General features: G+C 43.9%; 2 protein-coding genes and 1 non-coding gene across 3 annotated transcripts; 1 reads left to right on the top strand and 2 right to left on the bottom strand.

Annotated features, from left to right (window-relative positions):
- Nucleotides 1–7,241: 7,241 nt before the first annotated feature.
- Nucleotides 7,242–17,914, bottom strand: ZCCHC17 (zinc finger CCHC-type containing 17). Its single transcript, XM_056845785.1, has 7 exons — nt 17,778–17,914; nt 17,400–17,457; nt 16,907–17,007; nt 14,736–14,827; nt 12,944–13,044; nt 11,048–11,184; nt 7,242–7,473 (listed from the first exon to the last, which is right to left on the bottom strand). The coding sequence occupies exons 1-7, from the start codon at nt 17,853–17,855 to the stop codon at nt 7,294–7,296; spliced, it is 747 nt and encodes a 248-aa protein (XP_056701763.1). The 5' UTR covers nt 17,856–17,914; the 3' UTR covers nt 7,242–7,293.
- An 11,898-nt stretch (nt 17,915–29,812) lies between these two features.
- On the top strand, nt 29,813–44,836 carry SNRNP40 (small nuclear ribonucleoprotein U5 subunit 40). The gene is made up of 10 exons (XM_056845781.1): nt 29,813–29,959; nt 32,407–32,536; nt 33,614–33,707; nt 35,453–35,618; nt 36,549–36,671; nt 37,908–38,028; nt 39,521–39,603; nt 40,017–40,078; nt 42,177–42,280; nt 44,759–44,836. The coding sequence occupies exons 1-10, from the start codon at nt 29,813–29,815 to the stop codon at nt 44,806–44,808; spliced, it is 1,080 nt and encodes a 359-aa protein (XP_056701759.1). The 3' UTR covers nt 44,809–44,836.
- On the bottom strand, nt 37,702–37,773 carry TRNAA-UGC (transfer RNA alanine (anticodon UGC)). Its single transcript has one exon. It is a non-coding gene; the product is annotated as a tRNA-Ala (tRNA).
- Nucleotides 44,837–53,400: the final 8,564 nt, after the last annotated feature.

A 53,400-nucleotide genomic window follows, 5' to 3' on the forward strand; every position in this document is an offset into this window, starting at 1 on the left:
GTTGTGTAGTGGTGAAGAGCAGAGGTTTGGAGCGGTGGACTTTAATCTGGAGAACCGGGTTTGATTCCCCACTCCTCCACATGAGTGGCGGAGGCTAATCTGGTGAACCGGGTTGGTTTCCCCACTCCTACACATGAAGCCAGCTGGGTGACCTTGGGCTAGTCACAGTTCTCTTAGCGCTCTCTCAGCCCCCAACTACCTCTCAGGGTGTCTGTTAGGAGGAGGGGAAGGTGCTTGTAAGCCGGTTTGATTCTGCCTTAAGTGGTATAGAAAGTCGGCATATAAAAAACAGCTCTTCTTCACACTTGTCTGAAGGCTTGAGGGTAATGGTGCTGGAGCTGGAGAGACAGCTCTGTGGTCAAGACATGCTGAACTCTTACATCTGCATTCATGGAAGAAGGGTTTCAAGACCGGAGGGGAGGGGGGGAGGTGGCCTTTGCTGCTCTGCCCACCCCATCCCACCGCAGCTACCACGTGCTTCTATTGTTTACAGGAATCAAAGCACCTTCTGAAAAGCCCAAACTATAGAGAGAGGAGGGTCTGGAAGCAGCCAAGGAGAAACACATCAGCTTGCGGGGAGGAGATGACTGTCATTCTGAAAGGCTGGGGTTTTGTTTTAAGAAAAGAAAGGAGCTAGGCGATAAGAGGGGGGGTCTAGGAATCCCCAGTATACCAAAGTATTACTATTCAGCTACAGTTGGTTGGATAACCAAATGGATAAAGGAAGATACAACACAACGTTAACCTTAGCTAAGCAATCCTTTGTGTCAATACCACTGAGAGTCTGGATTTGGCTGAATAAAAGGGGGGAAATTGCTACTATGCCTAGGACAATTTTGCAATTAACATCCTAGAAAATGCCTGGATAAAGGTTAGACGCAAATTAGCTCCTGGAATATCATTGTTAGCATCTGTTGTAAGATCAAAAGACTTTAGTCAGGCTGCAAAGTCAGGGAATTTTAAACTTTGGGAAGATCTGGGGGTGTCTGGTCGTGTTAGTACCTAATGGTTCTGGTCGTGTTATTCTGGCTTTTGCTGTAAATAAACTTATTCAACTTAGCACCTAATGGGCAAACAATTATCACCTTTATAGACATATTATCTACATGTGAGGGGCAGATTCCTTGGTTCCAGTACATACGGATTAAAAGTTTCCTAAAAAGAGGAAATAAGAAACCAGCTGATAGGCTTTGAAAAATCAACATTAGCTAGTGAAAGGAATATATTTCCTAAGATCGATAATCATCGATTTGGGGGCTTCCTAGAGGCACCTGGTTGGCCACTGTGTGAACAGATTGCTGGACTTGATGGGCTTTGGTCTGATCCAGCTGGGCTTTTTTTAGGTTCTTATGTTAATCATCTATTGCATGTTGATTGAAAACGGCAGGAATTTTTTTTGTAAAGCTCTGGACGAAAGCCCCAGTAAATCCAGAGGTTTGGGCAAACATATTAAGAAGTGGTTTAAAATTCTCTGTATACCTCTCTGCCAAACAAAATTTAATAACAATGCTATACCAGTGGCACCTGTCACCCCTTAAATTGGCAAAAATTCATCAAGGGGCTAAAGGAGATTGTTGGATATGTGGAGCTGTCAAGGCAAATTTTATGCATTTTGGTGGGAATGCAGTAGAGCTGTAGAATACTGGAATATGATTGCTACAGTGATCTCTCAGGGTATAAGGAAAGAGTTGCCATTATCCCCTAAGGTTTTCCTGTTGAATTGAGTGTATTTGCTTCCTAAAGAAATCCATGAATTTGTGCTCAATGCTGTAAAATCGGTAAGGTTAATACTTCACCAAAATTGGAAGAAGAATGTAATCCCGAAGAAAGAGGAGTGGTTGGAGAAATCAGCTGAGTGCATTCTTCTGTGTAAACTAACCTGCCAAGTAAATGGCCAAACGTCCGGAAAGTTTGAAAAATGGAATGTTTTTCTCTCCAGAATGAGAAGTTAAGTTCGAGCTTGTACAATCTGATGTCAAGAGCAGTTCTGTATTCAGTAATTTGCATTTTAGATCCTTGTTTATATTTGGTTTGTTTTTTATCTTAATAAAAATGTTTTTTAAAGGAGCTAGGCAAACAGAGCAGGAGAAAGGAGGTAGCCGTTTAAAATTATCTAACACATGCGCCTATAATTGCATGGGTTATTTATTCGGGTGAGTAGGGGAAAGAGTTACCAGGGTGTGAGTTAGAAACAAAGCTTTTTTTAAAAAAATCAATTCCAGGTTGTCATTTTTTAAATCAAAGCAACTCACAGCCAGGACTGGAAAAGTGTAGAATATAAAGAAAAGTACCCGAGTCCTTAGGTATCAATATTGCCACAGAAAAAGAAATTCAATGTACTTTTTTAAAAAAGAGCCTTCTAGGAACAAGAAATTTCGCTTTAAGAGAAGGAGTTATGATTTTACATATTCATCTACCCTCCAAAACATGAAAATGATAAATTAAGTACCCTCTGTCATTCTTTGTGCAATACAAGACATATACTCGCACATATTGTACTCCTTTATCAGTGTCAGCTCTCTTAGAAGCCAGGAGGCAAGACATGCTACAACTTGTAAATGGATGCTAATAGTGAAGTTTATGTAATTACTTGCAAATCCAATTTACTTTAGGTTGTCAAGTCTGAAGCCACTAATCAGGTATCAGATCTCAAGCATTTAAATTTCATTAAAGTTGTCATATTCAGCAATTTCAGGGGACTGTTCTATTTATTCCGACACAGCGCTAACAGAAAGAAAAGCTAGGGGTGGGTGGAGTTTTTATTAAGGAGGCAAAGAGAGGAAGGTTTTTTTGGTCAAGACAGGACATGGTTGTGCTGGCAAGAGAAGCTGCTAAAAAGAGCCACTGAAGTTGGTACACTTATTTACCCTGGTTCAACTGAAGCAGAGCCTCCAATACAGGAATTTGAGTTCATCCACGTAACACTACAAGACAAACACTGCAAGCAAGACTACCCCATCATCGCTATGTTAACAGTTAGGGCAGAGGTTCCCAACCTTTTTGAGCCATGGAGCACTTTTCAGAAGAGAAATTGGTCATGAAGCACTAATTTTCAACTGGCACCTATATACTAAACCAAATGACTATAGTGTTTTTCTTTCCAATCTCTTCATGGAGCACTAGGAGATGTTTCGCTGAGCACACTTTTGGGAACCTCTGGGTTAGGGTATACTGTTCAGAATTTAATCTGGTATAGGTAGCTAAAATGACTAAACTGAGGCTATCCTATTTTTGTCACATCATGAGAAGGCAAGAGTCACTAGAAAGGACAGTCATGCTAGGAAAAGTTGAGGGCAGCAGGAAAAGAGGAAGACCCAACAAGAGATGGATTGACTCAATAAAGGAAGCCACAGCCCTCAATTTGCAAGACCTGAGCAAGGCTGTCAAAGATAGGACATCTTGAAGGACATTGATTCATAGGGTCGTCATGAGTCGGAAGCGGCTTGACAGCACTTAACACACACACAGGTATATCCAACTAATCATGAGAACCTTCCACCTTTCACCCTGTACATTGGCTACAACTACACAACCTAGGGAAAGGCTCAGAAATTAGAAGTAAAAAACCCTATATTTAGGGTTCTCAAAGGGGAGTGTGACGGACATGAGGCTGCCCTGCCCCTGAAGGGAAAAACAGCCTATGGGAGGGCTGCTCCAGCATCCAATCACCTGTCAGAAGGGGGATGGAATGTGGGGGGGAAGCACAGGAGGAGATCGATTCAGTTCTGTCTCAGGGAGAGAGCAGTGGCAGCTCAGAAAACAACAGCCCTTTTATGCAAAGTTTGTTTCCGTTGGATATGCTGCTGTCTCACACAGTATTTGCCGTCAAATTCTCAAATCACTCTGCACAGGGGTCAGAAACTGACCAACACTGGCTGTGAAAGTGACCAAATAAGCAGCCGCATAGGTCATTCAAGATTATGTCAGCCTTCTCTTTTTTAGCAAATAAACAAAAATGTTCAATCAGGATGAGGTCTGAAACTGACCAATACTTGCTGTGAAACTGACCAATAAGCAGCCTCATAGTACTCCAGCTTGGAGGGGAGGGGCTGGATTAGGAGGAAAGTTAAGTGGGAGGGAGTAGCGAGAATGGACGTGGGGAGAAAACCCTGAATTGACAAGTATGCAAAGGACCGGCTTTCGATTTGTGATAGAGGCAGGCATTAAACTCAGAGTAAAACAGCCTCCACAAAACGTGGGGAAAACGCGAGGGGACAGCAAGGTGACTTCTAAAGGTTGGAAAACACATGCATAATGAAAACAAAGCCCCAAATTACTCGGGGCTTGATGGCGACAGAAACAACCCGTGCATAAAAAGCCAGAGTGGAGTGTAGCTCTGCCTGGTAGTGTGGAACTATCTGCAGGAAAGAACATAGTATCTGATTGTTAAGCTTACCTCGGGTCATGAGCAGACCTTGTACCATTTAGTCTAACTCTTGGGAAATGGCAGGCTGGTGTGGGTGGAATCCTGTGTGTGCGTGAGGATCCAACCTAGTGGCTAGTCAGGAAAAGCCAGTTTGTACCCGAAAGCATTAAAGAAAATTCCAAACGACTCTCTGGAGCCATAACTAGTTTACATTTATGTGTAGCTGGCAGGTTTTTCCTTTCACCAACTGGAGACCTGTGCTGCTGCTCTGTTCTTTGAAACCAACCTGTAAATAAATAAATCTTCTGTGTTTATATACAAATCCCACCTTAGTGATCTCTGTATTCTACTTGTGCACCACAAAACTTACCACACGGCATAGGTACATTGTGGCACTCCCTGCCACAGGATTTGATGGCTGCCAACTTGGAAGGCTTTAAGAGGGGAGTGGATATGTTCATGGAGGAGAGGGGGATTCATGGCTACTAGTAAAAATGGATACTAGTCATGATGCATACCTATTCTCTCCAGGATCAGGGGAGCATGCCTATTATATGAGGTGCTGCGGAACACAGGCAGGATAATGCTGCTGCAGTCATCTTGTTTGTGGGCTTCCTGGAGGCCCCTGGTTGGCCACTGTGTGAGCAGACTGCAGGACTTGATGGAACTTGGTCTGATCCAGCATGGCCTTTCTTATGTTCTTATGGCAGAGAACCCATTCCAAGATATTTGTTACCTTAAGAACACCTGGTAACTGGGGGAAGGTTTATAGTTTAAAACAAACCTGGTTCCCCAAAAATCATAGGAGGCTGTGAGTGTCCCCCTCAGTTGGTAGAAAAGGCCTGTCACGTTGGGTTGCTATGTTTTTGGGAATGAAGGCACTAGAATGTTCAGTTTAAAAACATATAGGAAAATACCATGCTGGAGTCTTAACTACAGCAAAGGACATAAAAATCCTCCATCTAATCCTCCTAACCTACCAATGTAGTGTATATACCACTTTGAATTGAACCAGCCCCAAATTCCTATTGAGAGCAAGGTGGAGGAAATACATGCGCGCCTCGGCCACTTAATTGTGGTTCCAGAGAATCCAAGCTCAGTTGTCTGTTTTTAAATTAAGTTTCCAACCACGATGGCTATGGAGATTAGATTGGGATTACTTTTAAGCCTAATGGGCATCAAATGCAACAGGGAAATCAAGTTTCCATTAGCCAAAGGGTGGTTTCAATGACCTGCATACCTCCCTGTCTCTCTTTGACAATCATAAAATAAATTTCTAAATAAATACCAGCTTTTCTTGCTTCAGAATTTAATTTTTTTTTGGGGGGGGGTTTACACACAAAACAGTGCGTGCCCTTGTTCAAACTGTGCTGCCAAGCTTAAACTGCCTACCCCTCAAGTCTAGCCAAAACTTTTCAATTTGCACTGTAAATGCTAATAAAAACACAGATTATGCTTCGTTAGAGCGCAGGCTCGGCTCTCCAAGGGTGCCGCGTCTACACTGGAAGAAAATGTGATTACATAATAACAAAATATTTTCTCAGGAAAGCTTCAAAGAACATTCCCCCACGGTATGGGCCTTTCATCAAATTCAGTATATCTCTTGGGAAACTCTAAGCAACTGATGAATCTGCTGTATGGATGAAAACCACACAGAGATGACAGATTAAGGGGGGGACACAATCAGTGAATAAGCTATATTCTCTAAAGAATACTTTGAACGCAACTAAAAAAGGCCTTCTTCCATTTAACCCAAAGTGGGCAGTACCACCCCCTGGGGGGCGGTGGGATTACCTAGGGGGGCACTAAGAGGCAAAGGGGCAGCAGGGGGTTGCTAGAGGTGGGCCCCTTCAACCGTGTTGTTCACTAATTTACAGTAGATCAAGCAATGGCACTATGCTGGCAAATTTGGTGGAAACTATCAGAATTTTTTCCCCAGGCTTAGAAGAGCTGGTACCACTGGATCAAGTTCATCGGTTTTGTTGGATACGTTTCAACTAAAATGTTTTAATTTGATTTTGAACAGATGTGCAATTAATTGTTACCGTTTTGAAATTTTATTGTTATTTACCTTCTCCAGTGAGTCATGTAAACCCCTATTTGGAATAATGCTTTTTATAGGATAGGGGGCGTTGGGGGTGGAGTCTGTGGAAAGAAAAGTTTGGGAACCGCTGATTTAACCACTTGTCCTATGGCCCAGAATAAAGAACAGAGAAAAACAGAGTCCGAAAACAACATGAGCTTTATTTCATAACTTATTAGCAATAACTACATAACTCATTTTTAAACAAAAAACAAAAAAACAGATTGCCTCTACATAAGAAGGCTGATGGATTTTCCCTCGCTTCAGTACTGCCAGCAAATGGGATCGCAGCAAATGCAGTGGAGTGATTGTTCTGCTCCAATCAGCCCACAGCTAGATTGTCAGCTCAGTGGATGTGTCCGCTGCTCCTTCTAATGGCATGCAAAGAGGCTGGTGGATGCTGAATCGACACCCAGCTGTCACCCTGTCTAAAGAAGCCGCGTCGCCAACCAACCCCTCGCACGCTTCTCGTAGATGCCTCGGGGTCGCTCCCAGAGGGCTGGCCGCGGCCCCGGCGTCTTGCCCTGAAGAAACATTACGGGACGGGGTGGGGGAAGGGCTCTAGATGAACAAGTGCAACATCTGGCTCGAGGAACGCCCTAATGCAGCTGGCTCCCCCCTTTCCTTCTTTGTGGCAGAAACAAACAAAAAAAGCGACAGCCCTTGCGAAATGTCATCGGAAACAATGCCGCTATTCAGAGAAGGAAAACCCTTTCGCCTTAAAGAGAGAAGCACTGTCTCAGCTGTTCTTTTCTCTGACTGATTATTCTGGGAAGCCAAAGGGAAGGGGTGGGGGGTGGGAGACATGTTATATCAGCAGGGCCCGTTGCTTAGCATCTGCTCCTCATTCTTTGTGCTTTTTCTTATGGTGCTTCTTTTTCTTCCTCTTCTGAGACGTGCTCGCCTTTTCAGGATGCTTTGCCTTCTTCCTGGCCGGCTGATCACCACCTGCGTCTGAGTGACAGCTGTCGGAATTATCCGATTCAGAGGGGGCTTTGCTCTTGTGCTTCTTCTTCTTCTTCTTCTCCTGTCGGGAGGGAGTCCCGTCAATCAAAACCATGTGCGAGAGGGAAACGTTCCCGCGTGGCTCGCTGATTAAGCAGAGAACTGCATGCTATCACAAAAAGCTTTGTGTGTGTTAACTGAGCGGAAACAGGGACAGCTGGTTGCAACACGGCCTAGTGTACGGAGCAAAATGCTGCGCCGTAAAAAAAACCGAGCAGCCCGCTTAACCTACCTGTACAGCAATCCTTAATTTTGTTGTACGTGCCGCCCTCTGGCTAGGCGGCTACTCCGGTTTTTCTGGTTTCAATTACAAGGTCAGGCTCCCTTATTTAAGTGGGTTTCTTGAACTACCTGGAGTCCATTTCAGCCCTCCTCCTTTCTCCAAACATGGTAAAGGAAATTATATCAACTTGTGGCATGTAGGGTACTGAGTCCCAGAGACCAGAAAATCGGGAAGCGGGACAAGGAGGAGAAAGGAGAGAGACAAGCCTGAAACTGATGCCAAACAAGATGATGAAGAAGAAGAGTTGGTTTTTATATGCCGACTTTCTCTACCATTTAAGGCAGAATCAAACCGGCTTACAGTCATCCACCATACACCCTCCCCACCATACACACCCTGTGAGGTAGGTGAGGCTGAGACAGCTCTAAAAGAGCTGTGTCTAGCCCAAGGTTACCCAGCTGGCTTCATGTGGAGGAGTGGGGAAACAAATTCAGTTCACCAGATTAGCCTCCACCGCTCATGTGGAGGAGTGGGGAATCAAACCCGGTTCTCCAGATCAGAATTCACCGCTCCCAACCACGCTGGCACCACAACATTGATTCAGGAAGCTCAGATTCAACGTAGCTTTTTAAAGGGTTTTTTCCCTTTTGCAAATAATGTCAGAACTCATGATTCATTAGTTGGTGTTTTATAGTTAGAGAATAAATCTTATTTGCTGCCAGCCTGAGACTTGCCTCCCTGGCAAATCCTTTAACATATCTGTGAAGGCGAGAATTCTGAAAGTCAGTTGATTTCAAAAGCTGTTGAAGAAGAGTTGGTTTTTATATGCCGACTTTCTCTACCTTTTTAAGGAGAATCAAACCGGCTTACAATCTCCTTCCTTTCCTCTCCCCACAACAGACACCCTTTGAGGTAGGTGGGGCTGGGAGAGTTCAGAGAGAACTGTGACAACCCCAAGGTCACCCAGATGGCTTCATGTGGATGAGTGGGGAAACCAACCTGGTTCACTAGATTAGAGTCTGCTGGTGGTGTAGTGGTTAAGAGCGGTGGTTTAGAGCGGTGGACTCTGATCTGGAGAACCGGGTTTGATTCCCCACTCCTCCACATGAGCAACAGATGCTAATTTGGTGAACTGGATTTGTTTCCCCACTCCGACAGTGAAGCCAGCTGGGTGACCTTGGCCTAGTCACACTCTCTCAGCCCCACTTACCTCACAGGGGGTCTGTTGTGGGGAGGGGAAGGGAAGGCGATTGTAAGCCGGTTTGATTCTTCCTTAAGTGGCAGAGAAAGTTGGCATATAAAAACCCACTCTTCTCCTCCTAAAATCGAAGGTCTTCTTCATGTGGAGGAGCGGGGAATCAAACCCAGTTTTCCAGATTAGAGTCCACAGCTCTTGACCACTACACTACGCTGGCTCTCAACCGCTGTTCTCAGCCATTCTCAGCAAGTGGATTAGAAGTGTCCACCTTCTGCTATATGACTTCCCTTCCTATGCACATTTCTTTGAATGACCTCCCTCCCTGCCCCATGGTTCTCTTCAGATCAGCTTTACCATGTGTTTACATGCGGCAAGAAGCTGTGGCAATCCCAGATTCCTGTAGTGGGTACTTGTGTGATAAATGTACTCAGAGACGTGCATACATTAGGCCTTTCACTGCTGAAGAAAAATATTATATAAAAGCATTTTTTTTAAAAGTGTTGGTTTTTATATGCCGACTTTCTCTACCACTTAAGGGAGACTCAAACTGGCTTACAATCACCTTCCCTTCCCCACAACATACACCCTGTGAGGTAGGTGGGGCTGAGAGAGCTGTGACTAGCCCAAGGTCACCCAGCTGGCATCGTGTGGAGGAGTGGGAAAACAAATCCAGTTCACCAGATTAGCCTCCGCTGCTCATGTGGAGGAGTGGGGAATCAAACCCAGTTCTCCAGATCAGAGTCCACGGCACCAAACCGCTGCTCTTAACCACTACACCATGCTGCCTTGTGCGTGAAATGGCCCTCAAACATTAGTTTAACTTCATTCAAAGCTCCAGACCGGGGGGTGGGGGCGGGTTAATCGGATTATCCGATTTCAGAAGGGTTAATGAAATAAACAGGCAAAATGTGCACATTGGAGACGTATTAGATATATGGCGTGGTGTTTCAGAGCTGACCAATCAGAAGGGCAACCAGGCCTTTCTAAAGCTGTGTGCCCATGCTTCCAGAAAATACAACAAAGCCATTCATGAAACTTATCAACAAGATCCATTGGATTCTAACAGTCAAAAGCACAATACAACAAAACAGTTAATCGTTCAGCCATCCGTAACACCAGGACTCAGCAGAATATTCTACCGAAACAGTATTTCCACTTAGATAAGGATGTTTCCTTTCTGAGGACATCTATAAAAATTCTACTACTTCACTTCTTGGGGCTTCATACATTTTGCTTACAGGAAACAAACCCCAAGTAGGGAAAAAGTATTTGTAGTTTTCTGTTGCAGGTTTACTGCATGCTGGACAGCTGTTCACTGTAAGTCAAATCCCAAAATTCTATTAAAATGAACAGCCAAAGACTAGAGGTTAAGCAAATAATACATAGTTAAGTTGTGGAACTCTCTGCCCCAGGATGTGTTGATGGCTGCCAACTCGGAAGGCCTTAAGAGGGGAGTGGACATGTTCATGGTGGATAGAGGGAAATGGACATGGACATGTTCATGGTGGTTAGGGCTATCCATGGATACTAGTCAAAATGAATACTAGTCATGATGCATACCTATTCTCTCCAGAATCAGAGTAGCATGCCAATTATATGAGGTGCTGTGGAACACAGGCAGGATGCTGCTGCAGCCATCTTGTTTGTGGGCTTCCTAGAGGCACAGGGTTGGCCACTTTGTGAACAGACTGCTGGACTTGATGGGCCTTGGTCTGATCCAGCATGGCTTTTCTTATGTTCTCATGCTACTGATTACAAGAGGCAGTAATCTGAAATGCAGATCCAGCATCTGGCACTTCTTGGGAAAATTACCAGAAAGATTATTTAGAAACATGGGAGAAAGTAAGTGCTGCCCCAGTAGACTGTTTGCTCAGCATCCTGTTTCCCCAAGAGCCAAAAGATGCTTTCAGGAAATACCCACAAGCAAGGAATGAAGATAATTGCTCACACCTGCTGTTGTGTCTGGAAACCTATGTATATGCATGCGCATGCATCCTTCTGCAGCTACTATGCAATATAATTAAAAATCACTCTATACAGTGGCTTCAGAACAATTAGCACACCCTGCATTGACTTTTTAAAGCCTGGTCTCCCAAGAATGAGGCAACGGAGTATTAAATGGCCAGATTACCCAATTCTGCAAGGTCGCTCTTGCTGTACTTAGGCTTTTACCTTTTTTCTCTTCTTTATGGAATTCTCAGACTGATGTCTTTCCTTCTCTTCCTCTGCAGGGGTTTCTTCTTCCTCCTCTGGAATAAGAGTGTACTTGATGCCTCCTGGCTGCATGAAGCACTCCTTCGCTAAATGACCTTTGGCAAAATAGTTAACGTTTCTTTTTTAATAACACACATGAAACAAGCATTTCCAACTACGATGAATTTTTCAGGCCTGCAATCTGGAAAGACAATTGTCTTTGATCTTTCCCGAAGTCCCATAAAATATTAGTCTATCAATTGCCATGCAATTGGGGGGGGGGGAGAACCATGTAAGTCACCCTGAGGTCCTTGAAAGAAAGATGAGACTTAAAAGTAAAATTAGTTATGAAATATACATTTAATTGTTTGTCATCCTTTTAGAGTTCTAAAATTGGATAGGACCCAAAAGAATACAAGGACCAGCAGGTTTTTGGAAAGCTTTTGCTTCCAACTTTATCTGTGTAGTTATGAAGGTCAGAAATGTGTGTGAGAGAGAGAGTTAATAGAAACTGGAACAGAAGAGCTTGTGGGCCATTCCTTCTTTGATCAAGGATGAGCATTCTGAGATGGGGGGGAGGGGGAGAAGAAGAGTTGCTTTTTATACCCCGCATTTCTCTACCTTTAAGGAGTCTCAAAGCAGCTTACAATCGCCTTCCCTCCCTCTCCCCACAACAGACACCTTGTGAGGTAAGTGGGGCTGCGAGAGTTCGGAGAGAGAACTGGGACTGACCCAAGGTCACCCAGCGGGCTTCATGAGGAGGAGTGGGGAATCGAACCCGGCTCTTCAGATTAGAGTCCGCCACTCCTAGCCACTACACCGTGCTGGCTCTAGCTGCGGAATATCTAGTTTCATATCCAGAAGCCCAGAAACATTTGACAGCAAACACTAGGTATCTCTCCCTATCCCCAAGAGCTTTAAAAAAAACGGACGGACCGACATCAACAATGTTCCCAGTAATAAATATCCCCTCGAGCAGATTTAAAAACCAGAACCTCTGGGCAGCACAGTCTCTCCCCTTTGCCTTCTTATCCTTACAATGGCATCACAGCATGCTGAAGCTGACAGTCGCCTGGTTTTTTTTTGCAGATGACTAGAAATTTGCTCAGGACCCACACAGACTACATACACAACACTTCATCACAAGCACAGAGCAAAACATGAAGACCCAATATATAAATTCTGTGTGTGTGTGTATACACCCTGACCTGGATGGCCCAGGCTAGCCTGATCTCATCAGATCTCAGAAGCTAAGCAGGGTCAGCCCTGGTTAGTATTTGGATGGGAGACCACCAAGGAAGTCCAGGGTTGCTATGCAGAGGAAGGCAATGGCAAACCACCTCTGTTAGTCTCTTGCCATGAAAACCCCAAAAGGGGTCGCCATAAGTCGGCTGCGACTTGAAGGCACTTTACATACACATACACACACACACACACACACACACACATATGTATACATGTGTTATTAAGATGTCCTTGGTACGAAGAAGCGTCTTCCAAGCACATCCTCCCCTCGTTAAAGGGCCCCAGGGAGCTCACAGAATCAGCAATATTGCAGACACTTTTGGAGGGGGCGGGGAGAACAGATTACATTAGCCACAACTGGATTTTGTGCAATAGCTCTTAAACTCCGCCTTTCAAAGGTTTCCACAAAGATGAGTTCAATTTTAAATTAGGGAGAAAAGTAAAACTCAAACTGATGGGTTTGTACTGTATTTTGTACTTTTGTACTTGTTTTTAAATTAATTTATAATTGTGAAATGTAAATAGCTTTACTAACCATTTTAGAATGGCAGTGCTGCAATAAAAACTTGTCTGTCTATATATATGTATATATATGTATATAAAATGTAAATGAGAACATCCTCAACATACCTGGACAGCCACACTTTTTGCAGACTGTGTTCAAAACAGCTTCAAGAGTGATCTTCTGGCTGCTGTAGTCTTTGAATGAGCTTTTTTTCCGCGCATCTTGACTATACACAGACACAAGAGAATTGACAATCACAGACATGACCATCAGTGACAATAGGGAGAAACTCCACTGAAAGTGAAGGGGAAATTCTAAGCGTCTCGGTTCAGCTACGACAGATAACTACCTGTTGCTTAAGAACAAATCTGGAAGATACCCTAGGCTCATTTGTTAAATTCTTTCCCCTCCCCCCAACTTTCTTCCCATGTATTTGAAGAAGCGATTTATGAACGCAGAGTGGTAAGCTGCAGTACTGCAGTCCAAGCTCTGCTCACGACCTGAGTTAAATTCTGATGGAAGTCGGTTTCAGGTAGCCAGCTCAAGGTGGACTCAGACTTCCATCCTTCCGAGGTCGGTAAAATGAGTACCCAGCTTGCTGTGGGTAAAGGGAAGATGACTGGGGGAGGCAACGGAAAACCACCCCGTAAACAAAGTCTGCCTAGTAAACTTCGGGATGTGACGTCATCCCATGGGTCAGGAATGACCCGGTGCTTGCACAGGGGACCTTTACCTTTATGCTAGAATTAATCGTCAGTCTGCAAGTCGCCACAGGAGTCCCATTTTATTTAGGATTCCACGCAGGGGCTCTGCTAAACACTTTCTCTGCAGGGTTTGTCCATGTTTAGAAAATGGACACTGTGTCACATTTCTTATGCCTAAGCCCAGCCACTGTTCTGTATTGAAACACCAAGTAGGTTTAACAGTTGACTTTGACGATCTCCTTGTTCTAGCTTCTTATCGTGAAATATTTTATTTACGTTATTTATAGTCTGCCTTTCTCACGTGGACTCAAGGTGGATTACACATAGTGAGCCAGGACAATCAACAAAACGGGACATACAGTAACTAATGCGTTAGGATATTAGACGCCTGGAACCACCAGACAGAAACAAAGCATAAATATTTATGACACATTTAAGCGGTACAGAAATTACATAATAGGATCCTGCTTCCAATATGCCATGCACACCAGGAAAGACCACACATCCCAATCACTTATCCGAGAAAGTTTGTGAAACCATTTTGTCCTGTGCCTGAGCAGAAAAGCCCTCCCGAATAGTTCCGTTTTTGCATCATTCGTGGAAGGACTGGAGAGCGGGAGCTTTCTGACCTCCTCAGGCCGGCCATTCCGCAAGGCAGGAGCCCCAATGTGTATGGGCAGAAAGCACGTGTATGGGCAATTGTTGATTTTGCCCGTTTGCAGGTTCGCCCCTGCAGAAACCCCTGCCGACATGAGAGGAGTTGTTGCAGTGCAGCATAGACACAGTGGTGATCCCATAAAGAAGAGGGGCCAAGCCCATGGAGGGATTTATATGCAATAGCCAATTCCTTAAAGAGCCAGTGTGGTGTAGTGGTTAAGAGCGGTGGTTTGGAGTGGTGGACTCTAATCTGGAAAACAGGGTTTGATTCCCCACTCTTCCACGTGAGTGCCGGAGGCTAATGTGGTGAACTGGGTTGGTTTCCCCACTCCTACAGACGAAGTCAGCTGAGTGACCTTGGGCTAATCACAGGTCAGGCATATCAAGGTACAGGCTGAGTATTCCTAATCTGGAATGTTTGGGACCAGAAGTGTTCCAGATTTCGGCTCTTTCTGTATTTTGGAATATTTGCATATACATAATGAGATATTTTGGGACTGGAACCCAGGCCTAAACGCGAAATTGACTGCTACACTTTTTTTAAAAAATCACTTACTCAAGGGCAACGTTATTGGGATCCAGGTCCTTTCCGGTTCCTTGGTTGACAACTTTCATGGAGAGAGACAGTTTCAGTTTGTCATCGGTCTTCTGAAAAAAAATATGGAAATGTAGGAAACATTGAATCCTTGAGATGTTTTTGTACATTTCTCTAACCTCATGGTACAAACCAACAGCAAAGCTGTGGCGGGGGAGTTAAGGAGCTGTAGGAAAAAGAAGAAGCGTTGGTTTTTATATGCCAACCTTCTCTAACACTTAAGGAAGACTCAAACCGGCTTACAGTCACCTTCCCCTCCCCACAACAGGCACCCCGTGAGGTAGGTGAGGCTAAGTGTGACTAGTCCAAGGTCACCCAGCTGGCTTCATGTGTAGGAGTGGGGAAACAAATCCAGTTCACCAGATTAGCTTCCGCCACTCATGTGGAGGAGTGGGGAATCAAACCCGGTTCCCATTAGAATCCACTGCTCCGAACCAGCGCTCTTAACTACCACACTACGCTGGCGGGAAGGAAAACTGAGCAACGACTGAGGGACAGGCTAGCAGGGCCTCTTGCACTGCCTCATGAGATCTTTACCTTTAATTACCAGTTCAGAGTACAAACATGTCAACCATCTCATGAAAAAAAAAGACTACTATCTGCCTTGGCAGATTAAGTTTCAGACCAGAATCTGCCCATACGGTCCAAGCTGGGTACCTGAGATATGTCCGCCAATGAACTGTGGCTTGGGGGGGGGGGGTAAAGGTCATGGTAGCAGCAATAAGTGGTAGAGAAACCATAGCAAGGATCCCATGTGTATTCCACTGGCAGCATGTGGAAAAGCAGAGTAGCAGGGCCAATCGCACACACACACATATATATATATCAGGTCATCAATACGGACTTTGAGCGCAATCCTAAAGGGGGGGTAGATCTTCAGTGGCCGGGAGTGGCAGATCCGCAGACACAAAAAAACCCACTTTTTAAAAAATAAAGAAAAAGAGGGGGAAGGCCCCATTGAAAACAGTGAGGCTGTGCCAGCAAAAAGGAGGTGCGACCCCACCGCAGCTCAAAGGGACATTCCTGGGGCAAAGGGCTGTAGAAGCTGCCTAAAGGAACAAAAGGAACACCCCCCACACACACGCATGGCTGTGCTGGTGCTGGAGGCAAGCAGTGCCAGGACTCTGGTGTGTTTACTCCTGCGCCAGCGAAGGTGCCACCTTATTCCGTGATAAGGTGGCACCTACGCTGGCGCAGAGTCACGCCGGCTCCAAAGGTGCTTCTCCTCCCCCTTTCAGGAATGGGCTGCCTATTTTGCAAAGTTTCCTCTCTTCTGTATAGAAAGAGACCAAACCCACCCCATCCTCTAAGGAGTGACAGATGCTACAGAAAGAGCCATTTACACAGTTTCTTATTTTCTCCAGTGCCAAATAAGAGTTTAATCTTGCCCAGTTAAAGCTTATGTTAGTATATTTTAGATTTTGTGTATGTACTGTGTTGTTTGTGTTGTGCGCGTAATGCATTGTCTGTGTTTATTCTGTTATATTTGTTTGTATGTTTATGGTTATATGAAATAAAAAAAATATTAATTTTTTTAAAAAAAGAGTTCAATTTTGCCAACAAATATTAAAAAGAGAATTCTGGTGGCAACAAAAATAAGATCTGGCTCCTGCACCAAGCCCAAATTTGCATATCTGCCTAATGCTATAAACCTGTGATTATTCAATCTCTATAGATAACCTAGACTCTGGATGTGGATTTCCAGACCAGGAACCACAACTTTTTTCAAAACACAGTAAGGTATTTAACGATAAATGACTATTAATTCAGCCTGTTGTCGCATCCAACATAAAAGTTGGGATTTCCATCCAAGCCTCTGATCTGAAAGACTTGTAATAGCATAGTGGGCTTTTTACATTAAACAGCATCAGCCAAAGATCTCCATTACCAATACAACAGTTCAATATACACTTAAAATTCCTGTACAATCAATAAGAAATAAGAGAATTTAGGTCCTCCGTTTGCATGCTTTCACTATGGTGACCTTGATTGTATTCCATGAGATCTATTTCAAAGACAAAGACTTCAGAATGACTGAACGATTCTTCCTTAATAAAAATTGTGCTATTAGCTGAAATGGTGAAGTCTTCTTTACTTTGCACAGCCCTAAAAAAGGTATCTGCAATGTTTACCTCTTTTCCTATCAGTTTCACCCATACTTTTTCTCCAACATCCACCATCTCTGAGGGTTTATCTATCCGGCAATTTGACATATGACTTTTATGTACAAGGCCTAAGGAGAAATAAAAAGGGCGGGGCGGGGGTGGGGAGAGAATTAGCTGCATATTTATCTGACAGGTGAAATCAAGATAAAAGTAATTTCAGAATTACCCTACATTAAAAAGGTAAAGGTAGTCCCCTGTGCAAGCGCCGGATCATTCCTGACCCATGGGGTGACATTACATCCCGACTTTTCCTAGGCAGACTTTGTTTACGGGGTGGTTTGCCAGTGCCTTCCCCAGTCATCTTCCCTTTACCCCCAGCAAGCTGGGTATTCATTACCCTATCGCTATATGAATGCCCAGATGTATTAGTTTTAATGTCTACTTAGTTTTCTACCACTTATCATATTCATTTTGGTAGAAATAGAATCACTAAACAATTCACCTGATAATAGAAACAAACCTTGTTTCCTGCTTCCTGGAATTTTTATAAATGCTCCATACTCTGTCACGGAGGCAACCTGTAACGATAAATAGTTACTCTTCTTAGCAAAAAAATAGTGACAGTAATTACTTTACTCCCCAGTCTTGTGGTATAATTCCCATCCTCTCACTTCCTTATTCCTTAGCTTGAAAGTTATAGTGTTCAACCAACATCAGCTGGCATGGTACTTATACTATTCAACTGAAAGATAAGGGATTACAGACGACTAAATTAACAGCCCTAAGGAATTCCTCATGAACTTTTGTCAGCTGTGAAATTAAAAGTGAAAACCCCCCCCAAAAAACCAATTTCCGTTTCTTCCTATTATTCTGAAAACAAAGTAATTTCAGCACATACCTCTCCTTGAAAAATATCGTAGAGTTCTGGAAGCACTTCCATTGTCTTAAATTGTGCAGATTCCTTGAAAGAAGACATGTGTCACACAAATCACCTGGCCAATTTTTCTTCTGTGTGCTTCGTTAACCCTCAGTGGCAAAAAAACTCTCTTATGACTGAAATGAAATTATGCAACATTAAGTGAAAAAAATAGAATGGTGATTTTAAAGTTGGCTCTTTTGAACATTACAGTCACACTAATATTTCACAGGCTTGTCACTTTTCCTGGGCTTATGTTTGCAGAGAACCCAGTTGCTTTACAAGGCCCTCAGTTAACCGGTCTGTCTACCTGCTGGGGTGAAATGTAGACCAAACCCCAACAAATATGTATAAGTTTCAAAATTTGAATTTTTGTAGCTTGGTAACTGACAGCTAAAGATGGTTTCTGTTTATCAATAGAGAAAGCCCCGTTCAACAAGCTATGACTCCTGTACCATTACTGTAGGTATTTATTAGAAGAAACTGTCTTGTCAAAGATGCTGAAGTCCCTAGGTATGTGCCTAGTCTGCCTCGTGGTAAACCCAGCCATGACTTCACTGTGATTAAGGACTACACTATATTATGCACTTCCAAGCATCATTCAAGATGTTAATAATCTTATTAAAGTGTACGTTGTTTAGACCAGAGCTTCTTAAACTGTAGGTCACGACCCCATATGGGGTTACGAAAAAATTGGCAACAGTATGCAAATTTGCTTTCATCTTTAATAAATGGTAAAATTATATGTACACCAAAGAATCGTTTTCAAATAAATTTCTTTATGATTTATTATCGGTAAATGTTTGATTTGTATACCTACTTTATATACCTGGGGTCGCATAAAAATGTCTCAGGAGAAAAGGGGTCGTGAGCAGAAAAGGTTTAAGAAGCCCTGGTTTACACTGCAGATATCTGAAAAACCAGCTCCTCCCATAGGTCAATGCAACTTCTGGGACTCACTGAAAACAATGTTCTGGTGCCAAAACACAACACCAAGTGTTAGAGTACATTGGGCAGCATTCTCAGATGGAGCTCCAAGTGTGTAGAAATCACTCCCCTTCAAAATCCCACGGAGTCTCCCAATCTGGCTAAATTTCAGATTCAAGTTTGGTTTACACTTGCTATCAGCAGCCAAAACAAAAATGAGAGAAAGGTCAGGTGTGTTGGTTTAGTAGTTGTTTAAGTTAGATTTATTTTTGGGTTTTTGTCAGGTTCGTCTTAGAAAATATTTTACAGGTTTTTGGCACAACAGAACTCCAGGAAAAAGCACTAACCTTGCAAATAAATAATTAGTTAGCAAGCACTTGACAACCATCCAGTAAGGTCACCCCTCACTTCTGGCCCCCAGCAAAAACAAGCCCAGGTTCCCCCCCCACACACACACACATTTTATTTCAGTATTATATTTATGGCTCTTTTTAAAAAAGAGGACTGTGCATTTTAAAAATTGGTTTTTTTAAAGGGCAAAATATTTCAACAGGAAATGTTTTACTCAGCAAATTAAAGCTTTATTTCAGACTTATGCTATCTTTAATCAAAACTAACAATCAGGGAGGCACAAGCATGCACATATAAGACATCTGAAGCTGCAGAAGAGAAATCACATGTGAGGGATGGAGGGGCATATCAAGTGGGAAGACTTATCCACAAAACAGAAGTCCTTCCATTATCTCATAAAGAAATCAGGGACAGGAGGGGCCCATTGCCAGCGCCTCTGTATACAAGTCCAAAAAACTCATCCAAAGAGACCAAATGTCTTTTTCTGGAAATACTTTTCTCCACAACATGCTTCTTAAAAATGATTGTGTGTGGGTTAAGTGCCGTCAAGTCGCTTCCAACTCATGGCGACCCTATGAATGAAAGTCCTCCAAAATGTCCTATATTTGACAGCCTTGCTCTGATCTTGCAAATTGAGGGCTGTGGCTTCCTTTATAGAGTCAATCTATCTCTTGTTGGGTCTTCCTCTTTTCCTGCTGCCCTCAACTTTTCCTAGCGTTATTGTCTTTTCCAGTGACTCGTGTCTTCTCATAATGTGGCCAAAATACGCCAGCCTCAGTTTAGTCATTTTAGCTTCTAAGGTCAGTTCAGGCTTGATTTGATCTATAACCCACTGATTTGGCAGTTCACGGAATCCATAACACTCTCCTCCAACACCACATTTCAAAGGAATCTATTTTCTTCCTATCAGCTTTCTTCACTGTCCAGCTTTCACACCCATACATAGTAATAGGAAATACGATGGCATGAATTAATCTAGTCTTGGTGGCCAGTGACACATTCTTACACTTCAAAATTTTTTCTAGCTCCTTCATGGCTGTCCTTCCTAGTTTCAATCTCAAAAATGATTACAAGATTCTTTTTAAAGATTAAAGGTCTGTCAGTGGCTCCAAACCATGGTCACCAAAGGGAACTCCCATATCTAAAGGCAATAAACCTCTGAATACCAATGCCAGGAGGCAACTCAGGGAAAAGACCTTGGCCTCTATGCCCTGTTGTCAGCCCTTCAGGTTGGCCACTGTGTGAGACAGGATGCTGGTATAGATGGACCATTAGGCTCTTCCAGCAGGGCTCGTCTTATGTTCAAACCGCTTCAGGATAGGGCCCCTCTTCTCCCGTATCTTAAAAAGTATAACATACTGTATAAGAAAAAAATTACACAGTCCTCAAATCCCAGATGAATCCTACAAGATTGCCCGACGCAAGCCTGGTTTATACACAGCAGAATGAAGGAATGGGGCTATCGAGGTGATATACCAGACCTCTGGACTGCAGGGGAGGTGCCATTTGAATGTCTCCTTCTATACTTAAAATTTGAACTCCCTACAATAAGAAAATTAGCACAATGGTATAAAATATGTTGCTGCTGCTGCTTGTGGGCCTTTTTGGGAGAGGGTATTTGGATTGGCCACAGTGGGAAAGAAGATGCTGTACTCTAGGTAAAGTCAAATAAGTCTTCCTTTAACAGAGACGGGCAGCCCAATCCTGGGGGCGTGTGTGTGTGTGTGATTTAAACTCTTTTAAAAACTTTTAAAAAGGAAAATGCCCCCATTGACTACAGTGAGGCTGTGCCACCCAAAAAGGTGGCGTACCAATGCCACAGCGCAAGGGGGCATTCCAGGGGAACTGATCTCTATCACCTTTCCTTATCAAAAAGAACTTTGATAAGGAAAGCTGCAGCCCTTAGTTTGGCGCCTTAGAACTTCAATCATACAGTGGTGTGGAAAAGGTGTGAATGTGCTAACTGAAAACAGTGGAACTGAGGAAATGTTGAAAATCCCACTTGAAGCAGATACCCACATTTCACAGACCATTCTCTCAACTTCTTAGCAGTACTTTACAAATCTACACAGACATTTCCCTGAATCTTTCCACTTCAAAGAATCAAGCAGATGAGACCCTGAAGATACCTCATGTGACCTAACTCACCCCTGTAAAGTTTGACCTGATGTATTACTTTGTGTCTTCTTGAGGCTGAAGAAGCATCATATGCAAAAAACGTTTCTAAAAATTCCGGAAGGCGTTTTCCATCTTTACCTACCTCTAACAAGGAATCAAGAATTCACTTGATCTTTAGAAAATTAAGCATCAAGATACATGCAAGTTCTAATGGACTATAAATAAGATTTTACAACTTCTAGAAGTCATTTGGACTCAATTGATGAACTTTATGTTTCATGTTTATTTCTGTTTAGGTTGTTTATAAGCTTTTGTTTAAACTCCACTGTTATAGCCACTATATTGTAATACACTTTTGATATTTCTGCATATAGAGTTGAGTACTGTTTCCTTTCCAACTGATTACCGTACAGTACAGGTGATTTTTTTCTTTGTATTAGACCACCTGGAAGTTGGCAAGCCTAAGTCCAGGCCCCACCTGGAGGTTAAAAAACAAAACCAGCACACAAACCTCAATGCAATACAATTATATTAAAAGTGCAAGGTGACAAGTGAATACTTAACTCTAAGATGACAACAAACAAAATATGTACAATATATACACAAATATACAAAATGGACCGATGGATTCTTCTTTGCAAGGTAAGTATACTTTAGATCATACTGTATTGCAGAATTATCAGCACAGAAGGTAGACAATGAAAGTCCACAATGAAGACAGCCAAAGAAGAGGTGAAAGGTAAGGACGTATCTACCTTCTATGCTGATAATTCTGCAATACAATATGATCTAAAGCAGTGGTTCCCAACCTTTTTTTGACCAGGGACCACTAGGACTTTTTTGTTCGGTGCAGGGACCCCAAGGTTCAAAATAAAAATTCCGAGAATTTGAAAAAAAAAACTTTAATCATAACTGTTAGCTAAACATTAAACTTAGAATAATTTTTGAATATATATTTTTATAACAGAGAACTTTTAATTGAAAATGTTAATTTATTATGGGTTTATAACTTTGTTTCCCGGACCTTAATTTTGTTCTCGCAGACCCCTGGGGGTCCACGGACCCCTGGTTGGGAACCAGTGATCTAAAGCATAGCTACGATGGAAAGACGAATCCATCGGTCCATTTTGTATTTTTGTGTATATACTGTACATATTTTGTTCGTCGTCATCTCAGAGTTAAGTATTCACTTGTCACCTTGCACTTTTGATATAATTGCATAGCACTGAGATTTGTGCGCTGGTTTTGTGTTTTTAACTTTACTATACAGCACAGAGCCTCGTTTTTCTTCGGTCCCACCTGGAGGTTGGCAACCCTCCACTGCAGCAATATTATTGGAGGGGGGGGGAGTTCCAAATAAGGGACAATGATAAGAAACGAGGCTGAGGCAAAGCAGGCAGCCTCCTTCTCGCCAGAGCACGACCCCCCCCCCCAAAAAAAAACCCCACCTCACCTTCCCCGGCAGAAAAGAGGGAGCGGAGCAGAGTGGGGAGAGGAGCCGAGGCCTTCCGGGCAGGGGAGCAGGAGCTGACTCGGAAGCGCCGTCCGGAGCGATCAAGGCCCCAACCAGGCCGCCGCCACACTTCCGGTGTCTAATCAACTTCCGGAGTCACCCTCGAGCGTGTTCTTTACCCATCATGCCGTGCGCCGCGCCGCCACCAATCAACAGAGAGATCGGGAACATTCGAAGCGCGCTTTTGAAGTCCGGTTAAAAGCCGGTCTTGGTTCACTGGTTGCTTTGTCTTCCCAGCGCTGTGTTAAGAGTTTGAAAACAAAGAGATCAATAAATGTTAACAATAGTATTAGGATTAGGATTTTTGTGCAAAAGAGGTTAGTAATTAATCACAAGATGAAGGGAGGTGTAGGGGAAGTCAGCAATTTTTTATCCTATGTAAAATTTTTAATAATGTTACCCGTTTGTTCTTACTTTTTACTGCTTATGTCATTGTTAAACTATGCGATTAATAATTTGGGGAAAATAATTTAAAAATTATTAAAAATAATAACTTTAAAATTAAAAATTAAAAAAAGAGTTTGAAAACGTTATAAAAAATACTGTTCGCACTTTGTTTGGCCCCTTTCGCTGTGTAGACGTCTTCCGCTGTGGCATCCAAAAACCCTTTTAAAGTGATGTTTTTTTATAACATTTTCAAACTCTTAATACATCGCTGGAAATACAAAGTGCGGTAACCCTAGGAAGGCATGGGCTGGGCTCCTGGTTTGTATTGGGGAAGGTTTTGTTCTCCCCTTTTGGACGCACGTAGGGTTGCCAACCTCCAGGTGGCTCCTGGCGATCTCCCACTATTACAACCGATCTCCAGCCGATAGAGATCACCCCACTGGGGGACAGGGTAAAAGCCTGAACGGGCTTTAAACAAATGTGGCATGCATTGCAGATACTCCAGAACAATATTTTAGAAGTCAAAACGCGGCGACAGCGCACATTTATTAACTCTTGCCAAGCCAAAATGCCTCCGGAACACCCCGGAACGGGCATTAAACAAATTATAGTTCTGCAAAAAAACAGTGGCATGCCTTGCAGATACTCCAGAACAATAGTTTATAAATCAAAACATGGAGAGAGCTTGCATTTATTAACTTTTTCCAGGCTAAAAAGCCTCCGGAACACCACGGAACGGGTATTAAACAAATTATAGTTCCGCAGAAAACAGTGGCATGCCTTACAGACATTCCAGAACAATATTTTAGAAATAAAAATGTGGAGACAGCACGTATTTATTAATCATTTCCAGGCCAAAATTCTTCCAGAACGCCCCAGAACGGACATTAAACAAATAACATGACCACAAAAAACTGTGGGATGTGTTAAAAGCCCTCCAGAACAATATTTGGAAACTAATACGTAGAAATTTATTAACTGTGCATTTATTAATTTATAACCGTGCATTTATTAACCTTTCCAGGCCAAAATGCCCCCAGAACGTTCATCTTTCATTTAAAACATAGCAGTTGAATATATCATTATGACATAACAGGGTATCTCTCTGGTTCTCTGAATTCCCAGCTTTCTTTTTTTGTGTGTGTCTAGCTACCTTTGTTGCAAATATGTTTTCCCCTTATATCTCTGCAATGAAAATGGCTAGAGACTTATTTGTTAAAAATGAAAGCTGGAAATTCAGAGAATCCGCAAGATACATTGTTATAACATGGCTGATATAACGATGTTCATGTGCTGATAAAAAGAGTTATGGTGTTAGAGGGAGTGAACTGCATCTGGGGACAGGGGAAGATAAGATGGCTGTTGTGTGGGTTGGCCTGGCAAAATCCTACTCACATTACAGCCATCCAGGGTTTGCTGAGATCTTTCTCACAAATTTGCAGCCAAGCAGATTTGGGGAAAATTAGAGACAAGCAGGGGAAACCCCAGGAGATGCACAAATGTACAATAATGCAGTGGGGAAGCAGGTGTGGGGAAACACTTCCCAACAGCACCAACCGTGGGCCCAAAACTGTGTGTGGACATGTCTGGGAGAAATGCTAAGCAGATCTACTCAGAAGTCCCATTTTATGCAGTGAGGCTTACTCCCAGGAATGTGTCAGGCTCGTGACCTACTGCATCACTGAAGTACTCCGACATCACTGCAGTTCTTGAGCCGGCATGGTGTAGTGGTTAAGAGTGGCAGACTCTAATCTGGAGAGCCAGATTTAATTCCCCACTTCTCCACATGAAGCCTCCTGGGTGACCTTGGGCTAGTCACAGTTCTCTCAGAACTCTCTTAGCCTCGCCTACCTCACAAGGTGTCTGTTGTGGGGAGGGGAAGGGATTGTGATTGTAAGCTGCTTTGAGACTCCTCCAGGTAGAGAAAAGGTGGGTATAAAAAAACAACTTATCTTCATGCATGTTTGGATCCTCTCTCTGGGCACCTGCTGTCCCTTTTGTCAAATCCCTCTTCAAATACCAAAGATTCATGCAGCTTTCTATCCAACTCAAAGCCATCAGTTGCGTTACTGTTTTCATTCACTTCCATCCACTGTACATAAGGCACATCCTCACCCACCTTCCCTTTATTATTGCACTCGCTTTCATTCTCACCCACTGCCTGAATTAAGATGGTATATTCTAGGTGGCCCTACAGAAGGGGCTACAATCCCCAGGTTCAAGATACTACAGAAGCCAGATTAAAGAATATCTGTGGTAGACAACCTGGAACAACCACTGCCAGTCTGAGTAGAGGAAGGGCCGTGGCTCAGTGGTAGAGCATCTGTTTGGCATGCAGAATGTCCCAGGTTCAATCCCCGGCATCTCCAGTTAAAGGGACTAGGCAAGCAGGTGATGTGAAAGACATCTGCCTGAGAACCTGGAGAGCCGCTGCTGGTCTGAGTAGACAATACTTGGATGGACCAAGGGTCTAGTTCAGTATAAGGCAGCTTCATGTGTTCATGTGTTCATGACTGGCTATGGGAGCAATGCTTTCAGTTGTTCAGTTGTTTATATACATTAATATGACATTTCTTTTTTATTCTTAGCTGGTTAAATACTGCACTTGGTCTTGTGGAACTTTAACAAATTGACTGATGTGCAAGTGGGGGACTTGCAAAAACCCTTTGGGAGAGGGGATTCCCATTCGCCCTTTCCACAGGACCCCTGGCTCTGCACTGTGTAGCATCCAGCCAGTTGTCACAAACACTATTCTTCATTCTTAGAAAGAAAAGCTTATCTCTAATATTTTGTATTACGATTGCATAGCAAAATCAAAAGAGTTAACAAAAATCCAAGCAGCACTAATTAAAATTTTAAATCAGTAATAAAAGCTAACCTTCACTGATAAATCAGCTGAAGTGACAGCTAAGCGATCTAGTAGTTAAACCAGTTGGTGCAGGAAGCCCTAATCTTTGCCTGAATGTAGTGCTAATGCAAGCAAGATGCAATCTTGTGGAACACCATAGCAGAAAGGCCAAGAGAGTGAGAAACAGCCACCAGCAACAATTCTGATACCTACATGCATGGAAGAATGCAACCACTAAAGTGTAGTGCCCCCTCCCCAATCCAATTCCACCCAACGGATCCAGAAACATAATGTGACTGTTCCGGAATATTCCGGGGTATTCTGCAGGCATTTTGGTCTGGAAAGGGTTAATAAATGCGTGCTGTCTCTGCGTTTTGATTTCTAAAATATTTTTCTGGAGTATCTCCAATGCATGCCACTGTTTTTTGCGGAACTATTATTTGTTTAATGCCCATCCGGGGTGTTTTGGAGGCATTTTGACCTGGAAAGGATTAATAAATACACGCTGTCTCTGCGTTTTGATTTCTAAAATATTGTCCTGGAGTATCTGCAATGCATGCCACTGTTTCTTTGCGGAACTATTATTTGTTTAATGCCCGTTCCGGCCCATTCCGGCTTTGACCCTGTCCAGATTTATAACTTTCAGGCAATTTCTTTTTCAGTAAATGATACTTTGAGAACATGCGATGCTTCATTATTCAGTATTTGCGATCAGCGGTCAGCAATTCTCATGCGCAAGCGCGTCTAGCTTGTCAATTTCACTAGCCGGTAACACAGTGTGCTTTATTCAGATAAGAGAGTTCTATGCGTTCCCGAACAGGAAAGGAGGGAGGACTCCAGCCTTGCAGAGGGGGGTCTGAACGGGTGATGCTTGCGTGAGACAGTGTGTGTTACTGCTTTCAGGCACTTTAGAGAAGGGGGGGTTGGTGCTTGCGTGTCTTCGCATACCCGTGTGTATGCGAATGCTGGGGACTATTCATGGGCACTTCAGGCTCCACCCCCAAAATCTCCAGGCATTTCCCAAATCTCCTGCTATTACAACTGATCTCCAGCCGATAGAGATCAGTTCACCTGGAGAAAATGGCCGCTTGGGCAACTGGGCTCTATGGCATTGAAGTCCCTCCCCTCCCCAAAACCCATTCTTCTCAGGCTCCGCCCCCAAAACCTCCAGGCGTTTTCCAACCCGGAGCTGGCAACCCTAAGTTGGAGATCTCCCGCTGTTACAACTGATCTCCAGCTGATAAAAGATCAGTTCACCTGGAGAAAATGGCCACTTTGGCAATTGGACTCTATGGCATTGAAGCCCCTCCCCAAACCCCACCCTCCTCAGGCTCCACCCCCAAAATCTCCAGGCATTTCCCAACCCAGAGCTGGCAACGCACTCCTTAATGTGGTGAGGGGCGGGGGATTGTGTGCATTGGCATTCCCTATTACTATTAGGGTTGCCAACCTCCTAGCAACTTGCATATGAAGAATTCCTTGGTGCTTGGCTCTTAAACTAGCGTTTTGTACCTTGGACTTTGAAAGAGTTTTGTATTATATTGTGTGTTTGTTATATGTTAATTTGTACACTTGGTACACTTTGATACACTTTGTCACACTTGTGTGTTGTCCATTATATCTCAGTAATTCCAGCAATTCCTGCACTTTTCTTCCTTACCTGTGGTATCAGTGCAGTGGTGTTTATTTTGGTTGCTTAACCTCCAGGTACTAGCTGGAGATCTCCTGCTATTACAACTGATCTCCAGCTGATAAGAGATCAGTTCACCTGGAGAAAATGGCCGCTTTGGCAATTGGACTCTATGGCATTGAAGTCCCTCCCCGCCCCAAGCCCCACCTTCCAAGGCTCCACCCCAAAAACCTCCCGCTGGTTACGAAGAGGGACCTGGCAACCCTAATTACTATGTGTGTATCTGAAGAAGTGAGCTATGACTCCCGAAAGCTCATATACCCTGCCAGAACTATTGTTAGTCATTAAGGTGCTACTGGGCTCTTGCTCTTTTCTACTGCTACAGACAGACTAACACGGCTACCCGTCGTGATCTATCTCCGTGGAAGGCACATTTAGCTGTACAGAATGGAAATCCATCAGGTATCTGAAGAAGAGAGCTGTGGCTCAGGAAAGCTCATATACCCTGCCAGAAATTTTGTTAGTCTTTAAGGTGCTACTGGGCTCTTGCTCTTTTCTGTTGTTACAGGCAGACTAACGGGGCTACCCATAGTGATCCTTTTTGTATTGACCTGTTCTTAAACTCGGCACGTGCCCTCAACCAGTGATACATTTCACCCTGTCTGTTACCGCACTTGTATTCTCAGCGATGTATTAAGAGTTTGAAAACGTTATAAAAATCTTTAGCTGTGAAGACATCTTCCAACCATTTATAAGCCGTGGTATCCAAAAACCCTGTTAAAGCGATGTTTTTTACAACGTTTTCAAACTCTTAATACATTGCGGGGAATACAAAGTGTGGTAAAGCAGGGGGGAAAAGTTTTCATCAAAGAGGGGGTCAAGCAGAGATTCACATTTAGGGGAAGTTAATACATCTTTGATTACATATAAATATCTTTAATAATGGTTCCTATCTGTTTTTATATCTTACTGTTTATGTCAATTGATAAACTATGTGTTTAATATTTTGGAAAAATTTAATTCTTAATGGGACCATTTAAAGGATACTCTCTGATCTAATTCCTTATTTACACTTTTTATCAATGTTATATTAGGTATTCATCTAATAATGTAAGATAGGATAAGAATACATTAATTAAAATAGTATTGGGATTAGTTCCAGTCAAAAAGGGCAAGAGTCCAGTAGCACCTTAAAGACTAACAAAAATATTTTCTGGTAGGGTATGAGCTTTCGTGAGCCACAGCTCACGAAAGCTCATACCCTACCAGAAAATATTTTTGTTAGTCTTTAAGGTGCTACTGGACTCTTGCCCTTTTTGACTACTGCAAACAGACTAACACGGCTACCCACGGGATTAGTTCCGTTAGCAAAAGTTTAGACAATTTATTTTTAGATAAAAGAGGGAGAGGGGGCAGTCAATTAGTGGTTAATTTAGTAATATTATTTGATTCTTTAGTATTATTATTACTCTTTAACATGGGATATTGTTTTATATGTTGATATTTTAAATCAAGAAAATTATATATATGTGTGTGTGTGTGTGTATATATATATATGTATATATGTGTGTGTGTATATGCATACATATATATATATGTATGTATGTATATATATGTTTACGTGTGTGTGTGTGTGTGTGTGTGTGTGTATATATATATATATATATATATATATGTATATGTATATGTATATGTATGTATGTACGTATAAAAAGCAGAGATTCACATTTCCTGGGGGCAGTCAATTAGTGGTTAATTTAGTAATATTATTTGATTCTTTAGTATTATTATTACTCTTTAACATGGGATATTGTTTTATATGTTGATATTTTAAATCAAGAAAATTATATATATATATATGTGTGTGTGTGTGTGTGTATATATGTATATGTGTGTGTATGTATGTATGTATGTATAAAAAGCAGAGATTCACATTTCCCGGAAGTTTAAGCACTATCCTTTCCCCCTCTATCACTAAGCCAAAGAACGCCTTCGTCGTCAGTCGCCGAGCGAGCCGAACGCGGGCAACCAATCACAGCGCTCCTTGTTGACGGGAGGGGGCGGGGGAAAGAAGCGCGGCGCCGAGGCCTCCTAGTTTCTTTCCCGCTTGCCCATTGGTGCGCCGAAGGGGAAAGGGGGGCTGCGTTTCCGCGCGGGTCGCCAATCGGAAAGCGCCGGCCTGCTCTTCCGGTGAGGCCTGCGCGGTTTCCGCTACTCCGGAGGCGCATTCTGAGGGGACAGCGATGATCGACCCGCAGAAACGGAAGGCGCCCGGGCCGGAGATGGCTCTGGTGGCGGCGACATCCGCCGCCAAGAAGCCCCGCCACGAGCTGATATTAGGAGCCGGGCCCGCCGGAGGGCAGCCGCCGCCGGGGGCCTTGCTGCAGACGGTGAGCCCTGCTGGCCCGACCTTCTCCGTGAGGAGTGGAAGCCCTCGCCCGCTTTAGGCCTGGGGCGGGGCGGTAGAGCCTGGCCCCGACTGATAGGGTTGCCAACCTCCAGGTACTGATATAAGGTGGTTGAAATCCAAAGAGAAACTTCTCAGTACACAGCCACCGAACACTGAATATGTACAGTATTAACAATAGTTCACATCCATTTATTACTACAATCCCCCAGGGAAGCGTTTATACATTTGGCAGTAAATACCTTTGCAATAGTAGAAATTTATTGCAATCCTAAATTTCTGCTATTGCAAAGATAATTACTGGGGGATTCCAGTAATAAATGGATGTAAACTATTGTTTAAGCATGCAATTGTATTGGAAATATTGCTAAACAAGTTCCATATTTATACAGAGTTGTAACTATCAGGTTTTTCTGCATATGTTGACGGTTATATAGTATTGCTAGAGCAAACAAATATATTGTTAAAACTGTACATATTCAGTGTTCAGTGGCTGTGTACTGAGAAGTTTTTCTTTGGATTTCAACAATCTCCAGGTACTAGCTGGAGATCTCCCGCTATTAAAACTGATCTCCAGCCGACAGAGATCAGTTCCCCAGGAGAAAATGGCCGCTTTGGCCATTGGGCTCTATGGCATTGAAGCCCCTCCCCAAACCACGCCCTCCTCAGGCTCCGCCCCCCCCCCAACTTCCCGCCGGTAGTGAAGAGGGACCTGGCAACCCTACTGAGTGAGTTGGGCAGTACCGCTTTTGGCTGGAAAACGTCATCTCTTTGAATATTCGTTCACAGACTCATAGAGTTGGAAGGGACCACCAGGGTCATCTAGTCCAACCCCCTGCACAATGCATGAAATTCACAACTACCCCCCCCCACAGCCTCAGTGACCCCCTACTTTGCAGAAAAAGAAAAGTTGTTTTTTTGCCATTTGTGCATGGGAGATTTTGCCTCGGATATGCAGCTCTGTAGAGGCACATTCCCCCCCCCCTTCCAGGTCCTCAAAACTCAAAAATAAACCCCCATTCAGAGTTTTGAGGATTCGGATGGGGAAAATGTGCGATCCAAGGCAAAAAAAAAATCCCATGCATAAATGGCCTTTATACCCTTCTTTACCTTTAAGGAGTCTCAAAGTGGCTTACAATCACCTTCCCTTCTCCCCAACAGACACTTTGTGAGGGAGGTGGGGCTGAGGGAGTTCAGAGAGAACTGTGACTAACCCAAGGTCAACCTGCAGGCTTCATGTGGAGAAGCAGGGAATGGAACCCCGTTCTCCAGATTTGAGTCCACCACTCTTAATCACAGTACCACATGGGGTATGAATGGAAGCAAATAAAATAATGATAAATAAATAGAGTCAGTGAGTTTGACTGCATTTGGACATCATCAAGATTGAGGGCATCCATTACAGAAAACAAATGTCCTCCTTCAGTGTGGCACAGCAGTTGGAATACCAGCCTAGGATCGGGGAGACTTGGGCTCAGATCCCAATACTTTGAAGCTTATTGGGTGACCTTAGGCCGGCCATTCTTTCACAGGGGTTATTGTGAGGGTCAAATGATGGAAAAAGAAGAGTTGGTTTTTATATGCTGACTTTCTCTACCTTTAAGGAGTCTAAAACTGGTTTACAATCACTTTCCTCTCCCAACAGCAGACTTGTGAGATTGGTGGGGCTGAGAGAGTTCGGAGAGAACTGACTAGCCCAAGGTCACCCAGCAGGCTTCATGTGGAGGAGTGGGGAATCAAACCCGGTTCTCAAGCTTAGAGTCCACCGCTCTTAACCACTACACCACGCTGGCTCCCTGCCACTGGAAAACAGCCGCGCAAGGAAGGATAATTTAGATATCTCTTTCCGCCCTTGCTGTGCTGGCGGGGGGTCCTAGATTGTAGCAGCAGTGGTATTGTGGTGTAGTTGCTTCAGTGTCAAGAATAGGATCTGGGAGAGTCAGGTTTGAATCCCCAATTTGATGCAGGAGTTCCTGGTTGATTTTGGGCACGTCCCTCGCTCTCAGACTCATCTACCTCACAGGGTTGTTGTGAGGATAAAATGGAGGAGGGGAGAACGATGTTGTGGGTCCTCATTGGGGAGAAATGCAAGGTATGAATATCTAAATAGTAAATGAGCGTTTCAAAGTGTTAGCTTTTGTTAGTTCTCAAGAAACAGACCTTTCAGAAAGCACATCTGGGCGCAGAGTGTAGGGAGGAGGTAGCTGTGAATTTCCTGCATTGTGCAGGTAATTGGACTAGACACTTGGGGTACCTTCCAGTGGAATGCTTCTATGATAGGACATTTTGGAGTTCATTAATTCATAGGATTGCCACAGGTCAGAAGTGACAGCACCTAAAACATACAAAGTAATTTTCTGGGATCTTTTTAGCACTCAGATACGTGCTTACTTACGTCTTCTTGAATATTTTGCATTTCTTGTGTTCCAGGGTCCACCAAGATGTTCCTCCCTCCAGGCTCCCATAATGTTACTTTCAGGGCATGAAGGTGAAGTGTACTGTTGCAAGTTTCATCCTAATGGAGCCACCTTAGCATCAGCTGGATTTGACCGGCTAATCTGTAAGTTAATTCCTTGAACTCTTTTTTAAACCTAATATTCTTGTATGTGAAACTGCTGTGTTCATGACATGGTGCCTGCTTTCTCATGCATCTGAGTTGGTAGCCTCGCTTAATACAAAGCTGGCCACCGTTTTAACAAGGCAGTGTTTGTTCTATATCAGGAACTTTGCGTCTTGTATCATCCACCTGTGCTAACAGGCACAAAGGAGCAGCTAAAAGAATAAAGAACAGACCTTGTGAGTTGGTTGTGTTCAGTTTGTTATTGCCAAAAAAAAAGCTACAGTGGACACTGTAAGTGTAATCGCTTATTCTATGTAAGACAGTTGTGATTTGGGGGGCTACAAGAGGTGCTTTAGGCTGGAAAGCTGAAAGAATCTCTGGGAGCAAAAGAATCTCAGTAGTTCCAAGGTTGTGGGATAATTTCATTTGCTATGTTCTTTTGTTTCGTTGGGTGTTTATCCTCTACCTTCTTTTCTTTTAATTAAATTTTTATTTTCAAAGCAACATAAAGAACACATACAACATACACTCCTCCTTCATAATCAAGCTCCATATCTGCAGCAAGATCTTCATCAAATATCATATGGAACTGAATCAGTTTATACTGTCTAGTGCTAATCTTTAAATCTTAAAAGTAAATAAGCCTTAACAATGCAAAACAAATATATAAATATATATCCTTTCCCTTCTTGATGGTCTCTTGGGTCGATAAGGGGATCTCTTTTTTCCCTCTGGTCTTCTCCTTCCTTGATCTTGCCTTTTCGTTTATGGCATATGCTGGTATACCAGAGACAGACAGGGCTCTGTGTGCACATGAACATAATATGGTTCCCTTTTGGGGACATTGAGTGTTTTTTCCTGTTATAATTGGTGTAGGAAGGAATATGGCTCAGGTCAGTTACATGGAAAAAATTGCTTTAACTGTTTTAACTTTTCTGAGCATTGCATCGATTTTGAGACTTCCTATGTCATTTATAAAACTTTACATTTGGAAAAGGAGACTTGAGGCATTAAAGGCTTTTCTACGAACCTGCTGTAGTAACTTCAGTATTTTCTCTTGGTGTGACTTGTTTTCAGTACTATGGAATGTGTATGGTGATTGCGATAATTATGCCACCCTGAAAGGACACAGTGGAGCCGTTATGGAGCTGCACTACAACACAGATGGCAGGTTGGTATTGCAAAAAAACCCCAACAAAAATGCAAAACCCAGAGTATCATTTGTCTCATGGGGATTTCTCTCTGCTCTATTTGTTTATCTGGGAACAACTATATGGGCATTCAAGGTTTATCTGGAACTTTGGCTATTGTTGCTCTATTTTCCTAGCCTTTCTTGGCAATGTTTTTTAAACAGGATCCAAAGGAGATCTGGGTAAATAGATTTATGAAGCATGTGTTCCTCACGTTTTTACAGTGACCATCAAGGGAAAAACCAGCATTGCTTCTGCAAAGGGAAGTTCTGCGACAGTTTACAGAGCTGCTGGCCTCCCTGCCCTTCCCTTTCTTTTCCTTCCCTCCCCTTTCCCCATATTGCCTATCCTACCCTTCTTGACCCTTTCCTTGCTGTGCCTTCTGCATCCCTGATACTGTTAGCCCTCCTGGCCTTAGGCCAATGGGCCCCCTGGAGGGGTTTGGTCTTGGAGAATTTCATCGTTGTCAACCTGCTCGGTGTATATTTTATAGGGGATATTGTATTATTTTATTAAGAGAAAATGAGACTATAATTATTTAAAAAAATGGAAATACAACATTACTAAAATACTCATAATACAAATTCTTGAAAAGAAATTAAAACCGTGCTGCTAATATAACTAAATTACCCATAACAGTGAACCAAGCAATACTCTATTTATCTAAAATCTGCATGATTAATACATCACTACCTCTCTGTGTTTTTCACATTGGAGTGTTTTTTCCATCCTTGAAATTGTTAAATTCCAGCGAGCGTTCAGTTCTTCTGTATTTTGGTTGTTGTATTAATATATCAACTTAATTAAAGCATAGGTTTCTTTAACCTTATCAAGCCAATTATTTAAATCAGGGAATTTATTGCTTTTCCTATATCTCGCAAGATTTATAGGGGATATTGTATTGGGGCGCCTTGTACGTTTTAAATTGAGTCTAGTTTTTTAAATTTAATGTGATATGTTTTACTTGATTTATTTATAGTTATGTAATCTTTGTTGGAAGCCATCCTAAGTCCGGCATTGGCTGGGGAAGGCAGGGTATAAATTCAGTAAATCAAGTCAGTCTTTTGGAGTCCTTTGAAAGAATTAAGAAGAATGTGTATAAGGGTAATCTTGTAGGCATATACTTACATTTCCAAAAACCTTTTGACAAGGTCCCTCACCAAAGATTCCTGTGTCAACTGTCATGGGGTAGGTGGACCATCTTATTAAGGATTAAACACATGAAGCTGCCTTATACTGAATCAGACCCTTGGCCTACAACAGGGTGACTACACAGACACAGGCAATGGCCTCCTGCCTTGAAAACCCTATGGGGTCACCATAAGTTGGCTGTGATTTGGCAGCAAAAAAATAAATAAATCAGTAGCATTGGTGGGTCCAGGAGATGTAGATTTACTAGATCCATATTCCTAAAGTTGCCAAGCTTCTGTGGGTTCTGTTCCATGCGCGCCACAATAGTCTCATGGGCTTGCTTGGGGGTATTTTGGAGTGATTGGATCAAGCACTGCAATTGCAGTAGTTTCAAAAGCTGCATCTTTCCTTCACACTTGTTGCTGTCTGCGATACCAAAGCTACTGTGTAAGAAGCTGGTCAGAACCCTGTCCAACAGTGGTGCTGTCTTTTGGTCTCTAGTGAATTGTGCCTTGCCTACTTTATTGCTGAGCACGCACTGATCCTTGTGAAGTACCTGTCTTCAGCACTCCGTCAACGTTCTCTCTTCTCCTAGCATGTTATTCTCTGCCTCAACGGACAAAACAGTAGCAGTGTGGGATAGCGAGACAGGCGAGAGAGTGAAAAGACTCAAAGGGCACACGTCATTTGTGAACTCCTGTTACCCAGCACGCCGTGGGCCTCAGTTGGTCTGCACAGGCAGCGATGATGGAACAGTAAAGGTCAGTGTTGAATAATTTTGCACGAGCGTAAAACTTTCGAAACAAAAGATGGGCGTGTATAGTTACGAAGTGCTTGTTTCTCTCCCCCACCCCCCGACCTGCTCCTTTGTAGTACTAACTTGGGTTAAGCACACAACTTTTCTAGTATTAATGCATACAGGTTGTTGGATTCCAACCTAAATTTTCTAATGGCGCAATGGAAGTTCCCTGGTTCCCTCCTCCAACAGCAGCCTACTGATCTCCATGAAATGTTGATCCTAGTAGATGGGGGACCCTGAGCAATGACGTGGGGAGGAGGGTCTTCAGCAGGAAGGGCCAATTGGCAGAAATTGCTAATTTAGTCTGGTTCCAACTCAAGATTTTTTTTCTCTGTCTTTGGCTGTTGGCAGCACCTTTTTCAAGAGAAGGGGCATGGGCCTTTACCCACCCCCTTTCTCACTTAACACGGGAAGCGAAATGCAAAGACCAAGTGCCTCCTGCGGCTGGTCTTTCATTCAGACACTGCGAGAGAAAAGCAGAAACCCCAGTTGTCCCCTATGAAATACAGAGATTGCCTTTCAGAGCACAGGACCCTCTAGTCGTCCATTCATTCTGTCTTTCTATTTCTTATGAATGGAAGCCAGTTTCCAGTATTCCACCATGCTCAAATGTAGTCATGAACAAAGTCCAGGATTGGCTGATAGTAATGAAAAGACAGTGCCTGATTTTCAGCAGGGTCCCTCTGTAGCTCTTAGCAGTTAAATGACTGCCATTTAACCCTGTGTCCCTGGCCGGTTTTTCCTAATGTATTCATTAATGTAGGAATATTCAGATTCTGGTGACAATTACAAGTTATTGTTACTGTGTTTTTCTTAAAAATTTGTTCCTGACTTTTCTGTTAATTCCTTCTTTATGCTTTCTTTTCCCCTCCCCCCTTTGTTTCCCCCTCAGCTGTGGGACATCAGGAAAAAAGCTGCTGTTCAGACCTTTCAAAATACTTATCAAGTCTTAGCTGTCACTTTCAACGATACAAGCGACCAGATAATATCTGGAGGCATAGACAATGATATCAAGGTAACTTCAGAGGGTACACATGAAGCTGCCTCTACTGAATCAGGCCCTTAGTCCATCCAAGCCAGTACTCAGACCGGCAGTGGCTCTCCAGGGTCTCAGGCAGGGGTCTTTCACATCACCTGCTTGCCTAGTCCCTTTAACTGGACATGCCAGGAATTGAACCTGGGACTTTCTGCATGCCGAGAAGATGCTCTGCCACTGAGCCACAGCCCCTCCTCTCTACTGCCATGTTGGTCTGCAGTAGAATAGCTAGATTCGAGTCCAGTATCACCTTAGAGACTTTTGGGGTATAAGGTTTTGAGAGTCAAAACTCCCTTTGTCAGGTAACCTGATGTTTGTCATAGGGAGTCCCCTAATGATTTAAATCGCTTTTTTCCCTCTGAATTCCTGTACTAAAAACAGATTGGTTTTAAAGTGCCTAAATGCTTACTTGCCCCTGCTGTTCTTAGAAAGCTATCGCCAGAGAGAATAATGAAAATACGGCAAAAGTACGGCGGCTTTCTTGTTTTCTTTGAGAAAAGGAAGCTGGATGTGGCTGTGAGTGGGCAGTTTCAGGAACATGGAATAAACATGAGAAACATGTCCACCTGCAAAACATGCATGTCCACCTGCAAAAGTGGGAGGCACAGTGAGGCTGTGTTGTGGTAACAATTCAATTTGGCTCTGAGGTTTATCTTCTCCGGTACCTGCCATTGGCCGAGTACTTTGTCAGGCACGCTGTGTGCTGCCGTTGTAAAGACGCCTTTGCGGAAAGGACGTCAGGGCAATCTCACCCTCTCTTTCTTGTCTGACGTACTGCTAGGCTTGTGATGGCTGTTTTTTTCAAGCCCAGTGTTAGTAATCCGTGGCAAAGTGCCCTGAAGGCCTGACGTGCCGCCGTGCTGTTTGGCACACGAACACATGAAGCTGCCTTATACTGAATCAGACCCTTAGTCCATCCAAGTCAGTATTGTCTACTCAGACTGGCAGTGGCTCTCCAGGGTCTCAGGCAGAGGTCTTTCACATCACCTACTTGCCTAATCCCTTTAACTGGAGATGCCAGGGATTGAACCTGGGACCTTCTGCATGCAAAGCAGATGCTCTGCCACTGAGCCACAGCCCCTCCACAAACCTTGCTCTGTGTGTGAAATAGATACTGACATTTTCAGCAGTATAAATAATTGCTTCTTGTGCAGATTTGGTTTGCTCTCTTTTAACGGAGTAGTTAACTGTAGCGATGTTCCTGTGTACTTAAAGGTGTGGGACCTTCGGCAGAACAAGCTAACCTATACGATGAGAGGACATGCTGACTCTGTGACCGGGCTCAGTCTGAGTTCAGAAGGCTCGTATTTGCTTTCCAATGCAATGGACAATACAGGTGATTTATTTTTCTGTTCAAATGGAAGGTGCATATAGCAAGGAGGCTGTCTTCAGAAGCTTCTAGTGAATAGTCAGCAAATTGGGGCGTTTGAGGGGAAATTAACTGAGCGCCTTAGGCTTTTGGTAGTTGCATATTCAAACCCCAAGAGTGCCGCCTGACACGACGCATCAGAATTAGAAGCTTGCAGGAATAGAATTACCTGGATAGATCAAATCAATATATGAATTTCACTGCTTGCCCACCCACTGCTTTTTTTGATCTTCATCGCCCTCTTAGGTCTTCATGTTGCAGTTACTTTAGACTTCAAACATAAGGCCCGCAGGCCGGATCCGGCCCCTTGAGAGCTCTTATCCAGCCTGCAAGCCAGCTGAGGCAGCCACCCTTTCCGCTCTCGATCTGGGCTGGCGAGGCACGGCACGGCCCAACCAAGTGACATTTATGTCCTCTCCAGCCCTCGTAACAATTGAGTTTGACACCCCCTGCTTTAGCCCCTGCAACTGGCAGTATTCCCCACCCTGTCTCTTGACCTGTTTCTTGGCCCTCCAAAACATTCCACACTTCCTTTCTTTTAATGCTTTGCTGTTTCCTCGGTCCGCTGTCCCGTTAGCTGCTTCTTGCCTCATTGCCCAGGCCCCTTCCCTCAAGTCGTGTTCAGGGTTTGTCTTTTTTGTCTAGTTCCCCTCTTGCAAGTTCTTTCTGCAGCTTCCTTGTCTCTGGGATTCCTGACCTTCAGCTTCCCTCTTGCTTCTTTTGCAGTCCTCTGTTTGAGTTTTATCCTAGCCAAGATGACAGTGTTCCCTTGCCGCACACAAGCTGGACTGCACGTTAGTCCGGCTCTGGTCAGCTGAACATCCCATGACTTATCAGCTCAGCTAAATCATTATCTGCGGCTGCCATATTCGTAGTACTGTGTAGATACCAAGTCCTTCAGTTGTTTGCAAGCTCTGTTGCAAAAGCCAAAGGGAATTTGCATGTTGAGATTTGTGGGCATGTAGTCTAGAGATACCACCAGTGGTCAGAAAATATCTGGCATCGTAGACTTTGAGATATATGTTGCCTATCAAACGTTAGGCTAGCCAATTCAGGCTAAATCAGTTCATTTGTGCATGTCTTTGAGTTGGAACTCCTAGCTCTAAAATGCTCATCAAACTCCCTTCAAAACAGTCATGTGGGATGATCGCTGTTTGTTTAAAAAAAAAAAAGCAGCCAAATAAACCAAAGGATTGACTTGAATTTTCTGCTCCTTGAGAGTGGTCTTGTAGACTTTAAGTTAGTACCCCCTTTTTATGGGCTTTGTGGGTTAAGTTATCCTCGTAACAAGGTAAGATCCTGGAAATTGGTGAGGGGCAATAATCCAGCAGTTGTAACTTGTGACTAGATGCATTAAATAAGAATTCTAGCAGCTCACCGAATGTTACCCCTCCTGTACTCCTAATTAATACCCTGTAGTTAAAGCTACACTTAACTGCCATTGTGTGCCCTGTTACAGTTCGCATCTGGGATGTCCGGCCCTTCGCCCCTAAAGAGAGATGCGTCAAGATCCTTCAAGGGAACGTGCATAATTTCGAAAAGGTGAGCGCGGTTGCCTGCTGCAGCGCTCCTTGTTTATGGGTGGCAGCTGAGAATTAATTCATCCGTAAATGGCTTTTAAAATTTCAAAACCCTTTAATAAGCGCGGCACCTAAGATGAATGTATGAGGCAGAATTCCAATTAAAGCTGCTGCAACTGGATTTTTCCCCCCTCTGAGTGCGGCTCTAATTGTCTATAAATTAAGTGTCTTGACATTCACAATCTATTCCTTGTAAGATTACAAGATACTGGATATTTTGGGCAATAAAAAGCAGTATAACTGCAGGCGAAGCTTCCAGAGGAAAAAACATTGTTGCAGCTTTCTTGATACCGAAAGCTGCGGTGACTGTATTTCAAACCAAATGAGGAAATGGAGACTGTCTCGGGACTGACACTGTGCTCTCTCGTTCATCAGAATCTTCTGCGATGCTCTTGGTCACCAGATGGAAGCAAAATAGCAGCCGGGTCAGCAGACAGGTAAAAATAAATACTTTTTTTGTGTTTTTATTTATTTGTTTAATTTATACCCAGCGCCCTCTCCCCCACAGGGGACTCGGGGCGGCTAGCAACATTTTAAAATACAATAAATACAAATAAAACGGAAGCAATAAATAGGACAGTAAACCCAATTAAAATGTCAGCTTGGAAGATAATGCAACAATTAAAGGAAGACCTCTATACTAAATATATAACCAACAAAGTCAGTATAGGATGCCAAAAAAGGAACTGTGAATGTCTTATATTCAGACAATGTTTTCATATATAACACTGACACTGTGATAATAATACAATAATAGCCAAGTAGTCCAAAATACAAAACTAGCAGATAGTGTCCAAAGATGATAACACAAACACAATCGACTGAATCTGTCCCAAATTCAGCTGTGCTGAGAACTGTGCTGAGAAATTGCCTTGAATCTGAACATTGCCTTGCATAGTAACAATCTCCACCCAAGGAAGAATTTGGGACAGATTCAGTTGATAGTGTCCAAAGACGTTAGCACAAACACAGTCTGCTAGTTTTGTATTTAGGACTACTTGGCTATTGTGTTATTATCACAATGTCAGTGTTATATATGAAAATATTGTTAGAATATAAGACATTCTCCGTTCCTTTTTTGCCGTCCTATACTGACTTTGTTAGCTTGGAAGATGAAACAACTGGTCAGCTTTCCAGTTTGTAACTTTAGCCAAAGACCGCATGATACAAAGCAGCCTTACATTCCCTGCGGAATGCTTAAAGGTCCCGCGGGGCACGGACTTCCGTGGGGAGCTGATTCCAGAGGGTTGGGGCAACCACTGGAAGTGCTCTTACCCTGGTGGTTGGCCAGCGGGCACTTTGTGGGCAAGACAGCTGTAGACGGCCCTGTGATGATGATCGATCTGGGCGAGGCGGTCCCGCAGGTAGGCTGGTCGCAGACCGTTTTGGGCTTTATAGGTAAAGACCAGCTCTTTGACATTTGCACCAGAAGCTGGTGCAGGAGCCGAAGTACTGATGTTACGTCTGCAGACTGGGGCCCTGTCTTCTTGAAAAACCACGAGCTACTTTTAAACACAGGCAATGCCCGGGCCATCCGATCTCATCAGATCTCGGAAGCGAAGCAGGGCTGGTCCTGGACGGGGGACCACTGAAGAAGTCCAGGGTTGCTACCCAGACAATGGCTAAAACCACCTCGGTTAGTCTCTCGTGGTGATCCCTGGTGGGGTTTTCAAGGCAAGTCAGCTGCAACTTGACAGCAAAAATAAAGCTTGCAATAGCCCTGGAAGATAAACACAGCATGGCATGCATACAGATGACTTTTACAGACCCCATTATAAGGTGCATTTGGGAATCCCGTCTTCCTTGTATAATAATACTTTAGATATTAATGCCGTACGTGTTGCTCATAACCAGTAAAAAAAAATCTTCAGCAACATGCAAAATTCATCTATAAATGTGTTGGAGAGTAACAAAAAGCTATTATAGGAAGAGGGAAAGAATATTTTCGTGCCCCAGAACATAACTGTTAATATGTTCTCTGCCAAGCCCTTTGTAGCAACTTGGCTAGAAATGTGTGTGTGTACGTGTGTTCCTTCACCCGAGTTTGTAAGCATCATTCAAGTTGGAAAGAGGGACCCTTCCTGCTCAGCCGATTGGTTCCGTCACCAGAGTTATTTAACCGGCCAAATTAAAACTGCTCTTCTGAGACTAATACGTTTGTCGAAAGGGAAGCTTAATTGCAAAAGCGCCTTCCCTGGCCATGATGCATGAACTGTGGGGGAACGGGAAAGAGCAGAGGGAGAGTGCGATTTACAGATCTACCCTGTCCCTGGACAGAGTCGCTCCACGGATCCAGCCAGCGCCGTGTGCGTCTCTGCCCTCTTTGGAAATGCACCTTTTGCGTTCTTCCTGCTCAAGGGCACCTTGGCCCAGGCGACCCATTACTTGGTAGTCAGGCTGTTCTTTCTCAGGAAGTTGCCTCGTGCTGAGCCTAGCCGTTGGTCTGGTGGTTGGCTGGGTCTGGTGGGAGTTGCCTCTCAGCCCTGAGTTTCGCCGCTGGAAGGCTTTCACTCACGCCGGGCACCTTTTTTGCAGGTTCGTTTACGTGTGGGATACAACCTCCAGAAGAATCCTCTACAAGCTGCCGGGCCATGCCGGTTCAATAAACGAAGTGGCTTTTCATCCAGAGGAACCAATCAGTACGTTGTTTTTTTTTTAAATCATTCACACTCTGCTTTTCCACACATGTGGGGACCCAAATAAGCTTAAAGCTAGCATGGTGTGGTGGTTAAGAGCAGTGGACTCCAATCTGGAGAACTACGTTTGATTAAACGCTTAGGGCTCTTTAGCGTGGAAAGAAGGCGGTTAAGGGGAGACATGATAGCGGTCTATAAAATTATGGAGAGAGTGGACAGGGAAAAGCTTTTCTCCCTCTTTCATAATACTAGAAAGTGGGGTCATCTGCTGAAGCTGGAGGATGAGAGATTCAAAACAGATAAAAGAAAGTGTTTCTTCACACAACGTATAGTTAAATTGTGGAACTCCCTGCCCCAGGATGTGGCGATGGCTGCCAACTTGGAAGGCTTTAAGAGGGGAGTGGACATGTTCACGGAGGAGAGGGGTATTCAAGGCTACTAGTAAAAATGAATACTAGTTACGATGATGCATACCTCTTCTCTCCAGGATCAGAAGAGCATGCCTATTAGGTGCTGTGGAACACAGGCAGGACAATGCTGCTGCAATCGTCTTGTTTGTGGGCTTCCTAGAGGCACCTGGTTGGCCACTGTGTGAACGGACTGCTGGACTTGATGGACCTTTGTCTGATTCAGCATGGCCTTATGTTCATACGTTCTGCTGAGTTCAGTTGCTTGATCATTGCCAAGCAATGAGAACCTCGGTTCTCTTGATGTGCACAGATGCACTTCATGTGTACTATTCAGTCCATGGCCATCCTTTGCTTTTCTGCAGAATGCAGTTCTATCCATATTTACTTAAACCTGAGTCCCTTTGAGTTCAACAAGGCTTACTCTCAAGTTAAACGTGTGTAGGACTGGTCAAAGAAGGCTGGTATTACCAACTTTGTCCCTGTTCTCTCCCCCATGGACTTCTTCACGATCCTGGAAAGCTTTTGCGCTTCGAGGCACAAATCTAAATCTGAATGTTGGGGTGGGGTGTTGATGAATTGGAGTGGTCTGCTTAATCGCCTCTCTTCCTTTGCGGTTTGGAATAAGACACTTTATTGAAATTGTACCCTCTAGTGGGAATGTTGCTAAGAACATTTGTTTTGCAAAGAAGGTCTTAGTGTTGAAAAATATACATTAGCGTTTATAGAACTGACGAAGATAGTGAAATGATCTGCATTGCAGCTTGAGTGGGGAAAATACTGGTAATTCTTTTGGATTTTGTAGGGGCATTTTGTCATCACCTTTGGATGGGACTGATTTTTCATTTAGATCAAGATAGGTAGGTTTGTTAGTCTGCCTGTAGCAATAGAAAAGAACAAGAGTCCAGTAGCACCTTAAAGAGTAACAAAATGTCTGACAGGGTATGAGCTTTGGTGAGTCACAGCTCACTTCTTCAGATACTTAATCTGGACTGGAATCAAAGGCCACAGCCTTAATTCTTTCCTCCTGCCCCACCTTCCCTAACTCAAAGGCTACCCCAGAGCAGATATTTGCCCTCACTACCAGTACATTTTCCCCCATGGGGCAAACAGGAGTTCCAGGGAAGGACAGAAAAATGAGGACAGAAAAATGGTGCCACGTCTGTGAAGAAAGTTAATATTCAACACACTCTTCTTAGCCCTGATATGAACTGGGGAGGGGGTTAACTTGGCTGAAGAAGTGAGCTGTAACCCACGAAAGATCAAACTCTGCCAGAAATGTTGTTAGTCTTTAAGGTGCTACTGGACTCTTGCTCTTTTCTACTGATTTTTCATTTGTTTTTGTTCTGCCCTTGAAGGAATTCAAGGTGACATACATGATCTCAGAGATCGAAGTCAGGATTGAACTCAAGTCATGAGCAGAGCTTGGACTGCAGTAGTGCAGCTTACTACTCTGCGCTTTTCACACCTGTATTTTACCTGCTTTTTATTCCCCTTCCCTTATTGAGAGTAACCCGTGATTCTTCCCTTCTTCTTTCCCCTCTTTGACTGGTTCCCCCATTATCTTTGACTGAAACCCCTATCATTGTTATACGGTTTAAGGGCACCATTGGAATTTTAGTAGATATTGAGGATTTTCAGTTGCAAATGATGTGATTGTAATTGTTGTTGGAGTTTGCTGTGAGCTGCCCTGAGCCTGCCTTGGTTGTGAAAGGGTGGGGTAGAATTCGAAAGAATGAATAAGTAAGATCAAGGCAAGAGTGCTAAAAACAGAATAACGATAACTAAGAGCCAGCATAGTGTAGTGGTTAAGAGAGGTGGTTTGGAGCGGTAAAGTCTGATCTGGAGAATCAGATTTGATTCCCCACTCTTCCACATGAAGCCAGCTGGGTGACCTTGGGCTAGTCACACTCTCAGCCCCACCTACCTCTCAGGGTGTCTGTTGTGGGGAGAGGAAGGGAAGGTGATTGTAAGCCGGTTTGGTTCTTAAGTGGTAGAGGAAGTCTGCATATAAAAACCATCTTTTCTAAGCTTTCAGGTTTTTTGAAAACATGTTTCTGTTTCTTCCCATCAGTTCTATCGGCATCTAGTGACAAAAGGCTGTATATGGGAGAAATCCAGTGAGCAGTGACGATCATGGTGGCTAATGCTGTGGATGTGGAGAACTGGAGAGCTTCCGAACCAATTTGAATTGCTCTGTGTACGGTAGCGGAAGATGAAGAGACTGCAAGAAAAAAACCTCCTATACAGAGTTAACCCGCTGCCTTGAGCTGCTCCCTCGTCGACCGTGCTGTGGAAAAGACAAACGGCTTGCAGCCTGAGAATTGCCAGGGTTTACAAGATGGACTTGTACGGATTTCCCATTTCAACTGGGAAGCATGCTTTGGGGTCCCTACCCAAATTACCCAACAAGTACAAAATGTTTTAATATTGTAGGCTTCCCACCAGGTCGATTTGTCTTTGTTTTTTTATGTATAAGGGGGGGGAGGAGAAATGAAATCTTTTACAAAAAGAGTTGTAGATAGAATTTGTGTTATTTTTGTACAGCTTTTTGTACTGGAGTGGGGCGGGGGGAGATGTTACATAAAAGTATATGAAATGGATGATGATCATACAAAGGATAACATCTGCGCAGCGTGGCAGAGATGCTACTGGGGCGCCTCCAAAGAGGTTTGGAGGCAGCTGTGTGCAGAAAAAAGGACTCTTACCCACAGAAATAATAATTTTGGGGGGGAAGCCTCGTAGATTAAAGCAATGCTGCGCCAGCAAAAACCTGGCGAAGCTCCATGCCCCCGGGAACACCCCCCTGGACGACACATGAAGGTGCCTTATACTTGGTCCCATCAAAGTCACTATTGTCTACTCAGACTGGCAGTGACTCTCCAGGGTCTCAGGCAGGGGTCTTTCACATCACCTACTTGCCTGGTCCCTTTAACTGGAGATGACGGGGATTGAACCTGGGACCTTCTGCAGGCCAAGCAGATGCTCTTCCACTGAGCCACAGCCCCTGCTGTGGCACTTGCGCCGTTGGGACACCAGCAGGAGGCTGAGCCGGCATCCCAGGGCAGCGCAGGGCGTCCGGCATGAGCGCCCCAGTGCCAGTGTCTGTGCCCCAATGCTGGCGTCCGTGCCACTCTTGGCAGCGCAAATGTCCCGGGTGCCGGCGCAAGTGGCCTGGATGCCAGCGTGGGCTCTTGTGCGCCTCCTGTGGACTTTCCCCCCTCAGCTCAGGAATTAGCTGTTAAAGGGTATACAAATGGGAATCTGCTACAGGGCAACAGTACATCCCTGATACTGCATGAAAGATCTGAAACTAGAGCTCTAAAGGATGAGCTGCAAAGCACCTGTTTGGGTAATATTGATTTAACTCATGCATTTTGGCTCCTGTCCTCTCAGCTGTTATGATGGTTCACAATAATAACTACAAACATACACATAAAAGTGAAATGGACACTCAAGCCTGAAAAAATGGCACAACTTTAAGTAGTGTAAATAATCAATAAAAATGAAGTCAACAGGCCACAGAAGAGCCGTAACAGCCCCAGAGGGAAACAGGCCCGACCCAGATGGCTTAGGCTAGCCTGATCTCAGAAGCTAAGCGGGGTCAGCCCTGGCTAATAGTTGAATGGGTGACCACCAAAGAAATCCAGGATTGCGACACAGAGGCAGGCAATGGCAAACCACCTCTGTTTGTCTTTTGCCTTGCAAACCCTACAGGGTCGCTATAAGTGGCTGCCCCTTGGCGACAGGTGCCAGGGCAGTGGAATGCAAAATGCCCGGGAAGAAAAGGTGCTGAAAATGTGACCTGCCCGGAAACAGGTTCAGAGGTGCCCCGCAATTCGGGCTGCGCCAGAGAAAGCTCTGTTCTTCATAACCACTCAGTTCTGTTGCTGAAAATGCTGGAAATACAGGGCCGAGTCTCCAACCGAGAGCTCAAGAGACGAATTGGCAGCCAGCGTAGTTCTTTTTAATAGAGAAGCTCACGTCCAAAAGTGAATGTGCCTCACTCAAGTAATGATTCACAGGCGCACTGTGGGAGGACGGCGCTCCATCGTATTTCTGTGTCTCTTGCTCACGGAACATTACGCGGTCCCCATATAAGAGATGAATCAATTTTAGCAGGGGGAACAATCTATTTCTTCAATTGGCTTTTAAGGGTAAGAAGCTTTTTTGTTTTTCGAAGACGCTTAGACTTTGGCGGAGCGAGGAGCTCTTCTGCGTTGAGAAGAGAGAGGAAGATATATAGATGTCTATTTGCGATGCCCAAAGCCTGTTTTTGAGAATATGAAGTGTGTTGTTGTGGCCAAGAGATACAGATGAAATGTTAGTGGAGTTGCAAAAAAAAAAAAGTAGCCGCTACCAATTTTCCCTCCAATAAGATGGAATAACAAAGCCCTAAGAGAGAAGCTTGAGTTGAAATGTTGGCAGCGTTCATGCCATTAGCTTCAGTGTGTTAAATGAGCTCTTCCTACTTGCTGGCTTAGTTGACGAGGAGTTACGAAACGTTCATGAACATTCCAAGCGTTCAGATGTTTAAGTCACTCTTGACAAACAAATGCCAGGTGGGGATATGCACTTTTAGCGGGGAAGGATAGGAACGGGAGTAGGTAGACTTACCAACATGTTGGTTGGCTGTTAGCGTATGAAGGTTGAGTGTATATGCGCCAGAACAGTGAGTGAATAGTGTTTATGGATGAGTATGGCATGGAGAAGAGAGAATGAAGGGGGAGTCTAGATGGACATACAGCCATGAATATATACAGCTGTCCCTTTATCCCATTATCATGTAATGTGTCTGAGCTTTACCAAAAAGCAGAATGAGGCCAGCTACAGCCAAGGCAGAGTCCCCATATGTGCAAGGAACGACCCAGGTATATAAAAAAAACCTGATTTTGTTAATTTACAAATGTTAATTGTATCCTTCCATCTCTGCGAACCCCAGCTTATTTTAGCAACCTAACAGTCCCTTGTTACCGCATAGCTTTTACGCTCGCTCGCTCAAATGCCGCTCCTTCAGCAGTGTTAAATGGAAGATACGATAACTTACCTTATTCAGATAGACTTTGTCCATGTAATCTGAAGAGAGTTGACGCACCTTTTCATAAGATTTTGGAATGTCCCCAATACAATTCTTATCGCAATCAATGGATTACCCCTATTTAATCAAATTACCTGCCACCATAACAAAAGATAAAATAGTCCCCATTTTGCTGGTAGATAGAGATCCAAGAACAACACTGGCGGTGGGCAAGTATCTCTCCACCATATTTCCCTTTAAGAAAGAAAGGCTCCCCATTTACTGCTCGAGACCTTTGGCTCATGGGAGCTTGAAAAAGGAAAGAGCAAATGTTAATTTCGTTCTCTTACAAAGAGGGGGGCACAGCCTAATGAAGGTAGAATATGCTGCAGAAGGGTAGACTTTTGAGAACAGCTGAAAGTTGGGGGTGAAGCAAAATCAAGCTGTTTTCAAATTGTTCCCACCTCCTTCCCTGGAGGTTTTTAAGAAGAGGTTAGATGGCCATCTGTCAGCAATGCTGATTCTATGACCTTAGGCAGTTAATGAGAGGGAGGGCATCTTGGCCATCTTCTGGCCATGGAGTAGGGGGTCACTGGGTGTGTGTGTGTGGGAGGCTGTGAAATTCCTGCATTGTTGATGACCCTGGTGGTCTCTTCCAACTCTATGATTCTACACCTGCAACTCCTTGCAGGACTCGTAGTGAAAAGTCAGTGCTCTGTCCCTTGGCGGCTGGGGGATACTGTTTCTCTCCTTTAACCAGGACCACAAATGATGCAAACAAGATTCACCGGACAGTGGCATTCCTGCCTCGCCCCTGAACAGGCAAAAAACCTGGCCCGCTGATGTTGCACAGACCACCCCCAAACCTAGATGTGCAATACCTTTTGAAGTGTTTGGTGAGCATCGTCTTAGCGTGGCTTTGATTACTGTGTTGCAGAGGCATCATATAAATATTTTAAATGGATTTTAAATAAATAGTATCTACTGAACTCTTGAGTCTCCTGTCAAGGGATGGGCAAGCTGTCCATGCTCTAAATCTTCCACTTCCGACTGGAGGGTTTGGAAGATGGCCTAGCACTAAAAGCAGTTGGCACGAACTCTCTCCAATAGATTTATTTAGATAATTCTACCCCAACTTTTCTCCCCACTGGGGACCCAAAGGTGCTCACTGCTTGGTCTTCCCCTCTTCCATGTTGTCCTCGCAACAACCACCCTGAGAGGTAGATTAAGCAGAGAAAGAGTGATTGGCCCAAGGTTTCCTAGGGAGTTTCCATGTCAAAGTGAGGATTCGAAACTGGGTCTCCCAGTTCCAACCTAGCACTTGCCACTACATGACGTAGTAGAAGTACAAGCCAAAGCTTGGGTGGTAATCAGGATCCACGTCATCAGGTAGAGAAATCTTATTTTCAGATTCTAATTCTTTTTTTAAGGGGTTGACTCACCTTTCCTATCACAAAAAGCTTAAGACTCTTTGGTTTAGACCAAAAATGATTAAGTAGGGACTTCTTAGGAGCCTTGTGATGCAGAGTGGTAAGCTGCAGTACTGAAGTCAAAGCTCTGCTCACGACCTGAGTTTGATCCTGAAAGGTTTCAGGTAGCCGGCTCCAGGTTGACTCAGCCTTCCATCCTTCCGAGGTTGGTAAAATGAGTCCCCAGTTTGCTGGGGGTAAAGTGTAGACGACTGGGGAAGGCAATGGCAAACCACCCCGTCAACAAACGTAAACGTTGGGATGTGACGCCACCCCATGAGTCAGTAATGACCTGGTGCTTGCACAGGGGACTCCCTTTAGGGACTTCCTAGAGATTTATAAAACCATCCATGGCGTGGAGAGGTGGGTATAGGGAGCCGTTTCTCCCTATCCACCAATACTAGAACTCAGGGGCACCCAACAAAGTTGATGGGCAGTGGGTTCAGGAAGGAAATTGTAAAGCACTATTTCCTATAGGAGAGCCAGCGTGGTGTAGTGGTTAAGAGTGGTGGTTTGGAGCGGTGGACTCTGATCTGGGGAACCGGGTTTCATTACCCACTCCTCCACATGAGCGGCGGACACTAATCTGGTTAACTGGGTTGGTTTCCCCACTCCTGTGAAGCCAGCTGGGTGACCCTGGGCTAGTCACAGTTCTCTGAGAGCTCTCAGCCCCACCTACAACAGGGTGTCTGTTGTAGGGTGAGGAAGGGAAGGGAATTGTAAGCCAATTTGATTCTTCCTTAAGTGGTAGAGAAAGCCGGCATTTAAAACCCGACTCTTCTTCTTCTTAACAAGTAATAAAATAGAGCAATTGGCAGACTCACATGGCTACCCATCGTGATCTATCAACAAGTAATGAAATGGTGGAATTCGCTGCCAGTGGATGTAATGATGGCCACAAGCATAGATGATTTTAAGAATGGATTAGATTCACTGAGGATAGGCCACTGAGGGCTACAGGCCATGTTGACTACAGGCCATGGTGACTATTTCCAGAGGCAGCAAACCTCTGAATATCATTCTAAGGAGGCAGCATTAGGGAAAGGTCTAGGCCCTTTTTGTTGGCCCTCCCAGGCAATTGCTTGGCCACTGTATGGGACAGAATGCTGAACTAAATGGTTGTAAGCTGCTCTGAGCTGGACCAAGGAGTGGCTGTGGCTCAGTGGTAGAGCATCCGCTCGGCATGCAGAAGGTCCCAGGTTCAATCCCCGGCATCTCCAGTTTAAAGGGACCAGGCAAGTAGGTGATGTGAAAGACCAAGGGTCTGATTCAATATAAGGCAGCTTCATGTGTTCGTGTGACCTAGTCTGGATGAACAGCCTAAAAATCCAATAAAGTAAAATAGAAACTAAGTGGACCACTAGCCTGATCCAGCAGGGTTCTTTTTGTGTCCCACTTTACCATGTACATCCAGGATAGCTGTATTGGAGTTCAGAAGGAGAGGGATTTTAATTGACACTTTATTCTAAGGAAGTCGTCTTGTTTGGGGGCTTCCTAGAGGCACCTGGTTGGCCACTGTGTGAACAGATTGCTGGACTTGCTGGACCTTGGTCCGATCCAGCAGGGCCTTTCTTTTGTTCCTGTGAGATCACCAAGGAAGTCCTGGATTGCTAGGCAAAGGCAGGAGAAAATTCACATGAAACTAAAAATTATTTATTTAAAACATTTTAATGTCACCTTTCCACCCAAACTAGGGCTGGCAAGGTGGCAAACCATCAAAAATATTAAAATATATAGATAGAAAGATAAATAGATTCAAGCATACCTCGGAAATATTGCGGGCTCGGTTCCAATAAAGCGAATGTTGCAATAAAGCGAGTTTCATGAATTTTTTGGTTTCCAAGTGCATATAAAAGTTATGTTTACACTACACTGTAGTCCATTAAGTGTGCAATAGCATTATGTCTTAAAAATATACTGTAATAATAATGGAAAAGCTTGAAATATTGCAAGAATTACCAAAATGTGACACAGCGACACGAAGTGAGCACATGCTGTTGGAAAAATGGTAACAATAGACTTGTTCAAAAACACAATATCTGCAAAGCGCAATAAGGCAAAGTTTGATAAAACGAGGTATGCCTGTATGCACACACACACACACACACACACACTCACAATGTAAACATAAAAGGGAAGGACTGTCGGTGAGGGAACACCAAACAAACCATTTAAGTCTTCACCCACCAGTGAAAGACAATGATAGAGGAGAACGAATGAATCACCCAGAATTTTCCTTCCACAGACAAGGAAGTCCTTTCTCAGGTGGCAACCCATCGAGCCTAGGGTTGCCAGGCCCCTCTTCGCCACCGGCGGGAGGTTTTTGGGGGGAACCTGGGGAGGGGAGGGACGTCAATGCCATAGAGACCAATTGCTATGGCAGCCATTTTCTCCAGGTGAGCTGATCTCTATCGGCTAGAGATCAGTTGTAATACCTGGGGATCTCCAGCTAGTACCTGGAGGTTAAAACAAACCTCATGCTTAAGTAGGAGATTTAACAAACAACAAGCACTGATGGCACACAACTTATATAATTATATAGGTACAATCCCATACAATATATAACAATATACAGAAAAACTAATTGGTCCTGAGAAAATCTGTAAAATTTACAGAAAGCATGATGTTGTGCTAAATGGCGATGCGGCTCCAGTTGAAGTGGAGATGAGGCGGCGCTCCGAGAAGGTAAGTGGAAAACCCGGACAGGAGTTCCGTGGCGCGAGACACAGAAAAACATGTGTCAACGCGAACAATGGTACAAAGTTCATCTGAGTAAGCCGCAATTATGGTATAATTTTACTTCATCCCGAGATGGGAGACCGGTAAAACCCATTTCGCCATGGCTTTGTCCATCGGGGAAGTATGGTATAGCGAGAGATGACTATCTCTATAATAACAAAATACAATTGTAATGGGACATAAGAATACTTATCACTAATCTTATCAAAGATAATATTAAGAAAAGAAAACCTGGAGGTTGCCAACCCTAATCTAGCCCTAGATATCAGGGGTGCCTGAAGCAGGACTCCTGAAGATGACCTTAGTGGATGGGAAGAATTGTAGTTTTAGTTTGCACAACCAAGGAACCAAACTGAAATGGGGACTGGGGGACAGAAGGGCAAGGATGAGCCATTCAAAGCCCATCTCCAAATTGCAGCAGTGTGCAAGAGTCCAATGAGGATATCTTGTCTTTTCCCCGTCAGAAAAATCCTAGCAGGAAATGAGCAACCGCTGCCCCCAACCAGTGGTGAGCGGCAGGTGGTCTAAAAACGCCCACTGTGATTCCACACTAATAGATAAGAAGGCAGTGAAATCTGCTTGATCTTTATCAAAAGTGACAGTGTCACGCAAATATGCTGAAGCATTGTTTCTGTAGGGGAGATTTTCACGTCAGCAAGGCATGCCAGTCGTTAAAGGAAACACTCAGGATGCCTGTATTGCTTTTAATAACAATTTTTAATAAATTGCTTTGTTATTAATATATCTACTTATAGCAATGTGGGATGCTCCCGCCCGTAGTGTGAATCAACAAATCCACAGATTGTTATCCATTTTATTCTCACAACAACCCTGTGAAGTAGGTTAGAGTGTGTAACTTGCCCAAATCACTCAGCAAGTTTCCAAGGCAGAGTGCAAATTTGAACCTGGGTCTCCTATATCCAGCATGGTATAGTGGTTAGGAGAGGTGGATTTTAATCTGGAGAACTGGATTTGATTCCCCACTCCTCCACATGAGTGGCGGACTCTAATCTGGTGAACGGGGTTGGTTTCCCCACTCCTCCACAAGAAGCCAGCTGGGTGACCGTGGGCTAGTCACAGCTCTCTTAGAGCTCTCTCAGCCTCACGTACCTCACAAAGTGTCTGTTGTTGGGAGGGGAAGGGAAGGCGATTGTAAGCCAGTTTGAGTCTCCTTAAAAATTAGAGGAAGTCAGCATATAAAAACCAATTCTTCTACTTCTAGGCTGGATACTCTAATCACTGCACCACACCAACTCTCTATTTCTTTCATTTATGCCCCATCCTTCTCCCCAAAACAGCTGACGCATTTCTCCCCTCCGTTTTACCCTTACAATAGCCCTGTGAAGTTTTTTTAAAAAGAAAAATTAATGAAAGGATGCTGTGTTGGTTTGCGTATCAGATAGGTAGGGTTGCCAGGTCCCTTTTCGCCACCAGTGGGAGGTTTTTGAGGCGGACCCTGAGGAGGGTGGGGTTTAGAGAGGGGAGGGACTT

This window comes from Euleptes europaea, chromosome 3 (assembly GCF_029931775.1).
Source record: "Euleptes europaea isolate rEulEur1 chromosome 3, rEulEur1.hap1, whole genome shotgun sequence".
Lineage (NCBI taxonomy): Eukaryota > Metazoa > Chordata > Lepidosauria > Squamata > Sphaerodactylidae > Euleptes > Euleptes europaea.

Coding starts and splice junctions, on each gene's coding strand:
- ZCCHC17 (XM_056845785.1), bottom strand. CDS start 17,855: ATGTCTTCTTTCAAGGAATCTGCACAATTTAAGACAATGGAAGTGCTT. Junction 17,008..17,399: donor TCCAGGAAGCAGGAAACAAG/GTTTGTTTCTAT, acceptor ATTTCTCCTTAG/GCCTTGTACATAAAAGTCAT. Junction 11,185..12,943: donor CAAAAAGTGTGGCTGTCCAG/GTATGTTGAGGA, acceptor ATTTTGCCAAAG/GTCATTTAGCGAAGGAGTGC.
- SNRNP40 (XM_056845781.1), top strand. CDS start 29,813: ATGATCGACCCGCAGAAACGGAAGGCGCCCGGGCCGGAGATGGCTCTG. Junction 29,960..32,406: donor CGGGGGCCTTGCTGCAGACG/GTGAGCCCTGCT, acceptor CTTGTGTTCCAG/GGTCCACCAAGATGTTCCTC. Junction 38,029..39,520: donor CAATGCAATGGACAATACAG/GTGATTTATTTT, acceptor GCCCTGTTACAG/TTCGCATCTGGGATGTCCGG.